Below are 72089 nucleotides of genomic sequence, written 5' to 3'. Positions count from 1 at the left end.
CCGCCATTTAATAAGATCATGGCTGATCTGATCCTATCCTCAAATCTAAATTCATGTCCAATTTCCTGCCTCTCTTGACCCTTCCAATGTCTTTGTGATGTCAGACCCACATCCTGTTTGAGTTGAGCCACATTTGCCTCCAGTTACAAATTGGCCAGTCACGATCTTTGGCTCCACAATCTCCACATCCTAGCCACGGATTCCATCCACACCCTTGTTTTTCTGATTGGTGAATCGTTCACCAATCACCTAAGCCCTTACTGACCTGCATTGGATTCCAGTCTCATAATCCTGTAGTTTATTTGTATCCTTTCTTACACTTCAAAGCCATCAGGCCTCACCCCTCCCGATCTCTGCAACCTCATCCAGACCGACAGCCTATCCCAATCATTCTGCTCCTCCACCTGTGCTCACTTGTGCATCCGCAGTCCATTTGCCCTACTTTGACAGCCGTTCCTTCATCCATAGCCACGTTCCAGACTGCCCACCCTAAACCCCTCCATCTCCCTCTCCTCCTTTCAGGTGTTAACCGTGGCTCAGTGGCAGCAGTCTCACATCTGAATCAGAAGATTGTGGGTTCATATCCCATTCCAGAGACTTGAACACATAATCGAGGCTGACACTGCAATGAAGCAATGAGGGAGCGCAGTAATGTTGGAGGGAGCACCGTACTGTCAGAGGGTCATAAGAACATAAGAAACAGGAGCAATATTAGGCCATGCGGCCCCTCGAGCCTGCTCTGCCATTTCATATGATCATGGCTGATCTTCGACCTCAACTCCACATTTCCGCCCGATCCTCGATTCCATTAGAGTCCAAAATCTATTGATTTCAGTCTTGAATATATTCAATGACTGAGCATCCACAGCCCTCTGGGGTAGAGAATTCCAAGAACTCACCACCCTCTGAGTGAAGCAATTCCTCCACATCTCTGTCCTAAATGGCCGAACCCTTATCACGAGATGATGTTCTGGACTCTCCAGGTAGGGGAAACAGCCTCTCTGCATTTACCCTGTCAAGCCCTTTAAGAACGTTATACGTTTCAATGAAATCACCTCTCATTCTTTTAAATTACAGAGAACATGGAACCATTCTTCTCAATCTCTCCTCAGAGGACAACCCTCTCACCCCAGGAATCAATCCAGTTAAACTTCGTTGTACCGCCTCCAAGGCAAGTATATCCTTCCTTAGTTAAGGAGACCAATATTGTCCACAATACTTCAGGTGTGGTCTCAGCAATGTTCTGTACAATTGTAGCAAGACTTCCATACTCTTGTACTCCAAACCCCTTGCAATAAATGCCAACATACCATTTGCCTTCTCCAATTGCTTGTTGTACTTGCATGTTAATTTCCTGCGTTTCGTGGACAAGGACAACAAAGTCTCTCTGAACACCAATAATTAATAGTTTCTAATCATTTAAAAAATGTTCTGTTTTTCCATTCTTCCTCACATTTCCACACATTATACTCCATCTGCAACCTCTTGCCCACTCACTTAACTTGTCTATATCCCTTTGCAGACTCTTTATGCCAGCTGACTTATCCACCTATTTTTATATTGTCAGAAAAATTGGACACATTGGTCACTACTGAGGGAGCACTGTGCTATCGGAGCATCACTACTGAGGGAGCACAGTGCTGTCAGAGAGTCACCACTGAGGGAGTGCAGTGCTGTCAGAGAGTCACTACTGAGGGAGCACAGTGCTATCGGAGCGTCACTACTGAGGGAGCACAGTGCTGTCAGAGAGTCACTACTGAGGGAGCACAGTGCTGTCAGAGAGTCACTACTGAGGGAGCACAGTGCTCTCAGAGAGTCACTACTGAGGGAGCACAGTGCTGTCGCAGGGTCACGGCTGAGGGAGCACAGTGCTGTCAGAGAGTCACTACTGAGGGAGCACTGTGCTATCGGAGCATCACTACTGAGGGAGCACAGTGCTGTCGCAGGGTCACGACTGAGGTAGCACAGTACCGTAGGAGGGTCACTACTGAGGGAGCACAGTGCTGCCGGAGTGGCAGTACTGAAGGCGTCCAGTGCTGTTGGAAGGTCACGACTGATGGAGAACAATACTGTCGGAGGATCACTGCTGAGGGAGCACAATACTGTCAGAGAGTCACAACTGAGGGAGCACAGTGCTATCGGAGCGGCACTACTAAGGGATCACAGTCCTGTCGCAGGGTCACGACTGAGGGAGCGCAGTACTGTTGGAGGGTCAGTACTGAGGGAGCGCAGTGCTGTCGCAGGTTCACGACTGAGGGAGTGCAGTACTGTAGGAGGGTCAGTACTGAGGGAGCACAGTGCTGTCTCAGGATCACGACTGAGGGAGTGCAGTGCTGTCGGATGGCCAGTACTGAGGGAGCACAGTGCTGTCGGATGGTCAGTACTGAGGGAGCACATTGCTGTCGGAGGGTCACCACTGAGGGAGCACAGTGCTGTCGGATGGCCAGTACTGAGGGAGCACTGTGTTGTCGGAGTGGCAGTACTGAGGGAGCACAGTGCCGTCGGATGGCCAGTACTGAGGGAGCACAGTGCTGTCGGAGGGTCACGACTGAGGGAGCACAGTGCTGTCAGAGGGTCACCACTGAGGGAGCACAGTGCCGTCGGAGGGTCACCACTGAGGGAGCACAGTGCCGTCGGATGGCCAGTACTGAGGGAGCACAGTGTTGTCGGAGCGTCAATACTGAGGGAGCACAGTGCTGTCGAAGGGTCACGGCTGAAGGAGGACAGTGCTGTCGGAGGGTTACGACTGAAGGAGGACAGTGCTGTCGGAGGGTCACGACTGAAGGAGCACAGTACTGTCGGAGGGTCAGTACTGAAGGAGCACAGTGCTGTCGGAGGGTCAGTACTGAAGGAGCACAGTACTGTCGGAGGGTCAGTACTGAAGGAGCACAGTGCTGTGGGAGGGTCACGACTGAAGGAGCACAGTACTGCCGGAGGGTCAGTACTGAAGGAGCACAGTACTGTCGGAGGGTCAGTACTGAAGGAGCACAGTACTGTCGGAGGGTCAGTATTGAAGGAGCGCAGTACTGTCGGAGGGTCAGTACTGAGGCAGCACAGCAATGTCAGAGGTGCCGATTTTTGCAGGACACATTAAACCGAGCCCCATCTGCCCTTTCAGGTGGGTGTAAAAGATCCCCCGGCAATATTCAAAATAGTGTAAGGGTGTTCTCCCCGGTGTCCTGGCCAATAATTATCCATCAACCAACATTACTGAAACTGATTTTCTGGTCATTTAGCTCAAAGAAATGTGTGTGATCTTGCTGTGTGCAAATTGGCTGGCACGTTTCCTACATTCCCACAGCGACTACATTTCATAATGTTCTTCATTGACTGTTTTGGGACGTCCTGAGTCCTTGAAAGGCGCCTTCTTTCAGACCTCACATGAAACCCATTTCTTGCTCCGAGCTTTTGTCATCTCTCCTAATATTTCCTTCCTTTGGGCCTTCTTTCGAGCACTATCGGGTCCTGCTCTCCTCTGCCAAAACTGCTCAGTATTCCAGGATCATCCTGGAATGTAAAGATAACCCCCGGCTTCACTTTACCACTACAAACCATCTCCTTGAACCCCTCTCCCCTGCCCCCTCCACCCTCACCTCCAACAAAAAGTGCGAGGAGCTCATGGAATTCTTCATCAATAAGATTGAGACCATCCGTTCAGCTGCCTCCCTTCCCCGAGCCCACCAAGCCAAACTTCCCCTACGGCTTCCCCCTGCCCTAGCCGTGAACTCACATCTTTCTCTTGTTTCTCTCCTATTTCCCCTCATACCCTCTCCGAGCTCATCTTGACCATGAGACCAACCTCCTGCTCCCTCGAACCTATTACCACTGAACTGCTGACCACCCAACTCCCCTTCCCGGGCTTCATGTTTGCTGATATTGTTAACGGTTCCCTGTCCTTGGGTACTGTCCCCATTCCCTTCAAATCTGCCGTCATTACCCATTCCTCAAAAAACCCACCATTGACACCCCTGTCCTTGCAAACTATCGCCTCCATCTCCAAGCTCCTTTCCACTCCAAATTCCTTGAAAGTGTTGTCTCCCAAATCCGTGCCCATCTTTCCCACAACTCCTTGTTTGAATCCCTCCAATTAGGTATCCGCTCCTGCCACAGTACTGAAATGGCCCTTATAAAAGTCACAAATGACATCCTATGTGACTGTGGTAAACTAACCCTCCTCATCCTTCTCGAACTATCTGCAGCCTTTGACACGGTTGACCACACCATCCTCCTCCAAGGCCTGACCTCCGTTGTCCAGCTGGTTGGGACTGCGCTCGACTCGTTCCATTCTTATCTATCCAGTGTTAACCAGTGCATAACCTGCAATGGCTTCTCTTCCTTCTACCGCATCATTACCTCTGGAGTACCCCAAAGATCTATCCTTGCCACCCTCCTATTTCTCACCTACATGCTGTCCCTCGGCGACATCATCCGAAAACACAACGTCAGGTACACTGATGACACCCAGCTCTATTTCACAACCACCTCCCTCGACCCGTCCACTGTCTCTCATTTTCACACTGCTTGTCCGACATCCAGTACTGAATGCTCAAAAAATTCCTGCGATTCAATATTGGGAAGACCGAAGCCATTGTCTTTGGTCCCTGCCACAAACTCCTTTCCCAAACCAGCGACTCCATCCGTCTCCCTGGCTGTCCGCAACCTTGGCGTCCTATTTGACCATGGGATGAGCTTCTGAACACATACCCGTTCCATCAGGAAGACCACCTACTTCACCTCCCTAACATCACCCGTCTCTGCCCCTGCCTCAGTTCATCTGCTGCTGAAACCCTCATCCTTGCCTTTGTTACCTCCAGACTGGACTATTCCAATGGTCTCATGGCCGGCTTCTTACCTTCCACTATCCATAAAATTGAGATCATCCAAAACTCTGCTGCCCGCATTCTAACTCGCACCAAGTCCCTTTCTCCCATCAACACGGCCCGCATCCTAACTCGGACCAAGTCCCTTTCTCCCATCACCACGGCCCACATCCTAACTCGCACCAAGTCCCTTTCTCCCATCACCACGGCCCGCATCCTAACTCGGACCAAGTCCCTTTCTCCCATCACCACGGCCCGCATCCTAACTCGCACCAAGTCCCTTTCTCCCATCACCACGGCCCGCATCCTAACTCGGACCAAATCCCTTTCTCCCATCACCACGATTTTCAAATTCTCATCCTTGTTTTCAAATCCCTTCATACCCTCACCACTGCCTATCACTGTAACCTCCTCTGTCTCTACAACCCTCTGCAATTCTGGCCGTTTGCAAATCACCGAATTTAATCGCGTCATAATTGGCGGCCGTGCCTTCTGCTGCCCAGGCCCTAAGCTCTGGAATTCCATCCCTAAAACTTTCCGTCTCTCTACTTCTCTCTCCTCCTTTAAAACGCTTCTTAAAACCTATCTCTTTGACCCTGTCCTAATATCTCTTTATGTGGGTCAGTGTCAAATTATGTTCGCTGATCACTCCTGTAAAGCGCCATGGGACGTTTTACGATAATAAAGGAGCTGTATGAATGCAAGATGTTGTTGTTCTTGTGTCAGTATGTAGAGGGGTCTCTGAGAGTGAATCAATATGTAAAAGGGTACCCAGAACTGTAGACCTTCAGGAAGTCCCCAGACTGTGCCAGCACTTACATGGATCTGTGAGAGTGAGTCGATATTTAAAGTGGTACCAAGGACTGTAGATATTCAGGGAGTCCCCAGATTGTGTCAGCATTTACAGGGGTCTGTGAAAGTGAGTCAATATAAAAAGTGCTACCAGGGATTGTATACATTCAAGCTGTACCCAGTCTATGTCAATATTTACAGGGGTCTGTGGGACTGATTTATTATTTACAGTGTTATTCGGCAGTGTACGCATTCAGACAGTACACAGATTGGGTCATGAAATCCGGAAGCGGATCAATATTTTGAAGTATCCAGAGTCTTTCTCATAGTCTGTTTGAATAATTGCAGGGAAATCCATAGAGTGTGCGAATATTTACAGTAGAATCCAAAGACTGTGCCATTATTTACAGGTAGATCCAGAGACTGCCCCAATATTTACAAGAGGATCCATAGACTTGCCAACATTGATGGGGTATCCAGAGATTGTACCAATATTCGCAGAATGGTCTCCAAACTGACCAGTAGAATGGTTCAGTTCCCATCTCTGAGTTTAAACCCAACCCTTGAGAAGTGGATAGTAACTCTCTGAAATTAAAGGATTTCACTCAGAAATAATCTGCATCTGTGAATGAAACTGCTCTCCCTTCACATCAGTGCTGTCAGACTGTGGGTCTCATAGATTCTCTTCTTTCAAATATTTATTAAAATAATGCACTGAGCTTTGGGCTTTCCATCTGTGTAATATTTGATTAAATATTTGTTGTGATACAAATCTTGTTGAATTTAAAGTTGATAACTGAATCTGTTTGTTGAGTGACTGTAATTAATGTCAATCTCCATGGGCCCTACTTGTGTCAGTGGGCCCATGGAGATTTCTCCCGGCTATTAATAAGCGACTACTTTCAACATCTTATCCCATAGTGTCAGTGGGAGCATCACCTCCAACGTGGCCTACGGAGCACGTCACACTCGATTTATGTGCGCGGATTCCGGACGCCATCTGGGCACATTGTGAGGCCGCGTTGCGCTGATACAACGGGTGCTACACGACCCAATTTATAGCCCAGTGAGCTGACACGTCGGGGGAGGTTTCACAGTGCTGGCAATGCAATGAAATACATTGAAATGTTTATAAACACTGAAAGCTGACACACCAGTGTCGGCCTCACAGTGTTGGAGACGGAGTGAAATAAGGTGAAGTGTTTATAAACACTAAAAGCTGATACATCAGGGGAGGCAACACAATGTTGGAGACGTAGTGAAATACAGTGAAGTGTTTATAAACACTGAAAGCTGATAAACCAGGGGAGGCCTCACAGTGTTGGAGACGGAGTGAAATACAGTGAAGTGTTTATAAACACTGAAAGATGATACACCAGGGGAGGCTTCACAGTGTTGGAGACGGAGTGAAATACACTGAAGTATTTATAAACACTGAAAGCTGACACACCAGGGGAGGCCTCACAGTGTTGAACACGGAGTGAAATCCACTTTAGTGTTTAAAAACACTGAAAGCTGACACACCAGGGAAGGCCTCACAGTGTTGGACACGGAGGGAACTACAATGATGTGTTTATAAACACAGAAATCTGACATATAGGTATATTGGAAGATCCGAACAGGATTAGGCCATTTAGTCCCTCGAGCCTGTTTCGCCTTTCAATGAGATCATAGTTGATCTGTGACCTAACTTCATATATCCGCCTTAGCCCCATATCCCTTAATACATTTAGTTAACAAAAATCTTTCAATATCAGATTTAAAATTAACATTTGAGCTAGCATCAGCTGCCGCTTGTTAAAGAGAGTTCCAAACTTCTCCCACCCTTTCCCTGTGGAAGTGCTTCCGAACTTCACTCCTGAAAGTCCTGGCTTTCATTTTTAGGTTATGTCCCCTAGTCCTGGACTCCAAAACCAGCGGAAATAATTTCTCCCTATCTACCATATCACTTCCCCTTAATACCTTGAAAACTGCGATCAAATCATCCCTTCATCTTCTAAATTCCTGGGAATACAAACCTGGGTTGTTTACTCTCTCCTCGAAATGTAACCTTTAGTGCCCAGGGATCATTGCAGTAAATCTGCTCTGCCCTCCCAAATTCAATATATCCTTTCTAAGGTGTGGTACCCAGAACTGAACACTGTAATCCAGGTGTGTTCTAACCAGGGCTTTGTATCGATGTAGCATAACTTCTACCCATGTATCTAGTCCTCTAGCTGTAAAGGCCAGCATTCCATTACCCTTTTATGATTGTTTTCTGTACCTGTCCATGATGTTTGAATGATCTATATACATGGACTTCTAAGTCTCTTGTGATTTTGTGATTTCCGTTCCCACTGCTGTTTCCCTGCACCAGTTGCAAAGTACAGTCCTGGTCTCACTGCTGCTGAGACCCTGAGCTTCTGCCATCTCAAGCCTTCATTTCTCCAACACTCTCGCCACCTCATATATTTAAATTAGCCGAGCGAGGGAATACCACATGGAATCACAGTGCCTTACCCTGATATCTCTCGGTGAGACCCGTCCAGTTAAAGGGGCCTCACCCCACCCTGTTATCTCTCGGTGTGACCCGTCCAGTTAAACAGGCCTCACCCTGTTATCTCACGGTGTGACCCGTCCAGTTAAAGTGACCTCACCCTGAGATCTAACGTTGTGACTGGTCCAGTTAAAGGGACTTCGCCCCGTGATCTCACGGTGTGACCCAGCCATGAAAGCAGTCTCACCCTGCGATCTCACGGTGTGACCCGTCCAGTGAAAGGGGCCTCATCCTGTGATCTTAAGGTTTTAACCGTCCAGTGAAAGGGGCCTCACCCTGTTATCTCACGGTGTGACCCGTTCAGTTAAAGGGGCCTCACCCTGTCATCTCACGGTGTGACCCGTTCAGTTAAAGGGGCCTCACCCTGCCATCTCACGGTGTGACCCAGCCAGTTAAAGGGGCCTCACCCTGAGATCGGACGTTGTGACCCGTGCAGTTAAAGCAGTCTCACCATGAGATCTCACGATGTGACCCGTCGTTAAAGGGGCCTCACCCTGTGTTCTCACGTTGTGACCCGTCCAGATAACGGGGCCTCACCCTGAGATCTCAAGGTTTTACCCGTGCAGTGAATGGGGCCTCACCCTGTGATCTCACGGTGTGACCCGTCCAGTTAAAGGGGCCTCAACCTGTGTTCACACAGTTTGACTTGCCCAGTTAAAGGGGCCTCACCCTCTGATCTTACGGTTTGACACGTCCAGTTAAAGGGACGTGTGAGAGACATATGAAATTGTCCCAGCTCCAGAAAAGCATGCAGGATCTGCTCCAGCTGCAGTCGATGGGGATTGATGTCGGGGAGGAACTCAGGGAGTTGAAGGGCCAGAAAGTCTCACTCTTCGCCTCCGAGGCCTCGAAGATCAGCTTTCGGTCCAGAGTCCACTCCGTGGGGCAGGGCGAGAAGTGATCGCCTTTCTTCTTCCAGAAGCTGCACAGAGAGACATCTGGTGATCAGCAGCCTGAAGGAGGAAGAGGGCTCGCTGACGTCTTCGCAGACCGACAGACTGAGGATCAGCAAGTCCTTTTATGCCGGACTGTATGACGCAAAGCCCAGAGACACCACGGCCTCCCAACCCCTCCTGTCATCAATTACGGAGGTCTTTGAGGACAGCGAGCGGGAGAGCCTGGATCGTCCACTGACCCTGGACGAGCTGATAAAGTTCGCCCAGTCCTTCGAGAAGAGTAGAACTCCGGGGAGCGATGTTTTACCGGTTGAGTTGTACTGGGCTCTGTGGGACTGGATGGACGCAGACCTACTGGAAGTATACGGGAGTTTGCTTCTGTCAGGCAGCATGTCAGAGTCCATGATTAAAGGCATCATCACCCTCATCTACAAGCAGAAGGGGGAGAGGGGGAAATCAGAATTTGGCGACACATTTCCTTGGTAAATGACGACTACAAGATTCTGTCTAACGTCATCGCCAACACGCTCAAGTCGGCTGGTGCGGGTGATCCACCCGGATCAGACCCGACAGGAAGTTCTCTGATAGCATTATGCTGCTCAGGGATATGATCGCCGACATACAGGACAGGGGGTAAACACCTGCCTGATCAGCCTGGAACAGGAGAAGGCCTTCGATAGAATATCCCACACGTACATGATGGAAATGCTCTCCAAAATGGAGCTTGGGGAGGGAATCCGCGATTGGATCCGACTGCTCTACGCGCACATCCATAGCGCATTCCTAATCAATGGGTGGAGTCGGAGAGTTTTCCAATCAGATCTGGTGTCAGGCAGTGATGTTCTCTCTCCGCGGTCTAGTTCCTGTGTTTATCAAGCCATTTGCCGCGTCCATCAAGAAGGGCACATGTATCAGGGGTTGACGATTCCAGGCAGTGTCGGCTGTCACGTTAAGGCCTCCCCTGTACAAGAATGACGTCACGGTCTTTTGGTCCGATCAGTCGGTCCACAGACTGGTGGGCATCTGCGACCAGTTCGAGCTGGCCTCAGGGGGCCTGAGTGAACCGCAGTAAGGGTGAGGCCATATTCTGTGGCAGGTGGGAGACCCAATCCTTTGTCCCCTTCACCATCATGTCTGGCTAGCTGATGGTGCTGGGTATCGGGTTCGGGGGGCCCCAGGCTTCAAACCAGAAATGTAACTGGCAAGAACCTGGTGATAAAGTGTGAGGTACTCATAGTTTTGCTTCATGTGGCTCAGGTCTGGCCCCTTCCCCGCAGTTCCTTTGCCACAGTCACCAGAGCTATCTTCCACCTTGTCTGGAGGCACAAGTGAGAACGTGTCAACAGGGACACCATGTACAAACCCCCAGACAAAGGGGGGAAGAGCGTCCCCAATGCTGCCACGTTTGTGTGTGACTGCCTCAGGATGTGTGTAGAGCCCCAGTACACAAACACCAAGCGTCACTACGTGCTGAGTTTCTACCTGTCCAATACACTGAGAAAACTTGGTCTGGTCATGCTGGCCGAGCAGACGCAGGACGTCCCGTCCAGCTGGCCCGCCCCCCTCCCCCCCACCACCCCCAACCTGTCCCAGGTGGAGAAGTTCCTGAGGAGGAACCACTTGGACCACAAGGCCGCCAGACGGTGGTCGAAAGAGGAACGTTCTGGCGGTCCTGCAGGAAAAGGAGAGGGTGGATCCGGTCGGGCAGTTCCCCGACCAGAAGGTCGATGCCATTTGGCAGAATGTCTCATCACCAGAAATGACCAACAGGCACCAGGATGTGGCCTGGATGGTGGTGAGAAATGCCCTCCCAGTGCGGTCTTTCCACCACTGCGAGCAGCCCGCGACACTGCAGAACGGACTGGATCATCGTCCATCTCCAGGTAGACTGCCCCTTCACGCAGAAGTTGTGGAGGGAGATGCTTTGGTTTCGGTTCCAGTTCATCCCCAACACTTCGGTAACACAGGACGCTTTGTTCTACGGGCTCTTCCCCGGGGTGCACACTGAGACAGATATCACCTGCGGCTGGAGGACCATTAACTCGGTGAAGGAGGGTCTTTGGTCCACCTGAAACCTGGCACATTCCAAGGTCCAGGAGTATGTGTTGCGGGACGCACTGAAGTGAGGTGCGGCCTACGCGTAGGCTCGATGGGGAAAGGCCACCGTGTAAAGCCACCCCACCTTTTATTGTACAGAATGTATTAGAAAATATGTACTGTGTTTTGTATTCAATTAATGGGATCAAAGTGTGTGCGATCTGTTTTGTATTGTTTTGAATTGAAATTGCGACTTTTACCCTGAACTGTATGTATCCTTAAATTTTATGAAATAAAGTATATTTTGAAATTTTAAGAAGTTGCTCCTCAAAGGCGCCCCCTGCTGGAGAGCAGAGACAAATGCTCGAGTGAAACAGCCGTGTTCGGGCAGACACCTGAAGCTTTAAGGTTTGAGGAAGGAAAAGAGGTGTCCTGGGCCTCAGCGCCAACATGTTAAGCTGTCGGCTGCCTGTAAAGTTCAGAGGGCCACCTTGAGATAATTGCTGCTGACTGTAAAAGCAGACTTATTCCTTCGATCTGGAATTGAACCAGCAACCGAAGGATTACTTTGCTTTATTTATCACTTATAATCCTCTGTCTTACCACCGAAGTGATGGAAGGGATGTAGCAAATGGGATTGTTCACCATGCGCATTTTGACACTCCCGGACTCGTGGAATCGCGTGGGCATAACCGAGACTGACTCGGTACCTGCTCATACTGCAGCGCCGTGGGAGTGTGAGCTCATATTTACTCCCCACAGCCCTGGGCCGGTAGAGCAGTGGAGATCATGTCTGACCAGAGTTCCGAAGATTGTTGATTCGATTTCGACCTGGATGGATGCTTTTTGCAGCCTGCCCCTTACTTTATGACGTGACACCCTGCAAACTGTCCTGCTCGTTAGTGCTACCTACTTAATTATATAGCAAGTGTCTTTTTAGCGCAGCAGGGCAGCGCGTCAGTCTGATAACCGGAAGGTTCTGAGTTCGATCCTCAACAAAGGCATTATGGAGTCTAAAGCTTTTTTAAAACTTCTTTGCTCAACACCAAAATCAAGAATTTCTGCTTATTGACGCACACCAAAAGATGTGCTGCCCCTTGACCTCTCTGTACCGTAGCACATGGTGAACGTTTGGAATTAAGTGGGTGATGGGCGCGCTGAAAACTGAAGCCATTTCTGTTTCTGGACAATTGATCCAAGGTGAATGAAGAATACAGGTATCGATCCCGCTAAGTGAGCACGCTACCATTTGGGCGAATTCCCTGTTTAATACTCATACATTGACCCTTCCAGTATCTGCTTCATACTCGCCTCCACCCAGCTCCACGACCAGTGGAGAAATCTTGCCTTGGGTTGGTCCCGTCCTTGAATTTTTTTCAATACTTTGCTCCAATCGGTGGTATCGAGTATCAGCAAGTGAGCAACAGCAGAACGGGAAGCCACAGTGAGCGGCCTTGATCTAACTGCTGCTTATTGCAAAATCAAATTCACGGGTGCATGACCGAGACTGACTCGGTACCTGCTCATACCGCAGCGCTGTGGGAGTGTGAGCTGCTACTTACTCTGCACACCCTGAGCCAGTGGAGCAGTGGATAACGTGTCTAATAACAAATCAGAAGATTGCCTGGTTAACTCCTACCTGGCTGGATTGTTTTGCAAACTGCCCATTACTTTATGACTTTAGATAGCTTGCAAACTGTCCTAATTGGCAGTGCTGCCTGGCAGTCTCCACCGTAAGTGCGTTCTTAACACAGCAGGGAGTGCATTAGTTTTATTAACTTTGTAAATCCTTAGTTCAATCCACAGAAAAGATATCAGGACCCGTGAAGCTTTTTTCCATGTCTCACCTCTTCTTTCCATCTTTACTAAACACCAAAATCAAGAACTTTTGCTTATTGCAGTACACCAAAAGATTTGCTTCCCCTTGACCTCTCTGCATCGAAGCTGAGGATTAACGTGGGACAACTGACACCATTTTTGATTCAGGACAATTACCCAAGGTAAAAAAGCGAGTGGAGAATGCGGGCATCGATCCCGCTACCTCTCACATGCTAAGCGAGCGCTCTACCATTTGAGCTAATTCCCCAGTCGCGGTGGTGAAATTGCCCTTCACAATGGTCGCTTCACACTCGCCTCCGAGCAGCGGCACGAATTTCCCCCTCCCTGAAGACATTCAATACTTTGCTCCAATCGGCGGTATCGAGCGTCAGCAAGTGAGCAACAGCAGAACGGGAACCTACAGTAAGCGGCCTTGATCCAACTGTTTCTTCTTCCAAAATCACATTCGCTACTTCGAGACGGAATTAAATCAGCAACCTGAGGGTGACTCTGCTTTGTTTTCCACCAGAGTCCTCTGTTCCACCAGCTGAGCGATCGAAGGGAAGCAGCAAAGATCCTTCTGTGTGGTGATTGTTCACTGTTTTAAACTCCCCGACTCGTGTAGTCGCGTGGGCCTGACCGAAACTGATTCGATACCTGCTCATACAACAGCTCTGTCGGAGTGCATGCTGCAACTTACTTTTCACAACGTGTGCCAGTGGACCGTCGTCGACCCTGTTCTGGTATTATACATCAGAAGATTAGTAGGTTCGAATGCTACCTGGCTCAAAGGTAGCTGCAAACTTTTACTTTCTCACAAAATATACTTTATTTCATCAAATTTAAGAATACACAGAGATCAAATTAAATATGACAATTTCAAAGCAATGAATTTCAGATCGTACGTCGTACGATCCCAATATTACAATTTAACCAAGGTACATATTTTTTAATACATTCTATACAATACCACGTGGGACAGCCTTACACAGTAGCCTTTCCCCAGAGAGCCTTTGCAACGCCGCACCTCGCTTCAGTGCGTCCCGCAGCATGTACTCCTGCACCTTGGAGTGTGCCGGTCGGCAATGCTCGGTCCTGGATAACTCCCTCAGGTGGAAGAATCGATCCTGCATTCTCGCGCATGCTCAGCGATCTCTCGACCAGAATCATTAAAAGTTTACAGAGCGGAAGGAGGTCATTCGAAGCATCCAGTGCGCACCGGCTCTCAGCAAGAGCAATCCTGCGAGTCCCACTTCCCCGCCCCATCCCCGTAGCCCTGAAAATGTTTTCCTTTCCATGATTGAACCACCCCCTCGGGCAGTGCATTCCAGATCCGAACCACTCTCTGTGTAATAAGGTTTGTCCTCATGTCACCTTTGGTTCTTTTGCCAATCAACTTTAATCGATGTCCTCTGGTCCTTGACCCTTCCGCCAACGGGAAGCGTTTCTCTCTATCTGCTATATCTCGACCCTTCATGATTTTGAAAACCTCGATTAAATCTGCTCGCAACCGTCTCTGTTCGAAGGAGAACAACCCCAGCTTCTCCAGTCGATCCACGTAACTGAAGTCCCTCATCCCTGGAATCATTCTAGTAAATCTCTTCTGCACCCTCTCTGAGGCCTTCACATCTTACCTGAACTGCGGTGCCCACAAGTGGACACAATACTCCAGTTGTGGCCGAACCAGTATTTTATAAAGGTTCATCATGACTTCCATACTTTTGTACTCTATGCCTCTATTTATAAAGCCCAGGACCCCGTATGCTTTTTTAACCTCTTTCTCAACTTGCCCTGCCACCTTTAATGATTTTTGCATACGTACCCCCAAATCCCTCTGACCCTGTACCCCTTTCAAAATTGTGCCCTGTAGTTGACATTGCCTCTACTCGTTAATCCTACCGAAATGCATCACTTCGCATTTGTCTGCGTTAAATTACATTTGCCATGTGTCCGCCCTTGCCACCAGCCTGTCGATGTCCTCTTGAAGTCTATCACTGTCCTCCTCACTGTTTGTTACCCTTCGAAGTTTTGCGTCATCTGCAAATTTTGAAATTGTGCCCCATACACCCAAGTCCAAGTCATGAATATATATCAAGATAAGCAATGGTCCCAGCACCGACCCCTGGGGAACACCATTCTACACCTCTCTCCAGTCCGAAAAACAACCGTTCACCACTGCTCTCTGTTTCCTGTCCCTCAGACAATTCTGTGTCCTTGTTGCTACTCCCTCTTCATTCCATATTTGAGGTTGTTTCTTGTAAATTGCCCTTCACAGTAGCTGCTTCGCACTCGCCTCCAAGCAGCTCCACGACCAGTAGAGAAATCTTGCCGTGGGTTGGCCCCCTCCCTGAATACAATCAATACTTTACTCCAATCGGTAGTATCGAGCATCAGCAAGTGAGCATCAGGAGAACTGAAAGCCACAGTAATCGTGAATGATGCTGAGAAGAGCCCGAGCCTGTGGAAGGTAGACGAGGTCACCGGAAACGAACAGCCACCCCGAGCTTGAGGGAAATGTGAGAGCCCTGTCTGTCTGACTGAGTGACAGAAGAGTTTTTGCCTGAAAGTGAGTGCGGTTTGACGTGTTGTTACTCAAAGGCACTCCCTGCTGGTGAGCAGAGGCAAGTGCTCGAGCAAAACTGCGGTGTTCGGGCAGACACAGAAAGCTCAAAGTTTTGAGAAAGGAAAAGAGGTGGCGACATGTTGAACTGTCGGCTGCCTGGAAAGTTAAAAGAGCGGCCTTGAGCTAATTGCTGCATAATCCAAAAGCAGACACGTTCCTTCAAACCGGAATTGAAACAGTGATTTAAGGATGACTTTGCTTTGAGTTTAATTAACTATTATTCTGAGCTCCCACCAGTTGAGTTATCGAGGGGAAGCAGCAAATAGCTCTCTTTTTGGTGATTGTGCATCGTGCGCCTTTTGGCAAACCCTGACCCGTGGAGTCACGGGTGCATGACCGAGACTGACTCGGTCCCTACTCATACCGCAGCGCTGTGGGAGTGTGAGCTGCTACTTGCTTTGCATAACCAAGGCCAGTGGAGCAGTGGACAACGTTTCGAATGACAAATCAGAAGATTGTCTGGTCAACTCCGACCTGTTTGGATTGTTCTTGCAAACTGTCCATTACTTTATGACTACAGATAGCTTGCAAACTGTCCTAATTGGCAGTGCTGCCTGGCAGTCTCCATCATAAGTGCGTTCTGAACACAGCAGGGAGTGCATTAGTTTTATTAACTTTGTAAATCCTGAGTTCAATCGACAGAACGGATATCAGGACCTGTGAAGATTTTTTCCATGTCTCACTTCATCTTTCCATCTTTGCGAAACACCAAACTCAAAAACTTTTGCTTCGTGCAGCAAACCAAAAGATTTACTGCCCCTTAACCTCTCTTTATCGAAGCTTAGGATTGACGTGAGTTATGGATTTGCTGAAATCTGACACCATTTTTGTTTCTGTCTGTCGGTCTGACTGACTGATGGAAGGCTGATTTGCCTGAAAGTGAGTGCGGTTTGACGTGTTGTTATTCAAAGGTACGCCCTGCTGGTGAGCAGAGGCAAGTGCTCGAGCAAAACAGCCGTTTTCGGCAGACACAAAAAACTTTCAGGTTGAAGAAAGGAAAGGAGGTCTCCTGTGCCTCAGCGCCAACATGTTAAGCTTTTGGTTGTCTGTAAAGTAAAGAAAACGGCCTTGAGCTAATTTCTGCTTACTCCAAAAGCACGTTCGCTAGTTCCAACCAGAAACCTAAGGATGACTTTTCTCTGTTAATTGTATTGCAGTCCTCCGCTGTACCAGCTGAAGGATCGAAGGGAAGCAGACAAGATTGCTCTCTTTGGTCAATATTCACTGTGCGCCTTTTGACACTCCCGGACTCGTGGAGTCACGTGTGCATGACCGAGACTGACTCATTTCCTGCTCAGACCGCAGCGCTGTGGCAGTGTGAGCTGCTACTTTCTCTGCACACCCTCGGCCAGTGGAGCAGTGGAAATCGTGTCTAATGACAAATCAGAAGATTGTCTGGACAACTCCTACCGGACTGGATTGTTTTTGCCAACTGTCCATTACTTTATGACTATAGATAGCTTGCAAACTTACCTTATTGGTAATGCCGCCTGGCAGTCTCCACCGTTCATGCGCTTTTCATATAGCAGGGAGTGCATTCGTTTTATTAACTTTGTAAATCCTGAGTTCAATCCACAGAAAAGATATCAGGACCTGTGAAGCTTTTTTCCATGTCTCACTTCATCTTTCCATCTTTGCTAAACACCAAAATCAAAAACTTTTGCTCGCTGCAGCACACCAAAAGATTTGCTGCTCCTTGACCTCTCTTTATCGAAGCTGAGGATTGACGTGGGTTCTGGATTTGCTGAGAACTGACACCATTTTCGTTTCGGGACAATTCCCCAAGGTAAAAAAGTGAGTGGAGAATGCGGGCATCGATCCCGCTACTTCTCGCATGCTAAGCGAGCGCTCTACCATTTGAGCTAATTCCCCTACTTGACGAGTCCAATTGTCCTTCACAATAGTCGCTTCACACTCGCCTCCAAACAGCGCCACGAATTGCCACCTCCCTGAATTTTTTCAATACTTTGCTCCAATCCGCGGGATCGAGTATTCGCAAGTGAGCAACCGCAGAACGGGAAGGCACAGTAATCGTGAATGATGCCGAGAAGAGCCCGAGCCTGCGGAACGCAGACGAGGTCATCGGACAAGAACAGCAGCCCGAGCTTGAGGAAACAGCGAGAGCTCTGTCTGTCTGTCGGTCAGACTGACTGATGGATGGCTAATTTGCCTGCAAGTGAGTGCGGTTTGACGTGTTGTTATTCAAAGGTACGCCCTGCTGATGAGCAGAGGCAAGTGCTCGAGCAAAACAGCCGTTTTCGGGCAGACACAAAAAGCTTTTGGTTTCAGAAAGGAAAGGAGGTCTCCTGTGCCTCGGCGCCAACATGTTAAGCTGTCGGCTGTCTGTAAAGTAAAGAAAACGGCCTTGAGCTAATTTCTGCTTACTCCAAAAGCACGTTCGCTCGTTCCAACGAGAAAGCTAAGGATGACTTTTATCTGTTAATACTATTACAGTCCTCCGCTGTACCAGCTGAACGATCGAAGGGAAGCAGCAAAGATTGCTCTCTTTGGTAAATGTTCACTGTGCGCCTTTTGACACTCCAGGACTCGTGGAGTCACATGTGCATGACCGAGACTGACTCGGTTCCTGCTCATAGCGCATCGTTGTGGCAGTTTGAGCTGCTACTTTCTCTGCACACCCGAGGCGAATGCAGCAGTGGATACCGTGTCTAATGACAAATCAGAAGATTGTCTGATCAACTCCAACCTGACTGCATTGTTTTTGAGAACTGTCCATTGCCTTATGACTTTTGATAGCTTGCAAACTGACCTAATTGGAAGAGCTGCCTGGCAGTCTCCACCGTTCGTGCGCTTTTAACACAGCAGGAAATGCATTAGGTTTATTCACTTTGTAAATCCTGAGTTCAATCCACAAAAAAGAGACCAGGACCCATGAAGCTTTTTTCCATGTCTCACTTCATCTTTCCATCTTTGCGAAATACGAAAATCAAAAACTTTTGCTTACTGCAGCACACCAAAAGATTTATTGCCCCTTGACCTCTCTTTATCGAAGCTGAGGATTCACGTGGGTTGTGGATTTGCTGAAAACTGACACCATTTTTGTTTCGGGACAATTCCCCAAGGTAAAAAAGTGAGTGGAGAATTCGGGCATCGATCCCGCTATTTCTCACATGCGAAGCGAGCACTCTACCATTTGAGCTAATTCCCCAGTTGCGGCCATGAATTTGCCCTTCACAATAATCGCTTAACATTCGTCTCCAGGCAGCGCCGCGAATTGCCCCCTCCCTGAATGCATTCAATACTTTGCTCCAATCCGCGGTATCGAGTGTTCGCAATTGAGCAACAGCAGAACGGGAAGGCACAGTCATCGTGAATGATGCTGAGAAGAGCCCGAGCCTGCGGAAGGCAGACGAGGTCATCGGAAAAGAACAGCCGCCCGAGTTTGAGGAAACAGCGAGAGCTCTGTCTGACTGACGAATGGAAGGCTAATTTGCCTGAAAGTGAGCGCGGTTTGACCCGTTGTTACTCAAAGGCACTCGCTGCTGGTGAGCAGAAGCAAGTGCTCGAGCAAAACAGCCGTTTTCGGGGAGACACAAAAAGCTTTCAGGTTTCAGAAAGGAAAGGAGGCCTCGTGTGCCTCAGCGCCAACATGTTAAGCTTTTGGCTGTCAGTAAAGTAAAGAAAACGGCCTTGAGCTAATTCCTGCTCACTCCAAAAGCATGTTCGCTAGTTCCAACCAGAAACCTAAGGATGACTTTTATCTGTTAATTGTATTGCAGTCCTCCGCTGTACCAGCTGAACGATCGAAGGGAAGCAGCCAAGATTGCTCTGTTTGGTAAATATTCACTGTGCGCCTTTTGCACTCCCGGACTCGTGGAATCACGTGTGCATGACCGAGACTGACTCGGTTCCTGCTCATACCGCAGCGCTGTGGGAGTGTGAGCTGCTACTTTCTCTGCACACCCGAGACCAGTGGAGCAGTGGATATCGTGTCTAATGACAAATCAGAAGATTGTCTGGACAACTCCTACCTGACTGGATTGTTTTTGCCAACTGTCCATTACTTTATGACTTTAGATAGGTTGCAAACTAACCTAATTGGCAGTGCTGCCTGGCAGTCTCCACCATTCGTGCGCTTTTCACACAGCAGGGAGTGCATTAGTTTTATTAACTTTGTAAATCCTGAGTTCAATCCACAGAAAAGATATCAGGACCTGTGAAGCTTTTTTCCATGTCTCACTTCATCTTTCCATCTTTGCTAAACACCAAAATCAAAAACTTTTGCTGACTGCAGCACACCAAAAGATTTGCTTCTCTTTGATCTCTATTTATCGAAGCTGAGGATTGACGTGGGTTCTGGATCTGCTGAAAACTGACACCATTTTTGTTTCGGGACAATTCCCCAAGGTAAAAAAGTGAGTGGAGAATGCGGGCATCGATCCCGCTATTTCTCGCATACTAAGCGAGCGGTCTACCATTTGAGCTAATTCCCCTACTTAATGAGTCGACTTGCCCTTCACGATAGTCGCGTCACACTCGCCTCCAAACAGCGCCACGAATTGCCACCTCCCTGAATTTTTTCAATACTTTGCTCCAATCTGCAGTATCAAGTATTCGCAAGTGAGCAAACGCTGAACGGGAAGGCACAGTAATCGTGAATGATGCTGAGAAGAGCCCGAGCCTGCGGAACGCAGACGAGGTCATCGGAAAAGAACAGCAGCCCGAGCTTCAGGAAACAGCGAGAGCTCTGTCTGTCTGTCGGTCTGACTGATTGATGGAAGGCTTATTTGCCTGAAAGTGAGTGCGGTTTGACGTGTTGTTTTTCAAAGGTACGCCCTGCTGGTGAGCAGAGGCAAGTGCTCGAGCAAAACAACCGTTTTCGGGCAGACACAAAAAGCTTTTGGTTTCAGAAAGGAAAGGAGGTCTCCTGTGCCTCAGCGCCAACATGTTAAGCTGTTGGCTGTCTGTAAAGTAAAGAAAACGGCCATAAGCTGATTTCTGCTTACTCCAAAAGCACGTTCGCTCGTTCCAACAAGAAAGCTAAGGATGATTTTTTATCTGTTAATACTATTACATTCATCCGCTGTACCAGCTGAACGATCGAAGGGAAGCAGCAAAGATTGCTCTCTTTGGTAAATGTTCACTGTGCGCCTTTTGACACTCCCGGACTCGTGGAGTCACATGTGCATGACCGAGACTGACTCGGTTCCTTTCAGACCGCATCGCTGTGGGAGTGTGAGCTGCTCCTTTCTCTGCACACCCTTGGCCAGTGTAGAAGTGGAGATCGTGTCTTATGGCAAACCAGAATATTGTCTGGTCAACTACTACCTGATTGGATTGTTTTTGCAAACTGTCCATTACTTTATGACTTCAGGTAGCTTGCAAACTGACCTAATTGGCAGTACTGCCTCGCAGTCTCCACCGTTCGTGCGCTCTTAACACAGCAGGGAATACATTCGTTTTATTAACTTTGTAAACCCTGAGTTCAATCCACAGAAAAGACATCAGGACATGTGAAGCTTTTTTCCATGTCTCACTTCATCTTTGCATCTTTGCGAATCACCAAAATCAAAAACTTTTGCTTACTGCAGCACACCAACAGATTTGCTGCCGCTTGACCTCTCTTGATCGAAGCTGAGGATTTCCGTGGGTTGTGGATTTGTTGAAAACTGACACCATTTTTGTTTCGGGACAATTCCCCAAGTTAAAAAAAGTGAGTGGAGAATACGAGCATCGATCCCGCTGTTTCTCACATACCAAGCGAGCCCTTTACCATTTGAGCGAATTCCCCAGTTACTGTCAGAAAATTGCCCTTCACAATGGTCGCTTCACACTCGCCTCCAAGCAGCGTCACGAATTGCCCCCTCCCTGAATATATTCAATACTTTGCTCCAATCGGCGGTATCGAGTGTCAGCAAGTGAGCAACAGCAGAACGGGAAGCCACAGTGAGCGGCCTTGATCTTACTGCTGCTTTTTCCAAAATCACATTCGCTACTTGGAGCCGGAATTCAACCAGCAACCTCTGGGTGACTCTGCTTTGTTTTCCACGATAATCCTCTGTTCTACCAGCTAAGCGATCGAAGGGAAGCAGCAAAGATCCTTCTGTTTGGTGATTGTTCACCGTTTGTAACACCCCGACTCGTGCAGTCACGTGGGCCTGACGGAGATTTACTCGGTACCTGCCCTTCACAGTAGTTGCTTTGCACTCGTCTCCAAGCAGCTCCATCACCAGCAGAGAAATCTTGCCTTGGGTTAGCCCCTCCCTGAATACAATCAATACTTTGCTCCAATCGGCGGTATCGAAAATCAGCAAGTGAGCAACAGCAGAACGGGAAGCCACAGTAATCGTGAATGATGCTGAGAAGAGCCCGAGCCTCCGGAAGGCAGACGAGGACACCGGTAAGGAACAGCCGCCCCCAGCTTGAGGGAGCAGCGAGAGCCCTGTCTATCTGTCTGTCTGACTGATGGAAGACTTTTTGTCCTGAAAGCGGTTTGACGTGTTGTTACTCAAAGGCACTCCCTGCTGGTGAGCAGCGGCAAATGCTCGAGCAAAACAGCCGTGTTCGGGCAGGCACAGAAAGCTTTTAGGTTTGAGAAAGGAAAAGAGGTTTCCTGTCCCTCAGCACCAACATGTTAAGCTGTAGGCTGTCTGCAAAGTAAAGAAAACGGCCTTGAGCTCATTGCTGCTTCCTCCAAAAGCACGTTCGCTAGTTCCAACCAGAAACCTAAGGATGACTTGCTCCACGGATGCTGCCTCACTTGCTGAGGATTTCCAGCATTTTCTCCTTATATTTCACATTTCCAGCATCCGCATTATTTCGCTTTTGATTGGATAAACCTCGTCCTTCTAAACCCCATCACAGAATTATCAGCAAGCGGCGTTTACAATGGTGGATGACCTTACCCAGAATGCAGCGCGCGGTAGAATACGGTCTATCTCCATTCGAAGGGGCGCAATGCGCAGGCGCTGCAAGGGCCGCTGGCCGGAGAAATCAGCACCTTGGAGAGATAGAGGGGTTCCTGTGGCGCGGGGGATTGTGGGCCCTGCGGCCGCCATTAGTCGCAGGTTGTGGGTCAATGTTCTGTTGCCCGCGTCGCCCACAGAACCGTTTCTGGAAATGCAGACTGAGAAATTCAGAGCGGGTTTGATGAACAGACACTGACCGTACAATGTAGAACAAAGTTTCTCAAACTATTTTTCTCGTGACCCAGTGGAAGAAAAACACATCCCCCAGGGATCCCAAACAATAATAACTTCAGACTGGAGTTTTCATCAAATCCCAATAAAGGTCAGTCCATGCTCGCTCTTCACTTCACTTCAAGTAACAACCAAAATTAGACATCGACGTTGCTTGAAAAACATTTTAAATACAGTATAAATACAGTAAAAGAAGATCAGGTTGAGTTTCACTTCCTTAATGTGAGGGGTGGGTCTGTCAGTTGGTCATGATCTCGTTCCAATCTGGATCACAGGATGAAAGTGCTTCAGGCATCTCACGTGCGCTGTGAGTTTCTTTCTCTTGTTTTTAACCTTGTCAAAGTCGAAAATCCCAGTTCGCACATGGAGGTTGTTGTGAACGGCAACAACAGAACAGTAATCATAACAGAGGATATTCTTTGAAAGCACTGATCCAAAAAGATGACAAACTGAATGACTTGTGGCGTGTTTTCAGTGTGCTCACAGGTGAGTCGCACCGGCTCGTTTTCTTGCTCAGGCATCAAGTTTAGCCTAATTTTTGATTCAGGATTTTCGAAAGCAAAAGGATCTTTCACCCAACGCTTTTCCTTCAAATTTTCAAATCCCTCTGCAGGGAAGTGGCGACTAAAATGGTCAGACTGAGCAGCCAGATGTAACTGTGTGACACGTTTCATTTCATTCCCTTTATCTTCATTGATGCTGTCCTCCTCAATGTGCTGTAACAGTGTGAAGCAGTAAATGAGCTCCGCTCCCATTTCTGAGCGTAACTCTTCAAAAACCCTGGAGTTCAGTGAGCTCCCTTTAATGAAAAACCCCTTCTCATTCCAAGCCATTAGAGAGAGTGCGGTGCACAGAACTGAGCACTGAACTCTAAATGATGCCTAACCAGAGCTCTGTCTCACGGTGACATAACTTCCACTGCTTTGTATTCCAATTCCCTTGAGATAAAGATCAAAATTTAATCTCCATTTTAACATTTTTTTGTGATTTAGTTATCACTTTTTGTGATTTCTGTACTTGGACCCCTAAATCGCTCTCTTACCCCCACAGTTCCTAGCTTCTTGCCATTTAGAAAATACACTGATCTATCGTTTTATGGTCCAAAGGGATGACCTCACAGTTCCCCACGTTGAACTCCATCTGCCACAGTTTCACCCACTCACTTAATCTATCAATGTCCCTTTGCAAATTTCTGCTCCCATCTACAATGTTTACTGTGCTACCTAAATTATTGTCGTCAGCACACTTGGAAATAAAGCTCTTTACATAAGAACATAAGAAATAGCAGCAGAATAGGCCATATGGCCCATCGAGCCTGCTCCGCCATTCAATAAGATCATGGCTGATCTTCGACCTCAACTCCACTTTCCCGCCCGATCCCCATATCCCTTGATTCCCCTCGAGTCCAACAATCTATCGATCTCAGCTTTGAATATAACTCAACGACTGAGCATCCACAGCCCTCTGGAGTGTAGAGAATTCCAAAGATTCACAATCCTTTGAGTGAAGAAATGTTTCATCATGTCGGTCCTAAATGGCCGACCCCTTATCTTGAGACAATGAGCTCGAGTTCTTGACTCTCCAGCCAGGGAAATCAGACTCTCAGCATCTACCCTGTCAAGCCGTCTAAGAATTTTATACATTTCAATGCGATCAACTCTCATTCTTCTAAACTCCAACCAATATTGGCCAATTTTGCACAATATTTCCTCATACTACAATTGCAGCAAGACCTCCTTACTCTTATATTCCAACACCCTTCCAATAAAGGCTAACAGATCATTTCCCTTCCTCACTCTCATTCGACCCTTGGTAACTCAGTATTTCCAGCATGTTTTTCCTCTTTTCCTTCGATGGGGAAAAGAAATAATTACACTCGATTATGTTTTGGAAACAATATCCAACTGAACTGCATCAAATTCGATTGTAAACTTAAGAGTTTCTGATGGAAATAAACTAATAAGAACACTTAATTGCGATGGCCGGGAATCGAACCCGGGTCAACTGCTTGGAAGGCAGCTATGCTCACCACTATACCACCATCGCTGAAAATAACCAACAATAAAATAGTTCCCAAACATCAGACCCTGAACAGACTGCAGACTGTTGGATTTTGTTCTTCATTTGAACTGGTTTCTGACGGATCCTTTCTCGCTCTGTTGCAGTTCCTGTTTCCGCCCAATCGATTTCGCCAACCCCGAATCAATGGAAATTCCACACCAGCCAGTAATTCTTCACCTTATATCGGACTGAAGAGATAGTCGATCCCTGCAATACTTGACCAGCTGGAAATCCATTTTACCACAGCTCACATCAGCCATTGAGTAAAGTTAAATAATTCCATTAAATCATTACAGAGACCTGAATACCAACTGGGCAGGAATGGCAGCTTAATATTCAAGTCTATAAGTTCTTTAGAAAGGACAGGGAAACAGGGAATGGAGGAGGAGCAGCAATATTATTAAAGGACAATATTACAGCAGTTCAAATATAGAATATCAGTGAGGGTGAGCGGGCAGTGTAAACACTCTGAGCATCACACGTGCCCCCACTGTACTCCCCCAGAAGGTATAAGAAGGGCGAGTGCGGGAGGATTTCTTCATTCTTTGTGAAAGTGTTTGTGAGATTGTGGAAATGCCTGGAAGAGGAAAAACCGGCGGTAAAGCTCGGGCCAAGGCCAACTCGAGCTCATCCCGGGGCGGTCTGCAGTTCCCTGTGGGCCGTGTTCACAGGTTCCTGCGAAAGGGGAACTATGCTGAACGTGTGGGTGCCGGAGCTCCGGTCTATCTGGCTGTTGTGCTCGAGTATCTGACGGCTGGCCGCCAACGAGGCCCGGGACAACAAGAAGACCCTCCTCATCCACAGACACCTGCAGCTGGCCATCCGCAAGGATGAGGAGCTCAACAAGTTGCTGCGAGGGGTGACCATCGCCCAGGGCCGGGTGCTGCCTAATATTCAGGCCGAAGAAAAGCTCTGGGAGCACCAAACATAGAAACATAGAAAATAGGAGCAAGAGTTGGCCATTCAGCCCTTCGGGTCTGCTCCGCCATTCAAAATGATCATAGCTGATCGCCTAACTAAGTACACTGTTCCCGATTTTTCCTCATATCCCTTGATCCCTTTAGCATTGAGAAATATACCTATCTCCTTCTTGAATACATCTAATTACTTGGCCTCCACTGCATTGTGTGGTAGAGAATTCCACAGGTTCACCACCCTCTGAGAGAAGAAATTTCTCCTCATCTCGGTTCTCAATGGCGCACCCCGTATCCTGAGACTGTGACCCCTGGTTCTGGACTCCCCAGTCTTCGGGAACATCTTCCCTCATCCTGTCGGTCTAGTCCCGTTATAATTTTATATGTTTCGATGAGATCATCTCTCATTCTTCTAAACTCGAGTGAATATAGGCCAAGTCGACCGAATCTCTCCTCATACGTCAGTCCTGCATCCCACGAATCAGTTTGGTAAACCTTCTTTGCACTCCCTCCATGGCAAGGACATCCTTCCTCAGATAAGGAGACCAAAACTGCACAAAATACTCCAGATGTGGTCTCACCAAGGCCCTGTAAAACTGCAATAAGACATCCCTGCTCCTGTACTCAAATCCTCTTGCAATGAAGGCCAACATACCATTCGCCTTCCTAACTGCTTGCTGCACCTGAATGCTCGCTTTCAGCGACTGGTGTACAAGGACATCCGGGTCTCGTTACACCTCCCCTTTTCCCAATCTATCATCATTCAAATAATAATCTGCCTTTCTGTTTTTAGAACCAAAGTGGATAACCTCACATTTATCCACGTTATACTGCATCTGCCATGTTCTTGCCCACTCACCCAACTTATCTAAATCACATTGCAGCCTCTTTGCATCCTCCTCACAGCTTGCATTCCACCCCAGCTTTGTCTCGTCTGCATACTTGGAAATGTTACATTCAGTTCCCTCATCCAAATCATTGATATATATTGTGAATATCTGGGGCCTAAGCACTGATCCCTGCGGTACCCCACTAGTCACTGCTGCCACCCGGAAAAAGACTCGCTTATTCCTACTCTCTGTTTCCTGCCTGTCAACCAATTCTCAATCCGTGCCAGTATATTCCCCCCAATCCCATGTGCTTTAATTTTGCACACTAACCTCTTGTGTAGGACCTTATCAAAAGCCTTCTGAAAATCCAAATACACCACATCAACTGGTTCTCCCCGATCTAGTCTACTAGTTACATCCTCAAAAAGCTCCAGATGATTTGTTAAACATGATTTCCCTTTCATAAACCCATGCTGACTTTGTCCAATCCCGTTAATGCCCTCCAAGTGTTTTGTTATCACATCCTTTATAATGGACTCTGCATTTTCCCCACTACTGATGTTAGGCTAACTGGTCTGTAATTCCCTGTTTTTTCTCTCCCTCCTTTTTTAAATAGTGGGGTTACATTTGTCACACTCCGATCTGTAGGAATTGTTCCAGAGTCTATAGAATTTTGGAAGATGATCACCAATGCATCCACTATTTCTGGGGCCACTTCCTTTAGTACTCTCGGATGAAGATTATCATGCCCTGGTGATTTGTCAGCCTTTAGCCTCATTAATTTCCCGAGCACTATTTCTTTATTAATATTGGTTTGCTTCAGTTCCTCCGTCTCACTACACCCTTGGTTTCCTATCATTTCTGGCAGGTTATTTGTGTCCTCCTTTGTGAAAACAGAACCAAAGTATGTGTTTAATTGTTCTGCCATTTCTTTGTTCCCCATTATAATTTCCCCCATTTCTGACTGTAAGGGACCTATATTTGTCTTCACTAATCTTTTTCTCTTGACATATTTATAGAAGCTTTTACAGTCAGTTTTTATGTTCCCTGTTAGTTTACTCTCATACTCTATTTTTCCCCTCTTAATCAATCTCTTTGTTCTCCTTTGCTGAATTCTGAACCGCACCCAATCCTCAGGCTTGCTACTTTTTCTGGCAATTTTATAAGTCTCCTCTTTGGATCTAATACTATCCTTAATTTCTTTTGTAAACCACGTTTGAGCCACTTTTCCAGTTTTATTTTTGCGCCAGACAGGAATGAATAATTGTTGTAATTCCTGCCCACGTTCTTTAAATATTAGCCATTGCAATCTACCGTCATCCCTTTCAGTAAATTTCCCCAATCTATCATGGCCAACTCGCACCTCATACTTTCGTAATTTCCTTTATTTAGATTCAGGACACCAGTTTCGGATTCAATTACTTGACTCTCCATCTAAATGAGGAATTCTATCATGTTATGATCGCTCTCCCCTTGTTCATTAATCGTTTCTCATTGCACGATACCCAGTCTAGGATCGCCTGTTCTCCAGTTGGTTCCTCAACGTATTGGTCTGGAAAACCATCACGCACACACTCCAGGAATTCCTCCCGCACAGTATTATTGCTAATTTGGTTTGACCAATCTATATGTAGATTAAAGTCACCCATGATTATAGTTCTACCCTTCTTGCATGCATCTCTAATTTCCTGTTTAATGCCCTCCCCTACATCTCCACTACTGTTTGGGGGCCTAAAGACAACCCCCACCAACGTTTTCTGCCCCTTGATGTTTCTTAGCTCCACCCATACAGATTCGACATCGTGATTTTCCGTGCCAATATCCTTCCTCACTACTGCATTGATTCCCTTCTTTACTAACAATGCTACCCCACCTCCTTTCCCTTTTTGCCTGTCCTGCCTAAATATTTAATACACCTGCTCCATCCTTGGTCACCTTGCAGCCATGTCTCCGTAATCGCAACTATATCATAACCGTTAATATCTATCTGTGTTGTTAATTCATCTAGCTTATTGCGAATGCTCCGTGGATTAAGACACAATGCCTTTCGACTTGTCTTTTTAAGATTACTAGTCATCTTAATTTTATTTATTTGTTTTTCGCCCTTGTTTTCTCTGCCTTCCACTGCTTCTTCCATTTCTTTTGTTTCTATCCTTGTTTCCCCCTCCTTTGTCTCCCTGCTCAGGTTCCCATCCCCCTGCGACTCCAGTTTAAACCTTCCCCAACAGCACGAGCAAACACCCCCGCGAGGACATCGGTCCCAGTCCTGCTCGGGTGTAACCCGTCCCGCTTTTACAGGTCCCACCTTCCCCTGAACCGGCTCCAATATCCCAGGAATCCATATCCCTGCCTCCTACACCATCCCTGCAGCCACGCATTCATCCGGTCCATTCTCCTGTTCCTATAATCACTAGCACGTAGCACCGCTAGTAATCCTGAGATCACTGCCTTTGAGGTCCTGCTTTTTAATTTATCTCCTAACTGCTTAAATTCACCTTGCAGGACCTCATCCCGTTTTTTACCTATGTCGTTGGTACCAATATGGACCACGACTACTGGCTGTTCACCCTCCCCCTCCAGAATGCCCTGCAGCCGCTCCGTGACATCCTTGACCCTAGAACCAAGGAGGCAACATACGATCCTGGAGTCACGTTTGCGGCCAGAGAAACGCCTATCTGTCCCTCTTACATTTGAATCCCCTATCAATATAGCGCTGCCACTCTTCTTCCTCCCCTCCTGTGCAGCAGAGCCACCCGTGGTGCCACGAACCTGGCTCTTGCTGCTTTCCCCTGATAAGCCATCTCCCCCAACAGTGTCCGAAGCGGTATATCTGTTTGAGAGGGAGATGGCCCCAGGGGACTCCTGCTCTACCTGTCTAGTCCTTTTACTCTCCCTGGCGATCACCCATTTCATTTCTGCCTGCGTAATCTTTATCTGCGGTGTGACCACCTCACTGAACGTGCTATCCACGATAATCTCAGCATTGTGGATGCTCCACAGTGAATCCACCCGCAGCTCCAGCTCCGAAATCCGGTTAGCCAGTAGCTACAGCTGGACACGCTTCCTGCACACATGGTCGCCAGGGATACCTGTAGTGTTCATGACTTCCCACATAGTGCAGGAGGAGCATATCACGGGTACGAGCTCTGCTGCCATGACTTGCCTTAGATTTGCATGCGTTCACCTCTCAGACTCTCTTCCCGGTCTCTGGACTCGCCTTTTACACTGCGCTCATCTCTTGGACTCTCCTCTCCTCCCAAGAACAAGTAAAGCGACCAAGACTTAATCTATTAATAGAACAAGGGCAGCACCAAACTTATTAAATCCTTTGAAGAAGTAACAGAAAGTGTAATAAGAACATAAGAACATAAGAAATTGGAGCAGGAGTAGGCCAATCGGCCCCTCGAGCCTGCTCCGCCATTCAATAAGATCATGGCTGATCTGATCCCAACCACAAATCTAAAGAACACAAGAAGTCGGAGCAGGACCCGGCCACATAGCCCCTGGGCCCTCTCCGCCACCCACAGGGCATTGACCGATCCGAACTCAGCTTCATGTCCAATTTCCTGCCCGCTCCCCATAACCCCTAATTCCCTTTACTTCTAGGAAACTGTCTATTTCTGTTTTAAATTTATCTAATGATGTAGCTTCCACAGCTTCCTGGGGCAGCAAATTCCACAGACCTACCACCCTCTGAGTGAAGAAGTTTCTCCTCATCTCAGTTTTGAAAGAGCAGCCCCTTATTCTAAGATTATGCCCCCTAGTTCTAGTTTCACCCATCTTTGGGAACATCCTTACTGCATCCACCCGATCAAGACCCTTCACAATCTTATATGTTTCAATAAGATCGCCTCTCATTCTTCTGAACTCCAATGAGTAGAGTCCCAATCCACTCAACCTCTCCTCATATGTCCGCCCCCTCATCCCCGGGATTAACCGAGTGAACCTTCTTTGTACTGCCACGAGAGCAAGTATGTCTTTTCTTAAGTATGGAGACCAAAACTGTATGCAGTATTCCAGGTGCGGTCTCACCAATACCTTATATAACTGCAGCAATACCTCCTTGTTTTTATATTCTATCCCCCTAGCAATAAAAGCCAACATTCCGTTGGCTTTCTTGATCACCTGCTGCACCTGCATACCAACTTTTTGATTTTCTTGCACTAGGACCCCCAGATCCCTTTGTACTGCAGTACTTTCCAGTCTCTCGCCATTAAGAAAATAACTTGCTCTCTGATTTTTCCTGCCAAAGTGCATAACCTCACATTTTCCAATATTATATTGCATCTGCCAAATCTCCGCCCACTCACCCAGCCTGTCTATATCCCCTTGCAGGTTTTTTATTTCCTCCTCACTCTCTACTTTCCCTCCCATCTTTGTATCATCTGCAAATTTTGATATGTTGCACTCGGTCCCCTCCTCCAAATCGTTAATATAGATTGTAAAGAGTTGGGGACCCAGCACCGACCCCTGTGGAACACCACTGGTTACTGGTTGCCAGTCCGAAAATGAACCATTTATCCCAACTCTCTGCTTCCTGTTTGATAACCAATCCTCCACCCATGCCAGAATATTACCCCCAATCCCGTGATTTTTTATCTTAAGTAATAATCTTTTATGTGGCACCTTGTCGAATGCCTTCTGGAAGTCTAAATACACTACGTCCACTGGTTCCCCTTTATCCACCCTATACGTTATATCCTCGAAGAACTCAAGCAAATTTGTCAAACATGACTTCCCCTTCATAAAGCCATGCTGACTTTGTCCTATTAAATTATGCTTATCTAAATGTTCCGTTACTGTCTCCTTAATAATAGACTCCAAAATTTTACCCACCACAGATGTTAAGCTAACTGGCCTATAATTTCCAGCCTTCTGCCTACTACCCTTTTTAAATAACGGTGTTACATTAGCAGTTTTCCAATCTGCCGGGACCTCTCCTGAGTCCAGGGAATTTTGGAAAACTATCACCAAAGCATCCACAATCCCTACTGCCACTTCCCTCAAGACCCTAGGATGGAAGCCATCAGGTCAGGGGATTTATCCGCCTTGAGTCCCATTATTTTACTGAGTACCATCTCTTGAGTGATTTTAATCGTATTTAGCTCCTCCCCCCCGAGAGTCCCCTGTTTGTCCAGTGTTGGGATATTCTTAGTGTCCTCTACTGTAAAGACTGAAACAAAATATTTGTTCAGCATTTTTGCCATCTCCATGTTTCCCACCATTAATTTCCCGGTCTCATCCTCTAAGGGACCTATGTTTGCCTTAGCCACCCTTTTTCTTTTTATATAACTATAGAAACTCTTGCTATCTGTTTTTATATTTTTTGCTAATTTCTTTTCATAATCTAACTTCCCTTTCTTAATCAATCCTTTAGTTACTTTTTGCTGTCTTTTGAAGAATTCCCAATCTTCTATCCTCCCACTAAGTTTGGCTACCTTATATGTCCTTGTTTTTAGTCGGATACTATACTTGATTTCTTTACTTAGCCACGGGTGGCTGTCATTTCTTTTACACCCTTTTTTCCTCAGTGGAATATATTTATTTTGAAAGTTGTAAAATAACTCCCTAAATGAACACCACTGCTCATGTACCGTCTTACCCTTTAATCTATTTTCCCAGTCCACTTTAATCAATTCCGCTCTCATACCATCATAGTCTCCTTTATTCAAGCTCAGTACGCTTGTTTGAGAATCAACCTTCTCACCCTCTAATTGGATATGGAATTCAACCATGTTGTGGTCGCTCGTTCCAAGGGGATCCTTAACTCGGACATTATTAATTAATCCTGACTCATTACACAGGACCAGGTCCAAGGTTGCCTGCCCCCTTGTAGGATCAGTTACATACTGCTCAAGAAATCCATCCCTGATGCACTCAATGAACTCGTCCTCAAGGCTGCTCTGCCCAATTTGATTTGTCCAGTTAATATGATAATTAAAATCCCCCATAATTATGGCTGTTCCCTTATTACATGCCCCGACTATCTCCTGATTAATACTTCTTCCAGCAGAGTTGCAACTATTAGGAGGCCTATATACTACGCCCACGAATGTTTTTTTTCCCTTATTATTCCTTATCTCCACCCAAACTGTTTCATTATCTTGATGCTTTGTCCCAATATCATTTCTCTGTATTACAGTGATTCCTTCCTTTATTAACATAGCCACCCCACCTCCCCTTCCTTCCTGCCTGTCCTTCCTGATTGTTAAATAACCTGGCATATTTAATTCCCAGTCGTTGTCACCCTGCAGCCATGTTTCTGTAATGGCCACAAGATCATACCCATACGTAGTTATTTGTGCCGTTAACTCGTCCATTTTATTACGAATGCTACGTGCATTCAGATAAAGAACTTTCAAATCTGTTTTGTGACGCTTAGTTCCTGCTTTTTCCTTTTTTAACACTTTACCTATTACTCCATACCTTCTGTCCCTTCCTGTTACGCTTTCCTCTCTCTCCCTGCTCAGGTTCCCAACCCCCTGCCACTTTAGTTTAAACCCTCCCCAACAGCACTAGCAAACACTCCTCCTAGGACAGCGGTCCCGGCCCTGCCCAGGTGCAGACCGTCCGGTTTGTACTGGTCCCACCTCCCCCAGAACCGTTTCCAGTGTTCCAGGAATTTGAATCCCTCCCCCTTGCACCATTCCTCTAGCCACGTATTCATTTGAAATATCCTCCTATTTCTACTCTGACTAGCACGTGGCACTGGCAGCAATCCTGAGATTACTACCTTTGAGGTCCTATTTTTTAATTTACCTCCTAACTCCCTATATTCTGCTTTTAGGACCTCATCCCCTTTTTTACCTATATCGTTGGTGCCTATGTGCACCACGACAGCTGGCTGTTCGCCCTCCCCGTCCAAAATGTTCTGTAGCCGCTCCGAGACATCCTTGATCCTTGCACCAGGGAGGCAACACACCATCCTGGAGTCTCGGTTGCGGCCGCAGAAACGCCTGTCTATTCCCCTTACAATTGAGTCCCCTATCACTATAGCTCTGCCACTCTTTTTCCTCCCAGCCTGTGCAGCAGAGCTACCCGTGGTGCCAGGAAGTTGGCTGCTGCTGCCTTCCCCTGATAAGTCATCCCCCCCAACAGCATCCAAAGTGGCATATCTGTTTGAGAGGGGGATGGACACAGGGGACCCCTGCACTACCTGCCTGCATCTCTTACTCTTCCTGGTGGTAACCCATTCACTTCCTGCCTGTATACCCTTTACCTGCGGTGTGACCAACTCGCTAAACTTGCTATCCACGAGTTTCTCTGCATCGCGGATGCTCCACAGTGAGTCCACCCGCAGCTCCAGCTCCGAGATACGATCGGTCAGTAGCTGCAGGTGGACACACTTCCCGCACACATGGTCGGCAGGGACACTGGTAGTGTCCATGACTTCCCACATCTTGCAGGAGGAGCATATCACGGGTGCGAGGTCTGCTGCCATGACTTGCCTTAGCTGAGTTACCCCTTTTAAATTACGTTGAAATTAGAAAATGTTAACTATACTAGGGACCTAGGTTCACTAAAAAAAAACACTATCTGCTATAAAACCTGCAGATCTTCCCTTTCTTATTACTTTACTTACAGTAAAATGGTAGAAATACTCACCTGAACCTACTCACCAATCAGCTGCCTCCCCTGTGCCGCGTCACTTTCTGACTGGTGACGTCACCCCGAACTGCCGCTGGTCTCAGAGTCTCGCTCTCAGAGTAAGCTCTGGTCTCACTCTCTCCGCACTGTTTATATCTCCGCTCTGGTCTCACTCTCTCCGCACTGTTTATATCTCCGCTCTGGTCTCACTCTCTCCGCACAGTTTATATCTCCGCTCTGGTCTCACTCTCTCCGCACTGTTTATATCTCCGCTCTGGTCTCACTCTCTCCGCACTGTTTATATCCCCGCTCTGGTCTCACTCTCTCCGCGCTGTTTATATCCCCGCTCTGGTCTCACTCTCTCCGCGCTGTTTATATCCCCGCTCTGGTCTCACTCTCTCCGCACTGTTTATATCTCCGCTCTGGTCTCGCTCTCTCCGCGCTGTTTATATCCCCGCTCTGGTCTCACTCTCTCCGCGCTGTTTATATCCCCGCTCTGGTCTCGCTCTCTCCGCGCTGTTTATATCTCCGCTCTGGTCTCGCTCTCTCCGCGCTGTTTATATCCCCGCTCTGGTCTCGCTCTCTCCGCACTGTTTATATCTCCGCTCTGGTCTCGCTCTCTCCGCACTGTTTATATCCCCGCTCTGGTCTCGCTCTCTCCGCGCTGTTTATATCTCCGCTCTGGTCTCGCTCTCTCCGCACTGTTTATATCCCCGCTCTGGTCTCGCTCTCTCCGCACTGTTTATATCCCCGCTCTGGTCTCGCTCTCTCCGCACTGTTTATATCCCCGCTCTGGTCTCGCTCTCTCCGCGCTGTTTATATCTCCGCTCTGGTCTCGCTCTCTCCGCACTGTTTATATCTCCGCTCTGGTCTCGCTCTCTCCGCACTGTTTATATCCCCGCTCTGGTCTCGCTCTCTCCGCGCTGTTTATATCTCCGCTCTGGTCTCACTCTCTCCGCGCTGTTTATATCTCCGCTCTGGTCTCGCTCTCTCCGCGCTGTTTATATCCCCGCTCTGGTCTCGCTCTCTCCACGCTGTTTATATCTCCGCTCTGGTCTCACTCTCTCCGCGCTGTTTATATCTCCGCTCTGGTCTCGCTCTCTCCGCGCTGTTTATATCCCCGCTCTGGTCTCGCTCTCTCCACGCTGTTTATATCCCCGCTCTGGTCTCACTCTCTCCGCGCTGTTTATATCCCCGCTCTGGTCTCGCTCTCTCCGCGCTGTTTATATCTCCGCTCTGGTCTCACTCTCTCCGCGCTGTTTATATCCCCGCTCTGGTCTCGCTCTCTCCGCGCTGTTTATATCCCCGCTCTGGTCTCGCTCTCTCCGCACTGTTTATATCTCCGCTCTGGTCTCACTCTCTCCGCGCTGTTTATATCTCCGCTCTGGTCTCGCTCTCTCCGCGCTGTTTATATCCCCGCTCTGGTCTCGCTCTCTCCACGCTGTTTATATCCCCGCTCTGGTCTCACTCTCTCCGCGCTGTTTATATCCCCGCTCTGGTCTCGCTCTCTCCGCGCTGTTTATATCTCCGCTCTGGTCTCACTCTCTCCACGCTGTTTATATCCCCGCTCTGGTCTCGCTCTCTCCGCGCTGTTTATATCACCGCTCTGGTCTCACTCTCTCCGCACTGTTTATATCCCCACTCTGGTCTCGCTCTCTCCGCGCTGTTTATATCTCCGCTCTGGTCTCACTCTCTCCACGCTGTTTATATCCCCGCTCTGGTCTCGCTCTCTCCGCGCTGTTTATATCCCCGCTCTGGTCTCACTCTCTCCGCACTGTTTATATCCCCACTCTGGTCTCGCTCTCTCCGCGCTGTTTATATCTCCGCTCTGGTCTCGCTCTCTCTGCACTGTTTATATCTCCGCTCTGGTCTCGCTCTCTCCGCGCTGTTTATATCCCCGCTCTGGTCTCGCTCTCTCCGCGCTGTTTATATCCCCGCTCTGGTCTCGCTCTCTCCGCGCTGTTTATATCCCCGCTCTGGTCTCGCTCTCTCCGCGCTGTTTATATCTCCGCTCTGGTCTCGCTCTCTCCGCGCTGTTTATATACCCGCTCTGGTCTCGCTCTCTCCGCGCTGTTTATATCCCCGCTCTGGTATCACTCTCTCCGCACTGTTTTTATCCCTACTCTGGTCTCGCTCTCTCCGCGCTGTTTATATCTCCGCTCTGGTCTCACTCTCTCCGCGCTGTTTATATCTCCGCTCTGGTCTCACTCTCTCCGCGCTGTTTATATCTCCGCTCTGGTCTCACTCTCTCCGCGCTGTTTATATCTCCGCTCTGGTCTCGCTCTCTCCGCGCTGTTTATATCTCCGCTCTGGTCTCACTCTCTCCGCGCTGTTTATATCCCCGCTCTGGTCTCGCTCTCTCCGCGCTGTGTATATCTCCGCTCTGGTCTCGCTCTCTCCGCGCTGTTTATATCCCCGCTCTGGTCTCACTCTCTCCGCACTGTTTATATCCCCGCTCTGGTCTCGCTCTCTCCGCGCTGTTTATATCCCCGCTCTGGTCTCGCTCTCTCCGCGCTGTTTATATCCCCGCTCTGGTCTCGCTCTCTCCGCGCTGTTTATATCCCCGCTCTGGTCTCACTCTCTCCGCACTGTTTATATCCCCGCTCTGGTCTCGCTCTCTCCACACTGTTTATATCCCCGCTCTGGTCTCACTCTCTCCGCGCTGTTTATATCCCCGCTCTGGTCTCGCTCTCTCCGCGCTGTTTATATCCCCGCTCTGGTCTCGCTCTCTCCGCGCTGTTTATATCTCCGCTCTGGTCTCGCTCTCTCCGCGCTGTTTATATCCCCGCTCTGGTCTCGCTCTCTCCACGCTGTTTATATCCCCGCTCTGGTCTCACTCTCTCCGCGCTGTTTATATCCCCGCTCTGGTCTCGCTCTATCCGCGCTGTTTATATCTCCGCTCTGGTCTCACTCTCTCCGCGCTGTTTATATCCCCGCTCTGGTCTCGCTCTCTCCGCGCTGTTTATATCCCCGCTCTGGTCTCGCTCTCTCCGCACTGTTTATATCTCCGCTCTGGTCTCACTCTCTCCGCGCTGTTTATATCTCCGCTCTGGTCTCGCTCTCTCCGCGCTGTTTATATCCCCGCTCTGGTCTCGCTCTCTCCACGCTGTTTATATCCCCGCTCTGGTCTCACTCTCTCCGCGCTGTTTATATCCCCGCTCTGGTCTCGCTCTCTCCGCGCTGTTTATATCTCCGCTCTGGTCTCACTCTCTCCACGCTGTTTATATCCCCGCTCTGGTCTCGCTCTCTCCGCGCTGTTTATATCACCGCTCTGGTCTCACTCTCTCCGCACTGTTTATATCCCCACTCTGGTCTCGCTCTCTCCGCGCTGTTTATATCTCCGCTCTGGTCTCACTCTCTCCACGCTGTTTATATCCCCGCTCTGGTCTCGCTCTCTCCGCGCTGTTTATATCCCCGCTCTGGTCTCACTCTCTCCGCACTGTTTATATCCCCACTCTGGTCTCGCTCTCTCCGCGCTGTTTATATCTCCGCTCTGGTCTCGCTCTCTCTGCACTGTTTATATCTCCGCTCTGGTCTCGCTCTCTCCGCGCTGTTTATATCCCCGCTCTGGTCTCGCTCTCTCCGCGCTGTTTATATCCCCGCTCTGGTCTCGCTCTCTCCGCGCTGTTTATATCCCCGCTCTGGTCTCGCTCTCTCCGCGCTGTTTATATCTCCGCTCTGGTCTCGCTCTCTCCGCGCTGTTTATATACCCGCTCTGGTCTCGCTCTCTCCGCGCTGTTTATATCCCCGCTCTGGTATCACTCTCTCCGCACTGTTTTTATCCCCACTCTGGTCTCGCTCTCTCCGCGCTGTTTATATCTCCGCTCTGGTCTCACTCTCTCCGCGCTGTTTATATCTCCGCTCTGGTCTCACTCTCTCCGCGCTGTTTATATCTCCGCTCTGGTCTCACTCTCTCCGCGCTGTTTATATCTCCGCTCTGGTCTCGCTCTCTCCGCGCTGTTTATATCTCCGCTCTGGTCTCACTCTCTCCGCGCTGTTTATATCCCCGCTCTGGTCTCGCTCTCTCCGCGCTGTGTATATCTCCGCTCTGGTCTCGCTCTCTCCGCGCTGTTTATATCTCCGCTCTGGTCTCACTCTCTCCGCGCTGTTTATATCTCCGCTCTGGTCTCGCTCTCTCCGCGCTGTTTATATCCCCGCTCTGGTCTCGCTCTCTCCGCGCTGTTTATATCCCCGCTCTGGTCTCGCTCTCTCCGCGCTGTTTATATCCCCGCTCTGGTCTCGCTCTCTCCGCGCTGTTTATATCCCCGCTCTGGTCTCACTCTCTCCGCACTGTTTATATCCCCGCTCTGGTCTCGCTCTCTCCACACTGTTTATATCCCCGCTCTGGTCTCACTCTCTCCGCGCTGTTTATATCCCCGCTCTGGTCTCGCTCTCTCCGCGCTGTTTTTATCCCCGCTCTGGTCTCGCTCTCTCCGCGCTGTTTATATCTCCGCTCTGGTCTCGCTCTCTCCGCGCTGTTTATATCCCCGCTCTGGTCTCGCTCTCTCCGCGCTGTGTATATCTCCGCTCTGGTCTCGCTCTCTCCGCGCTGTTTATATCTCCGCTCTGGTCTCGCTCTCTCCGCGCTGTTTATATCCCCGCTCTGGTCTCGCTCTCTCCGCGCTGTTTATATCCCCGCTCTGGTATCGCTCTCTCCGCGCTGTTTATATCCCCGCTCTGGTCTCGCTCTCTCCGCGCTGTTTATATCCCCGCTCTGGTCTCACTCTCTCCGCACTGTTTATATCCCCGCTCTGGTCTCACTCTCTCCGCGCTGTTTATATCCCCGCTCTGGTCTCGCTCTCTCCGCGCTGTTTTTATCCCCGCTCTGGTCTCGCTCTCTCCGCGCTGTTTATATCCCCGTGCTGGTCTCGCTCTCTCCGCGCTGTTTATATCCCCGCTCTGGTCTCGCTCTCTCCGCGCTGTTTATATCCCCGCTCTGGTCTCGCTCTCTCCGCGCTGTTTATATCCCCGCTCTGGTCTCACTCTCTCCGCGCTGTTTATATCCCCGCTCTGGTCTCACTCTCTCCGCGCTGTTTATATCCCCGCTCTGGTCTCGCTCTCTCCGCGCTGTTTATATCCCCGCTCTGGTCTCGCTCTCTCCGCGCTGTTTATATCCCCGCTCTGGTCTCGCTCTCTCCGCGCTGTTTATATCCCCGCTCTGGTCTCACTCTCTCCGCACTGTTTATATCCCCGCTCTGGTCTCGCTCTCTCCGCGCTGTTTATATCCCCGCTCTGGTCTCGCTCTCTCCGCGCTGTTTATATCCCCGCTCTGGTCTCTCTCTCTCCGCGCTGTTTATATCTCCGCTCTGGTCTCACTCTCTCCGCGCTGTTTATATCTCCGCTCTGGTCTCGCTCTCTCCGCGCTGTTTATATCTCCGCTCTGGTCTCACTCTCTCCGCGCTGTTTATATCCCCGCTCTGGTCTCGCTCTCTCCGCGCTGTGTATATCTCCGCTCTGGTCTCGCTCTCTCCGCGCTGTTTATATCTCCGCTCTGGTCTCACTCTCTCCGCGCTGTTTATATCTCCGCTCTGGTCTCGCTCTCTCCGCGCTGTTTATATCCCCGCTCTGGTCTCGCTCTCTCCGCGCTGTTTATATCCCCGCTCTGGTCTCGCTCTCTCCGCGCTGTTTATATCCCCGCTCTGGTCTCGCTCTCTCCGCGCTGTTTATATCCCCGCTCTGGTCTCACTCTCTCCGCACTGTTTATATCCCCGCTCTGGTCTCGCTCTCTCCACACTGTTTATATCCCCGCTCTGGTCTCACTCTCTCCGCGCTGTTTATATCCCCGCTCTGGTCTCGCTCTCTCCGCGCTGTTTATATCCCCGCTCTGGTCTCGCTCTCTCCGCGCTGTTTATATCTCCGCTCTGGTCTCGCTCTCTCCGCGCTGTTTATATCCCCGCTCTGGTCTCGCTCTCTCCGCGCTGTGTATATCTCCGCTCTGGTCTCGCTCTCTCCGCGCTGTTTATATCTCCGCTCTGGTCTCACTCTCTCCGCGCTGTTTATATCTCCGCTCTGGTCTCGCTCTCTCCGCGCTGTTTATATCCCCGCTCTGGTCTCGCTCTCTCCGCGCTGTTTATATCCCCGCTCTGGTATCGCTCTCTCCGCGCTGTTTATATCCCCGCTCTGGTCTCGCTCTCTCCGCGCTGTTTATATCCCCGCTCTGGTCTCGCTCTCTCCGCACTGTTTATATCCCCGCTCTGGTCTCACTCTCTCCGCGCTGTTTATATCCCCGCTCTGGTCTCGCTCTCTCCGCGCTGTTTATATCCCCGCTCTGGTCTCGCTCTCTCCGCGCTGTTTATATCCCCGTTCTGGTCTCGCTCTCTCCGCGCTGTTTATATCCCCGCTCTGGTCTCGCTCTCTCCGCGCTGTTTATATCCCCGCTCTGGTCTCGCTCTCTCCGCGCTGTTTATATCCCCGCTCTGGTCTCACTCTCTCCGCTCTGTTTATATCCCCGCTCTGGTCTCACTCTCTCCGCGCTGTTTATATCCCCGCTCTGGTCTCGCTCTCTCCGCGCTGTTTATATCCCCGCTCTGGTCTCGCTCTCTCCGCGCTGTTTATATCCCCGCTCTGGTCTCGCTCTCTCCGCGCTGTTTATATCCCCGCTCTGGTCTCACTCTCTCCGCACTGTTTATATCCCCGCTCTGGTCTCGCTCTCTCCGCGCTGTTTATATCCCCGCTCTGGTCTCGCTCTCTCCGCGCTGTTTATATCCCCGCTCTGGTCTCGCTCTCTCCGCGCTGTTTATATCCCCGCTCTGGTCTCGCTCTCTCCGCGCTGTTTATATCCCCGCTCTGGTCTCGCTCTCTCCCGCCGCTCACCGACTGGACTCTCGCTCTCTCCGCGCTGTTTATATCTCCGCTCTGGTCTCGCTCTCTCCCGCCGCTCACCGACTGAACTCTCGCTCTCTCCGCGCTGTTTGTATCCCCGCTCTGGTCTCGCTCTCTCCCGCCGCTCACCGACTGGACTCTCGCTCTCTCCGCGCTGTTTATATCTCCGCTCTGGTCTCGCTCTCTCCCGCCGCTCACCGACTGGACTCTCGCTCTCTCCGCGCTGTTTATATCTCCGCTCTGGTCTAGCTCTTTACCGCCGCTCACCGACTGAACTCTCGCTCTCTCCGCGCTGTTTTTATCCCCGCTCTGGTCTCGCTCTTTACCGCCGCTCACCGACTGAACTCTCGCTCTCTCTGCGCTGTTTTTATTCCCGCTCTGGTCTCGCTCTTTACCGCCGCTCACCGCTCTCAGGTCCACTACCGCTCTGCAGGAAAAGCAAGGCAAAGCAGCACCTCCTTCCCCCACTTTACCAAACTCCCACACGTACCGAACTCTCAGCACACTGTGTTGTCCTCACACCGTGCTGTCCGCACTGACAGGCCCCTGTCTTTCTACAGTTGAGACTCAGATGAGTCAGGCCTGCCCCACCTTCAGGGACCAATTGAATCTAGCTAACCAATTAACTTGCTACAGCAGCTCTCTGCTGAAGCCAGACAGAAACTTAGAAATTTAAACTTTTAAATTGACCTTAAACAGTTGAAGCAATATGCACTAGATTTAAAGAGATTAACCCTTAAAGAGATTAACCCTTCAACTCCCACACGTAACGAACTCTCAGCACACTATCTATAGTCATAAAGTAATGGACAGTTGCCAAAAACAATCCAGTCAGGTAGGAGTTGTCCAGACAATCTTCTGATTTGTCATTAGACACGAAATCCACTGCTCCACTGGTCTCGGGTGTGCAGAGAAAGTAGCAGCTCACACTGCCACAGCGCTGCGGTCTGAGCAGGAAATGAGTCAGTCTCGGTCATGCACACGTGACTCCACGAGTCCGGGAGTGTCAAAAGGCGCACAGTGAATATTGACCAAAGAGAGCAATCTTGGCTGCTTCCCTTCGATCGTTCAGCTAGTACAGCGGAGGACTGCAATACAATTATCAGATAAAAGTCATCCTTAGGTTTCTGGTTGGAACCAGCGAACGTGCTTTTGGAGTAAGCAGAAATTGGCTCATGGCCGTTTTCTTTACTTTACAGACAACCAAAAGCTTAACATGTTGGCGCTGAGGCACAGGAGACCTCCTTTCCTTTCTGAAACCTGAAAGCTTTTTGTGTCTGCCCGAAAACGGCTGTTTTGCTCGAGCACTTGCCTCTGCTCACCAGCAGGGCGGACCTTTGAATAACAACACGTCAAACCGCACTCACTTTCAGGCAAATCAGCCTTCCATCAGTCAGACAGACCGACAGACAGACAGAGCTCTCGCTGTTTCCTCAAGCTCGGGCTGCTGTTCTTTTCCGATGACCTCGTCTGCGTTCCGCAGGCTCGGGCTCTTCTCGGCATCATTCACGATTACTGTGCCTTCCCGTTCTGCAGTTGCTCACTTGCGAATACTCGATACCGCGGATTGGAACAAAGTATTGAAAAAATTCAGGGAGGTGGCAATTCGTGGCGCTGTTTGGAGGCGAGTGTGAAGCGACTATTGTGAAGGACAATTGGTCTCGCTAAGCAGGGGAATTAGCTCAAATGGTAGAGCGCTCGCTTAGCATGCGAGAAGTAGTGGGATCGATGCCCGCATTCTCCACTCACTTTTTTACCTTGGGGAATTGTCCCGAAACAAAAATGGTGTCAGTTTTCAGCAAATCCAGAACCCACGTCAATCCTCAGCTTCGATGAACAGAGGTCAAGGAGCAGTAAATCTTTTGGTGTGCTGCAGTCAGCAAAAGTTTTTGATTTTAGTGTTTAGCAAAGATGGAAAGATGAAGTGAGACATGGAAAAAAGCTTCACAGGCCCTGATATATTTTCTGTGGATTGAACTCAGGATTTACAAAGTTAATAAAGCTAATATACTCCCTGCTGTGTGAAAAGCGCACGAACGGTGGAGACTGCCAGGCAGCACTGCCAATTAGGTTAGTTTGCAAGCTATCTAAAGTCATAAAGTGATGGACAGTTGGCAAAAAACAATCCAGTCAGCTAGGAGTTGTCCAGACAATCTTCTGATTTGTCATTAGACACGATATCCACTGCTCCACGGTGTGCAGAGAAAGTAGCAGCTCACACTGCCACAGCGCTGCGGTCTGAGCAGGAAATGAGTCAGTCTCGGTCATGCACACGTGACTCCACCAGTCCGGGAGTGTCAAAAGGCGCACATTGAATATTGACCAAAGAGAGCAATCTTGGCTGTTTCCCTTCGATCGTTCAGCAAGTACAGCAGAGGACTGCAATACAATTAACAGAGAAAAGTCATCCTTAGGTTTCTGGTTGGAACTAGCGAACGTGCTTTTGGAGTAAGCAGAAATTAGCTCAAGGCCGTTTTCTTTACTTTACAGACTGCCAAAAGCTTAACATGTTGGCGCTGAGGCACAGGAGACCTCCTTTCCTTTCTGAAACCAAAAGCTTTTTGTGTCTGTCCGAAAACGGCTGTTTTGCTCCAGCACTTTCCTCTGCTCACCAGCAGGACGTACCTTTGAGTAACAACACGTCAAACCGCACTCACTTTCAGGCAAATAAGCCTTCCATCAGTCAGACAGACCGACAGACAGACAGAGCTCTCGCTGTTTCCTCAAGCTCGGGCTGCTGTTCTTTTCCGATGACCTCGTCTGCGTTCCGCAGGCTCGGGCTGTTCTCGGCATCATTCACGATTACTGTGCCTTCCCGTTCTGCTGTTGCTCAATTGCGAACACTCGATACCGCGGATTGGAGCAAAGTATTGAAAAAATTCAGGGAGGTGGCAATTCGTGGCACTGCCTGGAGACGAATGTTAAGCGATTATTGTGAAGGGCAAATTCACCACCGCAACTGGGGAATTAGCTCAAATGTTAGAGTGCTCGCTTAGCATGCGAGAAGTACTGGGATCGATGTCCGCATTTTCCACTCACTTTTTTACCTTGGGGAATTGTCCCGAAACAAAAATGGTTCCAGTTTTCAGCAAATCCATAACCCACGTGAATCCTGAGCTTCGATAAATCGAGGTCAAGGGGCAGTTAATCTTTTGGTGTGCTGCAGTCAGCAAAAGTTTTTGATTTTGGTGTTTAGCAAAGATGGAAAGATAAAGTGAGACATGGAAAAAAGCTTCACGGGTCCTGGTATCTTTTCTTTGGATTGAACTCAGGATTTACAAAGTGAATAAAACTAATGCATTTCCTGCTCTGTTAAGAGTGCACGAACGGTGGAGACTTCCAGGCAGCACTACCAATTAGGTCAATTTGCAAGCTATTAAAAGTCATAAAGTAATGGACAGTTTGCAAAAACAATCCAGTCAGGTTGGAGTTGACCAGACAATCTTCTGATTTGTCATAAGACACGGTATCCACTGCTGCATTCGCCTCTCGGGTGTGCAGAGAAAGTAACAGCTCACACTGCCACAACGATGCGCTCTGAGCAGGAACCGAGTCAGTCTCGGTCATGCACATGTGACTCCACGAGTCCGGAAGTGTCAAAAGGCGCACAGTGAACATGTACCAAAGAGAGCAATCTTTGCTGCTTCCCTTCGATCGTTCAGCTGGTACAGCGGAGGACTGCAATACAATTAACAGATAAAAGTCATTCTTAGGATTCTGGTTGGAACCAGCGAACGTGCTTTTGGAGTAAGCAGAAATTAGCTCAAGGCCGTTTTCTTTACTTTACAGACAGCCTACAGCTTAACATGTTGGCGCTGAGGCACAGGAGACCTCCGTTCCTTTCTTCAACCTGAAAGCTTTGTGTGTCTGCCCGGAAACGGCTGTTTTGCTCGAGCACTTGCCTCTGCTCACCAGCAGGGCAAGTGCACCTTTGAGTAACAACACGTCAAACCGCACTGACTTTATTACGAACAGAAGACAAACACACGTCTTCGTTCAAAAACCACCCTGCAGGTGGACACGGAGTGAGATAAACACAGGGCAGAGAGGCAGACAGTATCCGGAAACATCGGGAAGTAGATAAGAGAAATAGATTGAGCGCTTTGTTATCAGAAAATTGTCTGAACCTCCACGGTCAATGAAAGGGCTTTTGTTGGTCGGTTTCCCATTGAACCGGATAATTCGGGAGAACTTGGTCGATATTTGGTTCGCTTCCCTTGACCCCACCAGCGGAAAAGGTTTGTCGATCCCACCCGACAACTCGTTTCAAAAACCACTCTGTCCAAAGCAAATGTATCCTTCCAGATTAAAAGGGAATAAAACTTGAAAACAGCGTCACTGTGGATCAGTTTTCTCTCACTCAAAGTAAACTGTTTTATGAAGTCAAAGATGCACCTTCCAAAGAATCAGGGAACAGCCACTGTCTCCCTTTTTGGCAGGAGAAGAAAATCGATGTGGATGTTTATGGAGACCAAGTTCCAACATAATGTTCCTGCCCGGAATCGAACTGGGGACTTTTTGTGTACAAGGCAGACGTGATAACCGCTACACTACGGAAATGGATAATATTTCACTAAACAATGGGCAACTGAATGGTGTTCTCTCTCTGCTCGCAGTTGGAATGTGTTGTTTCAAGTGCAGCAAGAGATACAGACAGTGGCTGTTCCCCCTTTGCTTTAAAAACTCTCAGGGTGGTGGGTTTGAGCCCACGTTGGGCGAGTACCGTTTTAAACTTTTATGCTGCTTCCACCGGTGAGCCCCAGCTCTGACACTTCCCCCACCCCCCCCTCTGTCTCACCGCGCACGATGGGGCCGCGCCCGGGCTGAATCTCTCCAATTAGGTTTCCGCCCCTGTCGCAGCATGAAATGGTCCTTATCAAAGTCACAAATGATACCGTATGTGACTACCACCATGATAAACTATCCCTCCTCATCCTTCTCAAATACAATATCTCACCGTGCTGTTATCCTGTTAGACTAGTTTCCTCTCTCTGCTCTTATTTGGAATATGTTGCTTTTCCGTCTGACAACACTTGGTATCATCGTATTATGTTAGTCCACAAGAGGAGATCATTCGGCCCATCGTGCCTGTGCCGGGTCAAACGCACATTTTCGTTCAAAATTCGTTCAGGAATAGATTGAGTGCTTTGTTATCAGAAAATTGCCTGAACCCCGACAGTCTACAGCTTTCCACCTCGATATCAACCACACGGCCTATTTTTGTGTCACCCGCAAATTTCTTCATCATGCCCCCTACGTTTAAGTCCAAATCGTTAATGTATACCACAAAAAGCAAAGGACCAAGTACCGAGCCCTCCGGCACCCCACTGGAAACAGCCTTCCAGCCGCAAAAACACCCATCGACCATTACCCTTTGCTTCCTGCCACTGAGCTAATTTTGGATCCAACAAGCCACATTCCCTTGGATCCCATGGGCCTTTAATTTTTCGATCAATCTGCCATTTGGGAATTTTTCAAAAGCCTTGCTAAAATCCATGTCGACTACATCAATTGCGCGACCCTCATCGATCCTCCTTGTCACCTCCTCGAAAAATTCAATCAGGTTAGTCAGACACGACCTCCCCTGAACAAATCCATGCTGACTGTCCTTGATGAGTCCGTGCCTTTCGAAGTGACAGTTTATCCGAGCCCTCAGAAATTATTCCAATAATTTGAAATGGAGTCTTTCTCCTGGTTGCTGCAATAACAGACAAGGCGATTAAAGTAACCATGCCCGGCTAGCTCAGTCGGTAGAGCATGAGATTCTTAATCTCAGGGTCGTGGGTTCGAGCCCCACTTTGGGCGAGTGCGATTTTCAAATTTTATGCTCAATTCACTGTGCAGAAATAATGCAGAATGGAATTTCATCGGTAGTCAGGATGGCCGAGCGGTCTAAGGCGCTGCGTTCAGGTCGCAGTCTCTTCTGGAGGCGTGGGTTCGAATCCCACTTCTGACATTCCTTACTTTTACGAAGACGTGAAAATATTTTATTGGTGGATTGGGCTGCAGCTGATTTTTCGACCAAGTTGAGTTGCTCCTCCCACAAAAGCAACTGGCTTTTTGATGGAAATGTGACTTGAGAAGTTTCAAACGGTGAAATGTTTGACATATTAATGACCTGGACAAAGAAATAGAACAGCAGTGGGAAACATTTAAAACGGTGATCAATAGAGTCCAGGAGAAATATATCCCACTGAAAAGCAAGAACAAACTAGCCAGAAATGACACACCAGGGATGAATAAAGAAATAAGGGTAAAATTGAAACTGAAGAAAAAGGCACACACTGGACAATAAAAGAGAGAGGGGAATGTGAAAAGACTGGGAAAGAAGTCTAAAGAAATATTAGAAAGGCAAAAAGGAATATAAAAAAAAGCAAAGTATTCGAGACACAACAACAGCCAAAGAAAATTTAGGATAGGAATAGGGTCACTTAGCGATACACACGACAAACTCACAGGCAATGACAGCGAAATGGCAGAAATATTAAATAATCACTTTGCTTCAGTATTTACCAGGGAGACTGGTATTGTGGGCATGGCAGTAGAAGAAGAGATCAAAAAAAATGTAAAGACATTTCAGATCGAAAGGGGGGATATAATTGATAAACTAATCAAACTTAGAGAGTAAATTTCCTGTTAAGAGCCTAACCAGAGTTTCAAACCGCTCAGCCACGCTAATTTCCCTATTACTGTTCAGGAGCTCATTTCACAGGGACACGATTACTGCGCTCCATTTAGGGAGGCTCAGTGAAAGGCGGAAATTGATCTATTAATCGAATCATAGAATAAGACAGCGCTATTCGGATACCATTCGGCCCATCGTGCCTGTGCCTGCTCTCTGAACGAGCTGTCCAGTTAGTACCACTCGCCTGCTGTTTCTCCATTGCCCTGAAAATGTTTCCATCCAAGCGTTTATCCAATTCCCTTTTGAAAACTGTGAGTTAAGAAAAACAATATTGAAAGGGGTGATGGGGTCTCTGCACCGTCGATGTAGAGTGTGTGATGATTGAAGTTATCAAGATGGTTGCTTTACACATGGTATGTTGTGCAATCATCCTGAAATATCTTCAATATCCAATACAAATTGAATTGCGAACCTGAAGGACAAACACTGGAAAACAAGTCACGAGTGAACGCAAATCATCTGGGACCCGTTTTCAGCCTCACGGCACTTTAAATAAAGTGAAATAACTTTGCATTGAAAATATTTGGAACTTGCATCTGAGCCTTCAACTGTTCCATTTGTAAAAGTTGCTGGCGTCTGAAGATGTACACGCCTCTGCTCCCTCCATTTAACAAGAAAGGAGATGTTTGACGTTGACGGGACCTGTTGGTTATGAGCTCATCCTTTACATTGAGTGGGTTCGCGTTTTTTAAACGGCGTCAACTTTAGCCCAGCGGTGAACTTCACAACAAACAAGTTCATCACCGTCTCACCGCGGGCACTGACTGACATGTTTATTGTTATTTCTTTCAGACCAAAATGAATAGTGACCGTGATTTTAAATTTGCACGAAGTGATTTTTAGATAGTCGCCTTTCAATGTTTCAAAGGTGACTCCTAATTTATGATTGTCCGGCCATTTCACCAGCCGTGTTGAAAACAAAACATGTCTCTGCTTTTCGCGTCTTTTTTCGAAAGGCAAAAGATATATTTCCCGTGGCCTCTGAAGGATGGACAAGTACATTTCAGAAAGCTGAAGCAAGTTCACCGAGCTTAAATCGTCTGACCACGTTAAAGGCAATGTTTTCAGATATATATGCTTCTGTGGTTCTCTTTCTTCTGTGCGTCCATCTGCAGGTCGATTTTGAATCAATACCAGTGTTCGTGTCAGTTTGTTGCATGAAATAAATGAGGGTATCAGGCGCTCCCCTCCCTGGCACTGGGTCGGTACTGAGTCAGGTTTTAGGCCAAACACCTGTTTCTTTTCTGTGAAAAAGCAATTAAAACCTTCATTCGGGAATGATCCAGTCTCATGTGAGCGGTGAAAGAAACAGTGACCCCGATGTGATGTGAACACCCAGACTTTTGATCTGGAGTCAGACCTTTGCGCCACGCACTCTGAATACAGGATCCAGGATGTTATTCGATACATGAATGTTTCTCAAACACCGTATAATTTATCCCACCTTGGTTGAATGGACAGGGCTTATCAAATTTCCACCAGGTCCCACCGGGTGTGGGACAGTATTGGAAGCAGCCTTCACCCCCAATATCACGGGTCTTTCATCGCCTGCTCTCAGCGGGCTGCAAGTTATGGACTTTGTTCACATTTAATCAGCAGTGTGAATCGTTAAATATTTACTCATTTTTAATGGGAACAAGGTTTCCGCTCGGTTTCGAACTGGGGACCTTTCGCGTGTTAGGCGAACGTGATAACCACGACACTACGGAAACCTGAAGCTTGCAGTCCCGTGTTCGGGACATAACGCCTCAGCCAAGCTGATTTCACAGGGATACATTCACTGCGCTGTATTTCGGAAGGCTGCAGAGAAGGACAGGTGGTGATGGTCAGGCAGGGAATCCCAGAGCATCGCGCCCACACAAACATTTCACTGTTTTTCATGTGCCTGATATCCGACCGCAGTTTGAACTATAGCGAATCAGGCATGCTCAGATGACATTGTTCACAGAGTGTTTTCTTGTCGCCAAATCACACATTCGAAAACTTGAAATGAGATTACGAGATCGGAGCCATTTAAAGTGCTCCCAGTTACTGCAGATCAGGAATTAAAACCTGGCACCGGCTTCAGGGCGATCAGAATGAGGCAATGAATCCGAAAGTGGGAAGAGAAAGGTGCAACTTTCGTCCATGGGTGGGCTCAAACCACCAAAGCTTTTGGTTAACATCCGAACACGCTAACCGATTGCGCCACAGAGATCACCCAATGGATGTGTTTGCAAGATACACTAAAGCAGCGTGTCACCTAGCCAAAGTTACAAGTTGCAGTCACAGAAATGCAATTGTCCACTATCAGTGTTACTTTTCCAGAAACAAAGGATGGGACATTGTTTGTGGAAACATGGAAACGGTCTGGTCTCGCTCACAGCATCGATATCACCGACAACCAGCTCTCCTGCAACCGACGCGCCCACCGGTGCTTTGTCTGTCACTCAGTAGCACTGTGGGAGAACCTTCACCACACGGACTGCAGCGGTTCAAGAAGGCGGCTCACCACCACCTTCTCAAGGGCAATTCGGGATGGGCAATAAATGCTGGCCTCGCCAGCGACGCCCACATCCCATGAACAAATAAAGAAAAAGTATTCTAAGCGTCCTGACGCTGATGTCAGGTTTTGATCCCTGATCTGCAGTAACTGGGAGCGCTTTAAATGGCTCCGAACTCTTAATTTCACCCACAACATCAGAGTAACTGTTCCAGGGGGACATGCCGACTCAGCTGCGTCTTGGCCGCCTGTCTGGTCAGTCTTTTATTCGCCTCCAATTCCGTTTCCCAAAGCGTATCTATAGATTCACAAAGCTGTTTGTCATTTCGGTTCCTTTCGATTTGTCCAGCTCCCGACTGGCAATAATTTGCAAACCTGGTTGCAAACCTCCGCCTGGCATCGTGTCCAGGGATGGGGTATGTGGAGAGACTGGACAATCTGGGATTGTTCTCCTTCGAGCAAAATAAGGTTAAGGGGAGATTTAATAGAGGTATTCAAAATTATGAGGGGATTTTGATAGAATGGATGGGGAGAAGCTGTTTCCATTGGCAGGAGGGTCCATAACCAGAGGATGCAACCTGCATTTGTCGAGCGCCTTTAACGTAGTAAAACGTCACAAGGTGCTTCACGGGAGCGTTATTGAACAAAATTTGACACGAAGCCACATAAGGAGATATTGGGACAGGTGACCAAAAGCTCAGTCGAAGAGGTAGGTTTTAAGGTATGTGTTAAAGGAGAGAGAGGCGGAGAGGTTTAAGGAGGCATTTCCAGAGTTTAGGTAGCTGAAGGCACAGCCGCCAATGGTGGAGCGATTTAAATCGGGGATGCGCAAGAGGCCAGAATTGGAGGAGCACAGAGATTTTTTTTTTATTCGTTCATGGGATGTGGGTGTCGCTGGCAAGGCCAGAATTTATTGCCCAAACCTAATTGCCCTTGAGAAGGTGGTGGTGAGCCGTCTTCTTGAACCGCTGCAGTCCGTGTGGTGAAGGTTCTCCCTCAGTGTTGTTAGGTAGGGAGTTCCAGGATCCAACGGCGATGAAGGAACGGCCGATATATTTCCAAGTCGGGATGGTGTGTGACTTGGAGGGGAACGTGCAGGTGGTGTTATTCCCATGTACTTGCTGCCTTTGTCCTTCTAGGTGGTTGATGTCACGGGTTTGTGAGGTGCTGTGCAAGAAGGCAATCGAGTAACAAGTCGAGCAATGTATTCCGCTCAATCATTGATCATTCCATTCAGATCTTCTGCTTTTCAGCTGCACTTCCCCCCAAACATTGCAAATAATTTTGCTCAGTATTTGTTTCGCTTGTTTAATATTTTGTTCTCCGGCTTAGCTAGATTAATATTTCATTTCAATTATCAATGACAGGGAGCAATGAACAATGAACTAGTGATCAAAGTTTCGTTTATTATTAAAAAGCAGTGATTCCAAAATTATCCAGGCTGATATGAATGGTATAAGAAGTAGTGATTTCGACATGATTTAAATACGCAGCCTTCAGAATCCAGAGTCAGACGCGCTACCGTTTCACCACGAGGTCTACTGATGGCATAGATTATATATATATATATATATTATATATACTTATTATATACTTAAATATATATGTTTGATGCAGTGTTCCCTTGTGGTTGGGAATAGTTCATTGCACAAAAATAATTCAAGTCTGTGAGACATTTAATGTTTTTTTAATCGCCATTAATACGTTCTGTTGCACACTGAAGGAAATGCTAACTTGTTTGCCAAGTGACAATTAAAACGTCAATAAATCTTTGTGTTTTGTATGTCATGAACTTTCATCCCTTCCCATTTTACATACTGTATTTTAGGAGTCTGCTTAAAAGTGTTTAGTGCTTATTATACCAGGAATCTGGTGTAGCCGTTGTTAAATTTAAAAAGGTTTGTCGCCCCTTTCATGCATGAACAAACTCGACCCTGAAGGTTTATGGGGAGCAAGTCCCAACAACATGCTTCCCTCCGAGGTTAAATCGGGGACTTTCTGCGTGTAACTGGTGAACATGATAACCGCTGCACTATGGAAATGAGAAACTTTTCGTTCTTAGCTCTGAAGGAAGTGTCTCGGGAAAACATGAACTGTTGACTCTCTTTGCACTGACTCTTTTCACGAATATTTCATCGATCGAAACTGTCCAAGTCACAGGGAAAAAATGTCAAAGTCATTAAACTCCCGAATTAGCCCCAAAATCTATCAATCTCAGTTTTTAAATTTTCAATTGACCCCCAGCCTCAACTGCTTTTTGAGGGAGAGAGTTCCAGAATTCCACTCCCCTTTGTGTGAAGAAGTGCTTCCTGACATCAACCCTGAACGGCCCAGCTCTAATTTTAAGGTTATGCCCCCTTGTTCTGGACTCTCCCCACCAGAGAAAATAGTCTCTATCTGCCCTGTCAAATCCTTTAATAATCCAAACACCTCAATTAGATCACCCCTTAATATTCTGCACTCAAGGGAATGCAAGTCTGGTCTTTGCAACTTGTCCTCACAATTGCTTATCAAGGATAGCCAACAAAAAGGGTTTTACGACGGCTGGCTCTTGAATGCATTGGTTTTTGTCAACGGGCTCGTTGGTCTAGGGGTATGATTCTCGCTTCGGGGTTGTCTATCCAAATATGTGAGAGATCCCGGATGAGCCCTTATTTTACTCTTCAACTTCCAAAGACAGAAAAGTACCCAAATCACCACACATGAGTGAAACAATTCCAATGTTTCATACTATTACAAAACACAACTGCCCAACGTGGTTCTGATGAAAGTTCATTGACCTGAAACATTAACTATGTTGCTCTCTCCACAGATTCTGCCTGACCTGCTGAGGGTTTCCAGAATTTTCGATGTCATCAGAGTATCACTTCCCTCATCACCGAACTACACTCCTCCACTAGATGTCGCCTTGTGGTGCAAGCAGGCTCCTTCCACACAGCCAGGTGTTCTGCTTTAGGCATTAATTATAACTATAACTTTTGAACTTGTTAGTTAAAACATATGGCCTTGCCCATTGACCAGAGAGCAGAATGGTGTTTATCTCTCACCAGTACAGCCCTTTCCCGCTGCGTCAGCTTGGAATGATACGGAGCAATCATACATATCTCACACCTCTCCTGCTTCCCTGTGAAGCTGGTAAGACGAACAGCACACAATGCTGTCTGACACACATACACACCAGCTCTGAATGATTTAAAGGCCTTGTTATGATTGTCAGAGAATTGTTTATATCAAAAGGATAATTAAACTTATGAGTATTATGATATCAGCTCCGATCCAAGAGTTTCTTGACTTCAGAATCTACTCGTCTCTATATTAAACATATGCATGCATATAAAATGAAGCAAATCTGTCTGATGATTGTAGTTTCATTCTCCCAACAGAGATTTATACTTCCTTACTTAAGAGGCAAATGGTAAAGGTTAATATTAATTCAATATAAAGACTAACTCTTTCCTTACAATACAGATACCCCAAACTAATATAACACTTCAAACTGATAGAGCTTCTCAAATTAAAAGAGTACCTCAAACTAATACGGTACCTCAAGCTAATACAATACCTGAAACGGATAGAGAATCTGAAACTAATATGATACCTCAAGCTAATACAACATCTCAAACTAATAAAGAACCTCAAACTAATACAGTACCTCAATCAAATACAACACCTTAAACTAATACAGTACCTCAAACCGATACAGAACCTGAAACATAAATTAATACCTCAAACTAATACAGCATCTCAATCTAATACAGTATCTCAAAGCAATAAAGTACCTCAAACAAATACAACAGCTTAATCCAATACAGCACCTCAAACTGATGCAGAATCTGAAATTAATATTTTTTTTTTATTCGTGAATGGGATGTGGGTGTCGCTGGCGAGGCCGGTATTTATTGCCCATCCCTAATTACCCTTGAGAAGGTGGTGGTGAGCCGCCTTGTTGAACCGCTGCAATCCGTGTGACGAATGCTCTCCCGCAGTGCTAATAAGTAACAGACCAAGCAGCGATTAGCGCGCCGGTTGCAGGAGAGCTGGTTGGCGGTGATATCGATGCTGTGAGCGAGATCAGACCGTTTCCATGTTTCCACAAACAATGTTCCTTCCTTTATTTCTGGAAAAGTAACACTGATAATGGACAACTACATTTCTGTGGCTGCAACATGAAACTTTGGCCAGGTGACACGCTGCTTTCATGTATCTTGCAAGAAACCACACCGGTTGGTCTCTGTGGCGCAATCGGTTAGCGCGTTCGGCTGTTAACCGTAAAGGCTGATGGTTCGAGCAAAAAAACACTCAATGAACAATATCATCTGCGCATGCCATTCGCAATAGTTTAAACTGCGGTCGGATAACAGGTACATGAAAAAAACAGTGAAATGTTTGTGTCGGCGCGATGCTCTGGGATTCCCTGCCTGACCATCGCTCCCTGTCCTTCTCTGCAGCCTTCCTGAACACAGCGCAGCAAATGTATCCCTGTGAAATGAGCTCCTGGACAGTAATACGGAAATTAGTTTGGCTGAGGGGTGATATCCATATCACAGAGCTTGCAGTATCAGTTTTCCGTAGTATAGTGGTTATCACGTTTGCCGAGAAAGCGAAAGGTCCCCGGTTCGAAACCGGGTGGAAGCATTTTGAAACCTTGTCCCCATTAAAAATGATTAAATATTTAACGATTCACATTGCTGAATGATGTGAACAAAGTCCATATCTCCCAGCCCTGTTCATGCAGTCCGTTGGGAGCAGGCGATGAATGCCAGCGTGATATTGGGGGTGAAGGCTGCTTCCAAGACTGTATCACACCCGGTGGGATCTGGCGGAGATTTGATCAGCCCGATCCATTTAACCAATATATGAAACGGTGTTTGAGAAACATTCAAAAAATATAATAACATCCAGGATCATGTCTTCAGAGTGCGTGGCGCAAAGGTCTGACTCCAGATCAAAAGGCTGCGTGTTCACATCACATCGGGGTCACTGTTTCTTTCACCGCTCACATGAGACTGGATAATTCCCGAATGAAGGTTTCAATTGCTTTTTCACACAAAACAAAACAGAAGTTTAGTCTAAACCCTGACTCAGTACCGACCCAGTGGCAGGGAGGGGAGCGCCTGATACCCTCATTTATTTCATGCAACAAACTGACACGAATACTGGTATTGATTCAAAATCGACCTGCAGATGGACACACACAGAAAAAAGACAACCACAGAAATAGACAGCAACTACTTGTATATATATATATATATATCTGTATATATCGCCTTGAACGTGGTCAGACGATTTAAGCTCGGTGAACTTGCTTCTGCTTTCTGAACTGTACTTGTCCATCCTTCAGAGGTCACGGGAAATATATTTTTTGCCTTTGGAAAAAAGACGCGAAAAGCAGAGACATGTTTGTTTTCAACACGGCTGGTGAAATGGCCGGACTATCATAAATTAGGGGTCGCCTTTGAAACACTGAAAGGAGACTACCTAAAAATCACTGAGTGCAAATTTAAAATCACGGTCACTATTTATTTAGGTCTGAAAGAAATAACAATCAACATGGCATGATGTGGAGATGCCGGTGATGGACTGGGGTTGACAATTGTAAACAATTTTACAACACCAAGTTATAGTCCAGCAATTTTATTTTAAATTCACAAGCTTTCGGAGGCTTCTTCCTTCCTCAGGTGAACGTTTGTTGGAAACGTTTGTCATTTCCAACAAACGTTCACCTGAGGAAGGAGGAAGCCTCCGAAAGCTTGTGAATTTAAAATAAAATTACTGGACTATAACTTGGTGTTGTAAAATTGTTTACAATAAATATGGCATTCAGCGTCCGCGGTGAGACGGTGTCGAACTTGTTTGCTGCGAAGTTCACCGCTGGGCTAAAGTTGAAGGACGCGAACCCACTCAATGTAAAGAATGAGCTCAGAACCAACAGGTCCCGTCAACGTCAAACACCTCCTTTCTTGTTCAATAGAGTGAGCAGAGGCGTGTTCATCATCAGACGCCAGCAACTTTAAGAACTGGAACAGATAAAGGCACAGATGCAAGTTCCAAATCTTTTCAATGCAAAGTTATTTCACTTTATTTAAAGTGCGGTGAGGCTGAAAACGGGTCCCAGATGATTTGCGTTCACTCGTGACTTGTTTTCCAGTGTTTGTCCGTCAGATTTGCAATTCAATTTGTATTGGATATTGAAGATATTTCAGGATGATTGCACATCATACCATGTGTAAAGCAACCATCTTGATAACTTCAATCATCACACACTCGACATCGACGCTGCAGAGGCCCCAGTACCCCTTTCAATATTGTTTTTCTTAACTCACAGTTTTCAAAAGGGAATTGGATAAACGCTTGGATGGAAACATTTTCAGGGCTATGGGGAAACAGCAGGCGAGTGGGACTAACTGGACTGCACTTTCAGAGAGCAGGCACAGGCACGATGGGCCGAATGGCATCCGAATGGCGCTGTCCTATTCTATGATTCTATTAATTGGTCAATTTCCACCTGTCACTGAGCCTCTCGAAATGGAGCGCAGTAATCGTGTCCCTGTGAAATGAGCTCCTGAACAGTAATACGGAAATTAGCGTGGCTGAGCGGTTTGAAACTGTGGTTCGGCTCCTAACAGGAAATTTCCTCTCTAGCTTTGATTAGTTTATCAATTATCTCCCCCCTTTCGATCTTAAATCTCTTTATATTTTTTTTGATCTCTTCTTCTCCTGTCATGCCCACAATATTAGTCTCCCTGGTAAATACTGAAGCAAAGTGATTATTTAATATTTCTGCCATTTCGCTGTCATTGCCTGTGAGTTTGTCATGTGTATCCCTTCGTGGCCCTATTCCAATCCTAAATTTTCTTTGGCTGTTGATGTGTCCAGAATACTTCGCTTTTTTGATATTCCTTTTTTCCTTTCCAATATTTCTTTAGACTTCTTTCCCAGTCTTTTCACATTCCCCTCTCTCCTTTATTGTCTCGTGTGTGCCTTTTTCTTCAGTTTCAATTTTGTCCTTATTTCTTTATTCATCCCTGTTGTATCATTTCTGGCTAGTTTTTTCTTGCTTTGTCGTGGGATATATTTCTCCTGGACTCTATCGATCATCGTTTGAAATGTTTCCCACTGCTGTTCTATTTCTTTGTCCCGGTCATTAATATGTCAAACATTTCACCATTCAAAACTTCTCAAGTCACATATGCATGACAAAGACAGTTGCTTTTGTGGGAGGAGCAAATAAACTTGGCAGAAAAATCAGCTGCAGCCCAATCCACAAATAAAATATTTCCACGTCTTGGTAAAAATCAGCAATGTCAGAATCCAGAAGAGACTGCGACCTGAACGCAGCGCCTTAGACCGCTCGGCCATTCTGACTACCGATACCGTGTTTTATTCTGCATTATTTCTGCACTGTTGGCCAGTGATAGCAGCATGAAACTTAAAAATGGTCCTCGCCTAATGTGGGGCTCGAATCCACGATCCTGAGATTAATAGTCTCATGTTCTATCAACTGATCTCGCCAGACCTGAGTACCAATAACCGCCTTATCTATTATTGCAGCAAGCAGGAGAAAGACTCCATTTCAAATGAGGGACAGGATCAACTGTCACTTCGAAAGGCAAGGACCAATCAAGGGCAGTCAGCATGGATTTGTTGAGGGGAGGTTGTGTCCAACTAACCTGATTGAATTTTTCGAGGAGATGACAAGGAGGATCGATGAGGGTAGCGCAATTGATGTAGTCTACATGGATTGTAGCAAGGCTTTTGAAAAATTCCCACATGGCAGATTGGTCGAAAAAGTAAAGGCCCACGGGATCCAAGGGAATGTGGCTTATTGGATCCAAAATTAGCTGAGTGGTAGAAAGCAAAGGGTAATGGTCAACGGGTGTTTTTGCGGCTGGAAGGCTGTTTCCAGTGGGGTGTCGCAGGGCTCGGTACTTGGTCCTTTGCTTTTTGTGGTGTACATTAACGATTTGGAGTTAAGCGTAGGGGGCATGATTGAGAAATTTGCGGGTGACACAAAAGTAGGCCGTGTGGTTGATAGCGAGGAGGAAAGCTGTGGACTGTGGGGGTTCAGGCAATTTTCTGATAAAAAAAACCTCTCAATCTGTCTCTGAACTTATTTTGAACGAATACGTGTGTTTGACCCGGCACAGGCACGATGGGCCGAATGATCTCCTCTTGTGGACTAACATAATACCATGATACTAAGTGTTGTCAGATGGAAAAGCAACACATTCCAAATAAGAGCAGAGAGAGGAAACTAGACTAACAGCATAACAGCACGGTGAGATATTGTATTTGAGAAGGATGAGGAGGGATAGTTTATCATGGTTGGAGTCACATAGGGCATCATTTGTGACTTTGATAAGGAGCATTTCATGCTGCGACAGGGGCGGAAACCGAAATGGAGAGATTCAGCCCGGGCGCGGCCCCATCGTGTGCGGTGAGACGGAGGAGGGCAGGTGGAAGCAGCATAAAAGTTTAAAACGGTACTCGCCCAACGTGGGGCTCAAACCCACTACCCTGAGAGTTTTTAAAGTTAAGGGGGAGCAGCCACTGTCTGTGTCTCCAGCTGCAATGGAAAGAACACATTCCAAGTCCGAGCAGAGAGAGCACACCATTCAGCTACCCATTGTGTAACATGCCATGCCATCGGTTTCCGTAGTGTAGCGGTTATCACGTTCGCTTTACACGCGAAAAGTCCCCAGTTCGATCCCGGGCGGAAACATTATGTTTGAACTTGGTCTCCACAAACAGACAGATCGATTTTCTTCTCCTGCCAAAAAGGGAGACAGTGGCTGTTGCCGTATTCTTTGTCACCTGCATATTTTACTTCATTAAACAGAAAATTTTGAGTGAGAGAAAACTGATCCACAGTGACGCTCTTTTCAAGTTTTATTCCCTTCTCATCTGGAAGGATATATTGGCTTTGGACAGAGTGGCTTTTGAAAGGAGTTAGTCTGGTGGGATGGACAAACCTTTTCCAATGGTGGGGGACAAGGGAATACGAACCAACCATCCACCAAGTTCTCCCGAATTCTCCGGTTCAATGGGAAACCGACCAACAAAAGCCCTTTCATTGACCGTGGAGGTTCAGACAATTTTCTGATAACAAAGCGCTCAATCTATTTCTCTTGTCTATTTCCCGATGTTTCTGGATACTGTCTGCATCTCTGCCCTGTGTTTATCTCACTATGTGTCCACCTGAAGGGTGGTTTTTGAACGAAGATGTGTGTTTGTCTTCTGTTATTTGCATTAAATAAATGAGGTCATCAGGTGCTTCCCTCCCGGCTCGAGGCAGACTTTCGAGCAGGGTTCTGTTAATTGTGAAGACGCAAAGAAAACTTGAATTGCAGAATTGTTTGAACCGGCTCTCAGGGAAAAAACTGTGACCCCGACGTGATTTGAACACACAACCTTCTGATCTGGAGTCAGACGCGCTACCGTTGCTCTACGATGCCTGGGTGTTTTAATGGGTGATTGTTTCTATCAATGTTTGTCAAGCACCGCTTTTGAGCTCCAAGATTGGTCGAATGGGTTGGCTTTCAAATCCCCGCCCACTCCCACCGGATGTCAGGCAGCATCAGAAGCATCGTTCACCTGTCAGGGGCAGCATGGCGCTCGCTTCCATCGCCTGCTGTCAGCGGACTGCAGCAAATCCAATTACATTCATCCTGCACCCAGAATTATCACATCACAGGAAAAGGATGTGGGAAACTGCTCAAGTTACAGAACAGGAGGGGAAACTTCTAAAAAACACTTAGACTTTCGGTGTTTAGACTTCGATTAGAACTGCAAAAAAGAACGTGTGAAAATATAAACTGTGGGTGTGATGTTTCTGTCTGTCGGAAACTGCTCAAAATACATAACAGGACGGGAAACTTCTGAAAAACACGTGGACTTTCGATGTTTGGACTTTGGTTAGAACTGCAAAAGAGAACGTGTGAAAATATAAACTATGGGTGTGATGTTTATATATAAAGTGAATGTTAGCGGATTTCTCCCGTTACTGTGGCAACTATGGGTTGTTAATTCATCAACAATAACTTCCGCTAGATTTTAGCCCGAGTGGTTACAAAATAGCAAGTTTAGTAGATTGACTTACAACAGAATTGTACCTCAGCTGTCTTCAACATTACATTCAACAGGATTATTATTATAATATAACTGTCTACAGATTACATTAATGTCAAGCAATCAACACAACCTGACCTGTCTGCGAATCCAGATATATCAGACCTGACCTTTGCGGACTGCCTGTGGCAATGGACTTCTGACTGACCCCTATTGAGAGGTCTAACATTTGAGAAGGGAGCATGCCCTATCTTTATACGATTCGGTTACATTGTTCTGTACGTAAGCACCACTGATCTTAACTCATGATCGTAAACCATCCGACTTTGCTGACTCTCAGAAACCACCAAGGATTGTTTCATGTCTTCGTGCTTATTTAGCCTTTCTCCGTCATCAGGTTTTATATGCTTATACTAGGTAAGTACAACCTGGAGATCAGGTGTCCAGGACACCCAAGTTTCTGTGGACATCAACATTTAATAGTTTCTCACCATTTCAAAAATATACTGTTTTTCTGTTCTTCCTACCAAAGTGAATAACCTCACATTTCCCCACATTTTGCTCCATCTGCCACCTTCTTGCCCACACACTAAAACTGTCTATATCCCTTTGCAGACTCTTTGTGTCCTCCTCACAGCTTACTTTCCCACCTAGCTTTGTATCATCAGCAAACTTGGATACGTTAAACTCGATCCCTTCATCAAGTCATTAAAAGTCTTCGATCGGCATATACATAGTAAACGGGTAGTAAGAGGAGGGGTAAGACCGATTAGGGACCAAAAAGGAGATCTACACATGAAGGCATAGGGCATTGCTTAGGTACTAAATGAGTATTCTGCATCCGTCTTTACCGAGGAAGAAAATGCTGCCTGAATGACAGTAAAAGGGGAGGTAGTTGGGATACTGGATGGGGTGAAAATTGATAAAGAGGAGATACTAGAAAGGCTGGCTGTACTTAAAGTAGATAAGTCACCTGGTCCGAATAGAATGCATCCTAGGTTGCTGAGGGAAGTAAGGGTGTAAATTACAGAGGTCCTGGCCATAACCTTTCAATCCTCCTTAGATACAGGGTTTGGTGCCAGAGAAGTGGAGAATTGCAGATTTTACACCCTTGCTCAAAAAAGAGTGAAAGGATAAACGCAGCAATTACAGGCCAGTCAGTTTAACCACGGTAGTGGGAAGCTTTTAGAAATGATAATCCGGGACAAAATCAATTGTCATTTGGACAAGAAAGCCACTGTGGATTTGTTAAAGGCAAATCGTGATTGAGTTTTCTGATTAGTTAACAGAGACGGCTGATGAGGGCAATGTGGTTGATGTTTTGTATATGGCCTTTCAAAAGGCGTTTGATAAAGTGCCACAAAATAGGCTTGTCAAAAGGGGCGATAGTGGCTGCTTGCTTATTCTTTCAAAGCGCTTTCTTTTATTTCACTCAACAGATAACTTTGAGTGAGCGAAAACTGATCCACAGTGACGCTTATTTCAAGTTTATACCCTTTGCATCTGAAAGGATATATTGTCCTTGGAAGGAGTGCAGCACAGATTCACCAGATTGTTACCAGGGTGCGATGCCTTAAATTATGAGAAGATGTTATATAAACTCGGCTTCAAGTCACACAAGTCACACTGCAAAAAGTTTTCATTTTTCTTACGTACATTAATGACCTGGACTTGGGTGTACAGGGTATAATTTCAAAGTTTGCAGATGGCACAAAACTCGGGAATCGATCAAACAATGTGGTGGATACTATCAGACTTCAGGAGGACATAGACAGCCTTGTGAAATGGACTTTATTAATAGGGGCATAGAGTAAAAAAGCAACAAAGTTATGACAAACGTTTACAAAACACTGATTAAGCTGCAGCTGGAGTATTGTGTTCAATTCTGGGCACCGCACTTTCGGAAAGATGTCAAGGCCTTGGAGAGTGTGCAGAGGAGATTTACTAGAATGGTAACAGGGATGAGGGACTTCAGTTATATGGCGAGAATGGAGAAGCTGGGATTATCCCCATAGAGCAGAGAAGGTTAAGCGGAGATTTGACAGAGGTGTTCAAAATAATGAAAGGTTTTGATAGAGCAAATAAGGAGAAACTGTTTTCAGTGGCAGAAGGGTCGGTATCCAGAGGACACAGATTTAAGGTAATTGGCAAAAGAGCCAGAGGCGACATGAGGGAACATAATTTACACAGCGAGTTGTTATGATCTGGAATGCGCTGCCTGAAAGGCCGGTGGAAGCAGATTCAATAGTAACTTTCAAAAGGGGATTGGATAAATACTTGAAAAGGAAAATAAATTGCAGGAATTCTGAGGAAAGAGCTTATGGGTGGTGAGACCATTGGATCGCACTTTCAAAGGGCTAGCACAGGCACGATGGGCCGAATGATCTCCTTCTGTGTTGTAACATGTTAAGTGTTGCTGGACGGAGAAGCAACACATTCCAAATCAGAACAGAGACAGGAGAGTAAGTCAGTTCACCATTGTTGTTAATGAAATAGTCGCAGTTTCCGTCGTGTAGCGGTTATCGCGTTTGCTTTAACTCACGAAAGGTTCCCGAGCATAAACATCCAGGGAGGAGTTTTTTTATCCTGCCAAAAAAGGCAAAACCTTTCTGCTGGTGAGGGAGTCTAAGTCAATATCACAATATCACAATCTCTGTTTGACGAGTGAAAACGGCCATACGCATCACTGTGAGTGTCAGAGACGAGTCTCAAGGTGCCGCGTCCTGTACAGTGAATGTCAAAACTTTTAAAAGTTGCAGAAAGTGTTCGGGATTCAGTTACACAAACCTCTAATGGGAATGAGATTTTGTCAGAGGTTGCAGCCTTCTCAACTTCTCTTGCCCTTTGTGAGGCAACTGCTCCGGTTTAAATTCACAAACTGGATGAGTTGGTGATCACGGTGCACCAGACTCAGCGGTCCCGGGTGAGACAGTGAGAGAAATCAGCCCGGGGGCGGCCACAATGTGCGCGGTGACACTGCACGGGAGGTCGGGGGGAGTCAGAGCTGGGGTTCACCCTTGAAAGCAACAGAAACAGTTTAAAAGAGAATTCGCCCAACGTGGGGCTCGAACCTACGACCCTGAGTTCAAGAGGCTCATGTTCTACCAACTGAGTTCGCCGGGCCTGGAATGTGCAGCTACTCTAAACTCGGCCCTGGCTGTCCAGGGACAGCAATCCCAACATAACGTCCATATCATTGGCTGTGTTTATCTCATTGTCTGTGTCGACCTGCAGGTTGATATTGAACGAATCCGAGTGTTTGTCTTCTGTTTTTAACATTAAATAAAAGAGGGCATCAGACACTTCCCTCCCTGACACTGGGGAACAAGTGAGACAGACTTGTTATTGTGAAAACGCAAATAAAGCATTAATTGCGGAATTTTACAGACTCTTATCAGCGCCAAAAGTAGCTTTACACCCCAATAAATAAATAAATGATACAAATAATACAATAATACATTTGTAAATAACAGAGTCACGAAACCAAAAATATTATTTGTACCTAATGTAAACACTCCCAGATATATTTGAAAATCTGCCATGCCTTCCCTGGTGGTCTTGTTGTTCGGATTCGGGACCTTCACAGCTGTGGCCTGGGTTCGATTCCCGGTTTGGGAATTTTGCTCTGACAAAAAACAAACGCAAATTTTGTCGAATCATGGCAAATTCACCGCACAGAAGGAGGCCATTCTGCCCATCGCGTCCGCGCCGGCCGAAAATAAGCCACCCAGTCTAATCCCACTTTCCAGCACTCGGTCCGTAGCATTTTACGTTACGCCACTTCAGGTGCATATCCAAGTATTATTTAAATGTAACGAGGGATTCCGCCTCTCCCACCCTTTCAGGCAGTGCGTTCCAGACACCCACCACCCTCTGGTTGAAAATAATTCCCCTCAGCCCCCCTCTAATCCTTCCACCAATCACTTTAAATCTATGCTCCCTGGTTATTGACCTCCCTGCAAAGGTAAATAGGTCCTTCCAATCGCCTCTATCAAGGCCCTTCATAATTTTGTACACCTCAATTAAATCACCCCTCAGCCTCCTCCGTTGCAAAGAAATCAACCCCAGCCTATCCAATCTTTCCTCACAGCCAACATTCTCCAGCCATGGCAACCTCCTCGTAAATCTCCTCTGTCCCCTCTCTCGTGCATTTCCATCTTTTTTGACCAGTCTGCCAATTGGGACCTTGTCAAAAGCCTTGCTAAAATCTATGCGGACTACATCAAAGTACTCCAGGTGTGTTCTCACCCAAACCCTATTTAATTGCAGCAAGACTTCCTTATACTCCAACCTCCTTGCAATAAGGCAAACATACCATTTTTCTTCCTAATTGCTTGCTGTACCTGCATGTTAAATTTCTGTGATTTATTTACAAGTAAACCCAACTCCCTCTGAATACCAACATTTATTGGACTCTCACCTTTTGAAAAATATTCTGCTTTTCTATTCTTCCTACCAAAGTGGACAATTTCACATTTTCCAACCTTATACTCCAACTGCCACTTTCTTACCCAATCACTTAACCTCTCCACCTCCCTTTGCGTCCTCCTCACGGCTTACTTTCCCATCTATCTCTTTATCATCAGCAAACTTGGATCCATTAAACTCGGTCCCCTCATCTAAGTCATTAATATAGAATTTGAACAGCAACTGCAATATAAATTGTCCGCCCAGGATCGAAAGCAGGGCCGTTCACGTGTAAAGCGAACTGTTAACCACTACACCACAAAAAAACCGCTGGTGACTGATACCGGACAGAGGGGAACTGACCAGTCATCTCTCTCTGCTCTGATTGGGACAGTTTTACTTCTCTTTAAACAACATCTCTCCTGTCCCACACTAAAATAATGGAATAGAATCATAGAATATTACAGCACAGAAGGAGGCCATTCGGCTGTGTTGCCCTGCCGATTCTTTGAAAGAGCTGTCCAATTTAGTCCAAAAAACGCAGCCTTTTCCCCGTAAACTTGCAAATCAGTTCTCTTCAAGTACCTGTCCAATTGCCTTTTGAAAGTTCCTATGAAAGCTGCTTCCACCGCCCTTTCAGGGAGTGGCTACCAGATCGGAACAACCCTCTGTGTGAAAAAAAAATCTCCTCATTTCCCCTCTAGTCCTAAAAGCTCTCAATCCTTCTCCACGGATGCCTTTTTACAAACATTTCATTCATCAAAACCACACAAGCAACACAGGAAAAAGTCTTCATTTTCAAGTAATTAACGTTCCGAAGGAGCTCCCTAATTTCCCTCCCCTAACCTTATGAATCAGATCATGCTCGACCGGATCCTTTTCCACATGAACCGGCCTCCCCCCTCAGGAAGGAGCCATTCTGATTCTGTGACTGTGGCCAGCTTTGTTCGGGCAGTTGGTTTGACAGGGACCTCACACCGCACTCTCCTCCCGTATTTTGTTCCACATCCGCAGATTGGGGCCGGGCCTGGACTGACTTTTTTTCTCTGTCTCACCCGGGGCTGCTGAGTCTCCAACTCAGATCACAAACCAGCTCTCCGACACCCGATCACCAACTCACCCAGTTTGTAAATTGAAACTGGAGCAAGTGCCTCGTCAGAGAGCAAGAGATGTAGGTGAGGCAGCAACCTCTGACAAAACCTCAGGCTCATCAGAGAGGTTTGTGTATCTGAACCCCAAATAATCTTCTGCTCTTTTTAAAGTTTTGACCATTGCACACGAGGCGGCACTGACAGAATCGTCTCTTGCACTGACAGTCAAGCAAGCGGAGGGTTCACTCGGGAAAGCAGCGTGAAAGTTTAAAACAGAATTCGCCCAACATGGGGCTCGAACCCACGAACCTGAGATTAAAAGTCTCATGGTCTACCGACTGAACGAGCCGGGCCTGCTGAAATGGCTCAATTTGGTCTGTTATTGCAGCGAGGCAGCTGTTGGCTCCCCGTGAGGGGCTGAGTTCAGAATCGGAGAAGGATACAGCTCAGAAGCAGGCCATTCGGGCCATCGCGCCCGTGCCTTGTCCGACAAACCATGTACCAGATTCTCCTGAATTCCAAGGTGTGGAACGAAAGCGAACAAAAAAAGACCTTCCATTCGACCGTGGAGGTACAGGCAATTCTCTGAGAAACCGGCTTGTCTATTTCCCGGTGTTTGTCTGTCTCTCTGGCTGAGTTTATCTCTGTGCGTGTGGAGCTGCAGGCTGATTTTGAATTAATAATTGTGTTTGTGTATGTTTCTTGCAATAAATAAATGAGGGAATCAGACGCTTCTCTCCCTGACAGTGGGGAACTCGTGAGGCGAAATTCAGAGCAGGATTCTGTTTATTGTGAAAACGGGATTGTAATAAGGAAGCGGGAATTATCCAGCCTCCTAACAACACTAAGGACAACTGTGACCCCGACGTGATTTAAACACACAACCTTCTAATCTGGAGTCAGACTCGCTACCGTTGCGCTACAAGGTCTGATAGCAAAGATTTGGATGTTTACCTTTTTGAAAGTTTCTCATACACCGTTTCATTTATTTCAGATTACCAAATCCCCGCCCACTCCCACCGGGTATCAGGCAGCCTCAGAAGCTGCCTTCACCTGTCCGCGGCAGCACGACTGCAGCAAATCCAATTACACACACCCGGCACCCAGAATCATCACATCACAGGAAAGGAACTGCTCAAAATGCACAATAGGGCGGGCAGCATCTGAAAAAACGCTGAGAGTTTCTGTGTGTGGACTTTGTTCAGGACTGCAAACAGGACGGTGTGAAAATTTAAACAATGGATGTGTATAAATGGATGTCATGCTTCTGTACAAAGTGAGTGTTTATGTTATGTGTGCCATTTATAAATTTATTTTAATTATTTTTACAATATGATATATCTTGTTATAAATATATATGATTGCACCTGTGACACTTATAAATACATTTGGGTGTAACTGTGTGGTGGTTATCATTATATCGCTGTGTATCTGTGTTATGTATTTGTGTGTAATAAGAAATAAGACATAGAGAAATAAATATCCAGAAAATACATTGACATTATATACACCCCAATAAGTGAATAAATAATACAGATACATGTAAATACATTTGTAAGCAGCAGTCATGGAAGGCATTTACTTCGAATGGCTTCGGGATGAGCCGGTGGGCGTCAAAACCTGCCGTGGACGGAGACCGGCTTCCTGATTGCGGGAAGAGCAAATCAACTGGGCCGAAAAATCAACTGCAGCTCAAGCAACAAATAAAACAGGAGTCAAAATAACCCATGCTAGAAATGGGATTCGAACCCACGCTTCCAAAGCAGACTGCGACCTAAACGCAGCGCCTTAGTCCTCTCGGCCATCCTGACTGATGAACGATTCCTTCATTCGCCACCTTTTCCACATTGAGAACCCCCCCCCCCCCCCCCCAACCCCGGAGAAAGTTTCACTCACTCCAGTGCTTGGTAAGATAAATGCTGCTGGAAAGGCTCGGTGAGCGGGATGCCACCTCCCCGGGTTTTCCTGAGCCTATTGTAGTTTATTCCTATTTAATCACGGGAATATCCGCAATCAGCAGCTAAAAAGGGTTAAAAGCTGAATCACAGAGAAAGGGAAATCCACGTTAAATCTGATAATGCTGTAAACAAAACTCGCTGGTGCTCCAGTGGTTAAGAATCGGGAATTTCATCACTATGGTTTGGGTTCGCTTCCCAGTCAGGGAGTCTATTTTTACCAAACAGTTCACTTAATTGCACAAAATAATTCAAGTCAACAAGAGAGAGTCCAACCACCTCCCCTTGACATTCAACGCCATTACCATCGCCGAATTCCCCACCATCAACATCCTGGGGGTCACCATTCACCAGGAACTTAACTGGACCAGCCATATAAATACTGTGGCTACAAGAGCAGGTCAGAGGCTGGGTATTCTGCGGCGAGTGACTCACCTCCTGACTCCCCAAAGCCTTTCCACCATCGACAAGGCACAAGTCAGGAGTGTGATGGAATACTCTCCACTTGCCTGGATGAGTGCAGCTCCAACAACACTCAAGAAGCTCGACACCATCCAAGATAAAGCAGCCCGCTTGATTGGCACCCCATCCACCACCCTAAACATTCACTCCCTTCACCACCGGCGCACTGTGGCTGCAGTGTGCACCATCCACAGGATGCATTGCAGCAACTCGCCAAGGCTTCTTCGACAGCACCTCCGAAACCCGCGACCTCTACCACCTAGAAGGACAAGAGCAGCAGGTACATGGGAACAACACCACCTGCACGTTCCCCTCCAAGTCACACACCATCCCGACCTGGAAATATATCGCCGTTCCTTCATTGTCGCTGGGTCAAAATCCTGGAACTCCCTTCCTAACAGCACTGTGGGAGAAAAGTCACCACACGGACTGCAGCGCTTCAAGAAGGCGGCTCACCACCACCTTCTCAAGGGCAATTAGGGATGGGCAATAAATGCCGGCCTCGCCAGCGACGCCCACATCCCGTGAACGAATTAAAAAAAAGGTGAATCTTTTAATCACCATTAATAAACCCACAACTTTCTGTTTCGCACTGAATGAAATGCCAACAAGTTTGCCGAGTGACTGTCGAAACTACGCTAACTTTTGTAACTTTCATCCCTTCTCATTTTACGCACTGCTTAAAAGTGTTGAGTGGTGATGAGACCAGGAATCTGGAGCAGCCGTTGTTGAATGTGAAAGGATTGCAGCCCAATTTGCACGAGAGAAAGCTCGCGCCTGGAAGTTTGTGAGGAGCAAGTTCCATCAAATTTTTTCTGACCCGGGATTAAACCGGGAGTTTTTCGTGTGTGACGCCAACATGATAACCATTACACCCCGAAAACATCAATTCAGTCCAGCCCAGGTCAGATGGAAGTGTTAAGGGAGAAAGTGAACTGCTGACTCCCACTTCTGGGGGATATCCCAAAGCGCTTCATAGAGGTGTAATCAAAAACATGGAATAATTGAAACACAGGAGGCCATTCGGCCCATCGTGCCTGTGCCAGCTCTTTAAACTAAATGGTGCAATTTTAAAGGGGGTGCAGGATCAGAGAGACCAGGGGGCATACGCACACAAATCTTTGAAGGTGGCTGGACAAGTTGAATAGATTGTAAAAAAAAATATCCGGAATCGTTGACTTTATTAATAGAGGCCTGGAGTACTAAAGCAAGGAACTTATGCGAAACATTTATAAATCACTGGTTACGCCCCAGCTGGCCACCACACAATTCTGCCCACCACACTTTAGGAAAGATGTCAAGGCCTTGGAGAGGGAGCAGAGTTGATTGACTAGAATGGTGCCAGTGATGAGGGACTTCAGTGAGGTGGAGAGACTGGAGAAGCTGGGGTTGTTCTACTTTGAACAGAGACGTTTAAGGGGAGATTTAACAGAGGTGTTCAAAATCATGAACGATTTTGATGGAATAAATAAGGAGAAACTATTTCCAGTGCCAGAAATGATGGTAACCGGAGGACACAGGTTTAAGGTAATTGGCAACAGAGGTGAGATGAGGAGAATGATTTTACGCAGCGAGTTGTCATGATCTGGAATGCACTGCCTGAAAGGGTGGTGGAAACAGATTCAATAATAACATTCAAAGGGGAACTGGGTAAATCCTTGAAGGGGAAAATTTTGCAGGGCTTTGGGGAAAGGGAAGGGGAGTGGGTCTAATTGGATAGCTCTTTCAAAAAGTTCGCACAGGCACAATGGGCCGAATGGCCTCCTTCTATGATGTTTCTATGCTGTGATTCTATGTTACGGAGTATTTTCTGATGCAGTAGTTTTCAGGGCAGAGGACCAAGTGGGGATTGAGCTCGACGGCAAGTGTATACAGTTCGTTCAAAGGACTGAAGCCGATGGTTTCATTCTTCCCGTCGCTTAGCAGCACGAAATTACTCGGCCATGCAGTCGACCTTTTTTTGTCTTCATTCATGGGATGTGGGTGTCAATGGCAAGGTCAGCATTTATTGCACATCCCTAACTGTTCTTGAGAAGGTGCTGGTGAGCCGCCTTCGTGAACTGCACCTTCCATTGACTGTGTCATTGACATTTTCCGGATAGAGAGAAACTATTTCCGCTGGTTGGGGATTCTCGGTCCAGGGGGCACAGTCTAAAAATTAGAGCCAGATCTTTCAGGAGTGAGATTAGAAAACACTTCTGCACACCAAAGGTGATAGAAGTTTGGAAATCTCTTCCCCAAACGGGGATGGATGCTAGCTTAATTGCGAATTTTAAATCTGAGATAGATAGCTTTTTGCCAACCGAAGGTATGAAGGGATGTGGACCAAAGGCAGATATATGGAGTTAGACCACAGATTAGCCATGATCTTATCAAATGGCGGAGCGGGCTGGAGGGGCTTAATGGCCTGGAGGGGCTTAATGGCCTACTCCTCTGCCGATGGTACATTTCCCCAAGTGTCTGTTCTCTCCATAGTTGTTGAATTATCGCCTTGTGTTTCTCGCATATTTTCGTTTGAAGCTCGGTTTGGGGATGAGACGGTGGGCGTCAAAACGTGCCGTGGATGGAGACCGGATTGGTTGTTGCGGGAAGAGCAAATCAACTCGGCCGATAATTCAACTGCAGCTCAAGCAACAAATGAAATAGGAGTCAAAATAACCACTGTCATAAGTGGGATTTGAACCAACGCCTCCAGCGGAGACCGCAACCTGCACGCAACGCCTTACTCCGCTCGGCCATCCTGACCGACAAATAACTCGTTCACTCGCATTCCTTTCCACACTGAGACCGCCCCGGAGACAGTTTCACTCACTCCAGTGCTTGGTAAGATAAATGCTTCCATAAAGGCTCGGTGAGCGGGATGCTACCTCCCTGGGTTTTCATGAGCCTATTGTGCATTATTCTTATTTAATCACGGGAATATTCGCAATAAGGAGCTAAACAGAATTAAAAGCTCAATCACAGAGAAAGGAAAATCCATGTTACATCTGATAATACTGGAAATAGTGCTCCCTGGTGGTCTAGTGGTTAGAATTTGGCGCCTTTATCGCCGCAGCCCGGGTTCGATTCCCGGTCAGGAAAGCCACTTTTGAACACATTAATCGCACGAACTTACTCATTAAAACAATCATTGTTTTAATCACCATGAATTAACCGATATCGTTATTTTGCAGAATGAAAGGCTGCTGAGGGAAGTTGGAAAACTTTAATAATTTCTTTTGTGCGATGAACTTTTTATCCCTTCTCATTTTACACACTGTATTTTTAAGGGCTCGGTTTAAAATGTTCAGTGCTCGTGAGACCACGAATTTGTGTTCAATTTAACAGGACCGGGTATTTCACAGTGAAAAAAAAAATTGCCCCAACATAATGTTTCCACCCGGGAAACTTTCGCGTGTGAGGCGAACATGATAACCACAACACTGCAGAAACCTCTGTTCTGATCATCAGCCAGAAGTTAGAATGACTGCATTGATTCTCTTTCATAACTATTCAATTGATCGAAGTTGCACAAGTCACAAAAGAAAAATGTTCATTTCAAAGTTATTAAACTCCCAAATGTGGCCTGCCTTGTTTGGACAGGGGTTGACCCTGACGTCACAGCCTCAACAAAGCATATTCTCAACATTTCCATTGGGAACAGGAGGAGGCCATTAAGCCCCTTGAACCTGTTCCGCCCTTCAATTAGATCAGAGATGATCTGTACCTCAAATCGATTTACCCGCCTTTGCTCCCCATCCCTCGATACCCTTTCCCAACAATAATCTGTCGATCTCAGTCTTGAAAGCTTCAATTGACCCGCAGAATCCACAGTCTTTTGGGGGACAGAGTTCCAGACTTCTACTGCGCTTTGTGTAAAAAAGTGCTTCCTGATTTCGAACCTGAATGGCATGGTTCTAATTTTAAGATTATGTCCCCCTCGTTCTTGATTCCCCAGAGGAAATTCGTTCTCTCTCTCTATTCTATCGAATCATTTAAACATGTTAAACACCTCGCTCAGACCGCCCCTCAATGTTCTCTTCTCGAGGGAATCCGAGCCGAGT

At 47.1% G+C, this 72089-nt stretch overlaps 5 non-coding genes across 5 annotated transcripts; 3 read left to right on the top strand and 2 right to left on the bottom strand.

The window, feature by feature from the left end:
* Positions 1-24656: 24656 nt before the first annotated feature.
* On the bottom strand, positions 24657-24728 carry trnag-ucc (transfer RNA glycine (anticodon UCC)). Its single transcript has one exon. It is a non-coding gene; the product is annotated as a tRNA-Gly (tRNA).
* Positions 24729-46628: 21900 nt separating this feature from the next.
* Positions 46629-46701, top strand: trnak-cuu (transfer RNA lysine (anticodon CUU)). Its single transcript has one exon. It is a non-coding gene; the product is annotated as a tRNA-Lys (tRNA).
* A 68-nt stretch (positions 46702-46769) lies between these two features.
* On the top strand, positions 46770-46852 carry trnal-cag (transfer RNA leucine (anticodon CAG)). The gene has a single exon. It is a non-coding gene; the product is annotated as a tRNA-Leu (tRNA).
* An 11860-nt stretch (positions 46853-58712) lies between these two features.
* trnav-uac (transfer RNA valine (anticodon UAC)) lies at positions 58713-58785 on the top strand. Its single transcript has one exon. It is a non-coding gene; the product is annotated as a tRNA-Val (tRNA).
* Positions 58786-65909: 7124 nt separating this feature from the next.
* Positions 65910-65982, bottom strand: trnak-uuu (transfer RNA lysine (anticodon UUU)). Its single transcript has one exon. It is a non-coding gene; the product is annotated as a tRNA-Lys (tRNA).
* Between the last annotated feature and the right edge of the window lie 6107 nt (positions 65983-72089).

Source organism: Heptranchias perlo, unplaced genomic scaffold (assembly GCF_035084215.1).
Source record: "Heptranchias perlo isolate sHepPer1 unplaced genomic scaffold, sHepPer1.hap1 HAP1_SCAFFOLD_59, whole genome shotgun sequence".
NCBI classification, from domain to species: Eukaryota; Metazoa; Chordata; class Chondrichthyes; order Hexanchiformes; family Hexanchidae; genus Heptranchias; species Heptranchias perlo.
The sequence above is the reverse complement of the archived record's forward strand: the minus strand, read 5'-3'. Positions and strand labels throughout refer to the sequence as shown.